The sequence below is a fragment of the Chrysemys picta genome, chromosome 15 (assembly GCF_011386835.1).
Source record: "Chrysemys picta bellii isolate R12L10 chromosome 15, ASM1138683v2, whole genome shotgun sequence".
Lineage (NCBI taxonomy): Eukaryota > Metazoa > Chordata > Testudines > Emydidae > Chrysemys > Chrysemys picta.
In genome coordinates this window covers 32,773,618-32,845,706 of record NC_088805.1, presented here as the reverse complement: position 1 = coordinate 32,845,706, position 72,089 = coordinate 32,773,618, and the positions used below count along the sequence as shown (strand labels likewise).

The 72,089-nt window shown below is 47.0% G+C and overlaps 1 long non-coding RNA gene across 1 annotated transcript; it reads right to left on the bottom strand.

Annotated features, from left to right (window-relative positions):
* Positions 1–42,900: 42,900 nt before the first annotated feature.
* LOC135975869 (uncharacterized) lies at positions 42,901–55,399 on the bottom strand. The gene is made up of 2 exons (XR_010592937.1): positions 54,303–55,399; positions 42,901–48,157 (listed from the first exon to the last, which is right to left on the bottom strand). It is a non-coding gene; the product is annotated as an uncharacterized LOC135975869 (long non-coding RNA).
* Positions 55,400–72,089: the final 16,690 nt, after the last annotated feature.

Below are 72,089 nucleotides of genomic sequence, written 5' to 3'. Positions count from 1 at the left end.
TGTTCTTGTTTTGGACGTGTTGCTCATTTTCCTCTGCTCTTCGCACTGAATAATGCATGGGTCCCTATCAGTATTCATGCAGTACCTCCGGGAACTGGCAGCCTAACTAGCTGATAACTGATTCAGTTTGTAACCGGAGCCTTTGGGAGTTGCAAGGAAAAGTAGCCAAGAACAAATTTAACACTTCTTTCTCATTGCTTTAGAACATCAAGGAGAGGTACAGGAGGACTGCGTACCAAACACATTTGTTGCCTGTAGCTGTTGGAAGTACATAACTAAAGTAAGTGCATTTAACTCAGCAGAGTGCAGTATGGGAGGTTATGGTCTAACCAGGTGGTAGCACCAGGGGAGTGAAAGGATCTTATGAATCAATCATTTAGAAGCACATATTTTTAGCAGATGCCCGCACTGGGATGGCAGAGAGGGGCAGGTGAAAAGCCACCTGGCAACAATCTGTACTTTGGAGTCAAAAATAGTTCAGTCTTGTGTACTTAGTGGTGTATCCTGGGAGACAGAGAGAGTGCACATATATACACATGTATATTAGCTGCCATCATCATGGTAGGAGCACATCAGAATAATAACCCTGAAGATCCAGAATGAGTTGGGAACACTGTGTGGCAGGTTCAAACAAGAACTAGATAAGTTCATGGAGGATAGGTCCATCAATGGCTATTAGCCAGAATGGCCACGGATGGTGTCCCTAGCCTGTTTGCCAGAAGCTGGGAATGGGCAACAGGGGATGGATCACTTGATGATTCCCTGTTCTGTTCATTCCCTCTGGGGCACCTGGCATTGCCACTGTTAGAAGACAGGATACTGGGCTAGATGGACTTTTGGTCTGACCCAGTCTGGCCGCTCTTACGTTCTTATGAGATTGTGGAAACTGTTACCGAGAAGTGACCCTGAGTCACATGTAGGAGAAACAAACTCTGTGTATTACAGCAAGTCCTAAATGTTTTTCATGGCAAACTTTAGGAGCATTCTCTCATCCCTGCTCCAAACTAAAAAGCCAACATGGATGGATAAAAAGCAACCCCCCCCCCCATTAAATAGAGCTACATAAAAGAAGGATGGATAATGGAAATCTTTCATATTTTCAGCCACATCACATTTACGTATGGTGAACTGTCATTGTGGAACACACTAGAAATGCACATTTCCCTGACCTAGGCAGATGACAAGGACTAGAAATGTATTATTAACTCCAGAGGTTGACTGAGTAGTAGATAGAGATGAAACAGCATCGTTGGGCAGCCACCTCTTACCACCGCACTTGAGAAAGAGCAAGGCGTTTTCATCTAATTCTTCTCATATTCTCCTTCCCAAATGTGTGGGGAGACATCTCAGTGGCAAATGGATTGAGGAATAACCTTAAGATCCACAACATTCACATCAGTTCATTGAGCTGAGTGCATTTCTCCTTGAACTATTACCATGAGGACAGGGACTCGGAGGTACATCTTGGGTTGTGTTAAAAAGTTACAATGGTGGCTCTTCAAGAAGGGACCTGGGGCTGCAGGGGACAATCCTGCATTAGAAAGGAGGCAGACTGGGAGACCTCATGTGTATCCATAATAAATAGTTCTATGAACATGGGCCCAAGCATGCCAATTGCAATGTCTTCCTCCACGATCTAAACAAGGAAACATTTCACTAACTTGATGCTGAGAAAGTTCAAAGTTCCTCTCTCAGGTAAAGAGGGCCCAGCTGAATGTACGACGACAGGTGGAAAAGGTTTTTGATTGAGCTTGCTTTGCAAGCAGCTATAATCAACAATTAGATTATTGTACTAGCAACATCAAGTTAAAGCGGAAGGGAATCACCACTAGGGCTGTAGGAATCCTTCCAAATTCAATTGGGAGGAGCTTTGTAAATTGTATGTGTGAGAACCAGTCTGAATACATGCCTGGGACCACAGAGATACATCTGACTTGAGACACGTAATGCACCTCTGGGAGGGCTCAGGTTCAACAGCGCTGAGGGTGGTATAAGAACCTCGACGGAACAGAACAGAATGGAGTAGAATAGAACATGAGTCCTAAAGCTAAGAAAAACCTGGGTTCCAACAAACTTATTCCCCCCCCCCCACACACACACACACGGTTGATTCTTATCGCAACTTTCAGATTTGGTAGTTTTCAGATTATTCTTCCATAGGTTCTCATGAAGGTCTGGGTTTGCTAGTACCAGAAGTGAGATTAGCTGCCCTATTGGACCATGTGACCCGCTCCATCTGACTTTCCAGAACACTGTTCGAACCAGGAATTCACTGATGACCAACAGCCTCAAAACATAGTCGCTGTCTGAGCAGAATATACAAGTCTGCATACAACATTTTGAAAAGCAGATCATTGACTTTATTTTTAAAAAACTTAAAAACTGAGTTCAGACTCCAATCAAAGCTGATTTGCAGCCCCTTGTGTAACTCCAGTCAAACATGTCACACATTTCTAGTCCCCACCTCCCAGATTTGCCAGAGAACATGCCAGAAGTCTGTGTGCAGCAAAGCTGTTAAAGCACGCAGCTGCATGGCCACAATTGGCGATATTTCAAAGAGGGAGCGAGGGAGAGACATGAACAATTCTGATCTCTATCATGGAATCAACAATTATTGTAGAACTAGTATCTCTGAGAAATGTGCCCTATTCGCCAGCCAGGGCTTTACATTTTGTACTGTTCTTCTTTGCCTGGTGTTCCTAGCGTGGTTTGGCTTCAGCTGAAATATACATTTTGCTAACTTGGCACAATGTCGTTTGCGTTCCTGTATTGGAGACTATTTTTCCCAGCCATCCTGGGCCTCTGAAAGACATTCACCAATGTCTATAGTGTCTCTAGGGAGTCCCTGGGAAGACAAGAAGAAAAGCCTCAAGACACTATGTCAGTCTATCTTTCACTGTAATTATCTTTATTGATTGGGAAAACATTTGCATTTCCATATCTGAGTTTCCTGTAAGCACTGCTGATTAAAGGGGTTCACAGATCAGATTTCAAGATAACTGGTCCCTGGGAAAAAAAAATGTCCTGTTCTATAGAAAGTATATGCAAATCTCATGGAAAAGTTGATGGGATTTTCGGGGAAGATATATCATCAGGGAGGATGTTATCAATACAAGCAAAAAAGCCAAGGCAATGTCAGAAAACCCATTTTTCAAAGCCTGCCCCATGTCTTTTGATAACATGTGCAATTTTTTAATTTAGGAGAGTCCAATAGTTGCTAAAAAACAAACAACCCCAGAAATTAGTAAAACAGGAAAAGGCCAATATTCCAGTTAGTATTTTCCTTTCCTTTAGTTTTGCAACATATCCCCCTAAGATATGTTCCACTGTAGACAGATACACAGGGGTATTTGTCTAACTCCTCTTTAAAAACACCAGTTTAGAATTGTTTCTCTGAATGTGCCTCCACCCCCCGCCCCATACATTAACTGCCTTACACATAAAGAAATTCTGTCTAATTTCCTTTTAGTTCCCATCCATTCCTTAGCTTAATGCTATGCTCCTTTGTTCTGTTATTTGTTCTTGTTCTCTGAAGTCTAAACTAGCACTGATGCTCACTCACCCCAGCATCTCCATTGCAGAAAGAATGTCTTGCTTGCTCCTGGCATCTTCCCAAATGAGAATGAGATCTCCATTGGGTCAGGTAGCACCGAATGTGGCTGAGAGCAAAAGGCAGCTAAGCGGAAGAGATTTTGTGCAAGGGATGGGAGGAAGGGAGCAAGGGGCCGCTCATCAAGTTGTATGACTGGCAATCTTTATTGTTGATATGTGTCACTGATTAAATTTAGGAGTTGCCATGGAGCATTTAAATGAATGTTTAACGATATTAATACCAACTCTGTCTGTGTGCACACAATCTCCTGAACACACGACAGGCTTGAAGGCAAGTTTTGAAGGCAGTAGATGGTATTTCCCCAGTCCCTTTGTAGTGTATGTATTGCTATAAAATTTGCACAATGTTTGGTTTCCAAAATGAGCTGGGGGGAGGCGTGAGCAGGTTTCCGGGGGTCCGCCAAGCAGGGCCTGTATTCGATTCTCTGGGGCCCAGGGCAGAAAGCCAAAGCCGGAGCCCTGCCGCAGCGGGGCTGAAGCCCAAGACAAAGCAACTTAGCTTTGCAGGCCCCCCCTGTGGTGTAGGGCCAAGGGCAATTGCCCTGCTTGCTATCCCCTACCGCTGGCCCTGGCTTTTCTATACAGAAAACAGTTGTGGTGGCACAGGTGGGCCATGGAGTTTCTATAGCATGGGGGGAGGGGGGACTCCGAAAGAAAAAGGTTGAGAACCCCTGAGCTAAAGTGGGTATTCACCCACGAAAGATTATGCTCCAATACTTCTGTTAGTCTATAAGGTGCCACAGGACTCTTTGTCGCTTTTTACAGATCCAGACTAACAAGGCTACCCCTCTGATACTTGATATATGATCATTGTCAGAGTTGCTTAAAATTGTCCCAGAGTCCTTGACTTCTGGTTCCAATAATGGCAAACTCTCTGGAACCTCTCAGCATTGGAGAAAACACCACATCCATAGGGACCCACCCCACTCTAACACTGCCCTTGCATGCACAGCTGCTGCCAGCATCCATCCATCTAAGAGGGATATACTGCCACCATCACCATAGTATCTGAGTGTGTAAAATCAACAACAGTCAACTCCCTAGTGGACTTCATGGCGTCTCTGGTACTTCTCCCTTTTCAGGGGAGAAGCTCTGTTTGGGGTAAGGTTTGGGCGGGCAGAAGGAGGTTTCAATATTATGAGCATCATTCTTATGGTGGAAAGGCCTTTTTGAAAAGGAAAAAAAGTGTTTCCTGGGATGCAGTAACATAAGAACGGCCAGACTGGGTCAGACCAAAGGTCCATCTAGCCCAGTATCCTCTCCGACTGTTGCCAATGCCAGGTGCCCCAGAGGGAAAAACAGAACAGGGAATCATCAAGTGATCCAGCCCCTGTCGCCCATTCCCAGCTTCTGGCAAACAGGCTAGGGCCACCATCCCTGCCCATCCTGGCTAATAGCCATTGATGGACCTATCCTCCATGAATTTATCTAATTCTTTTTTGAACCCTGTTATAGTCTTGGCCTTCACAACATCCTCTGGCAAGGAATTCCATGGGTTGACTGTGTTGTGTGATGCAATACTTCCTTTTGTTTGTTTTAAATCTGCTGCCTATTAATTTCATTTGGTGACCCCTAGTTCTTGTGTTATGAGGAGTAAATAACACTTCCTTACTTACTTTCTCCACACCAGTCATGTTTTTATAGACCTATCATACCCCGCCCCCTTAGTCGTCTCTTTTCCAAGCTGAACAGTCCCAGTTTTATTAATCTCTCCTCATACAGAAGCTGTTCCACACCCCTAGTCGTTTTTGTTGCCCTTTTTTGTACCTTTTCCAATTCCAATATATCTTCTTTGAGCCGGGGCAACCAGATCTGCATGCAGTATTAAAGATTTCAGTGTACCATGGATTTATATAGAGGCAATATGATATTTTCTGTCTTATCTATCCCTTTCCTAATGATTCCCAACATTGCTAGCTTTTTTTACTGTAATACCTTCCTAGGACCTTGTGAGGGGTGTGCAGGCAGACAGACAGGCTGGTTCCTAGTTGGTGGAGATGAACCTGAGGTCACTGTAGGCAGGCTCTTACAGAGCGGGGTCTACTCGGGCTCACTGCAGAATCCTACTGCTAGGATACAAGTTCCTGGGGGACTGGAGCATCTTTATGGTGCATCTTGCTTAACTCCCAAGTACATTGTCCGCATTTCATAATTAACACCTGTGGGCTGCGACCCATGGAAGAGTCAAACACCTGCGCCTAGTCGCGGCACAGAAGGATCCTTACAGGGGGCAGGTGCTGTGGAATATAATGCCTGAATGTCTAATCAATAATCTGTTTTCAGGTGTCATTATTTTCCTCACTGAAGTGATACTGAAATAGCTGGCAAGACCTCAAGGCGGGTCTGCTTGCCTGCTGGCCCAGTGGGGAGACCTCATAAATACGGGCCTCAACCTTATGAAGCAGAAGATTCCCCAAGGTACATTTAGCACATGGGCCTAGGATCAGGCATTTCCCAGTCTTTGACAAGGGAGGTATCTGGAGATAATGCTTTTACTAAGGAACATCAAATTGCCACATTCACATGCTACTGTTAAAACAATCTAGCAGGCTGAGAACAAACACGCAGGATAGAATAAGCACTTACTCTGCAAACTATGTAAGAATGGCCATACTGGGTCAGACCAAAGGTCCATCTAGACCAGTATCCTGTCTTCTGACAGTGGCCAGTGCCAGGTGCCCCAGAGGGAATGAACAGAACAGGTAATCATCAAGTGATCCAGCCCGTCGCCCTTTCCCAGCTTCTGGCAAACAGAGGCTAGGGACACCATCGCTGCCCATCCTGGCTAATAGCCATTGATGGACCTATCCTGCATGAACTTATCTAGTTCTTTCTTGAACCCTGTTATAGCCTTGGTCTTCGCAACATCCTCTGGCAAGGAGTTCCACAGATTGACTGTGTGTTGTATGAAAAAATACTTCCTTTTGTTTGTTTTAAACCTGCTGCCTATTAATTTCGTTTGGTGACCCCTAGTTCTTGTGTTATGAGAAGGAGTAAATAACACTTCCTTATTTACTTTCTCCACACCATGTCATGTTTTTAAAGACCTCTATCACATCCCTGCTTAGTCCTCTCTTTTCCAAGCTGAAAAGTCCCAGTCTTATTAATCTCTCCTCATACGGAAGCCATTCCATACCCCTAATCATTTTTGTTGCCCTTTTCTAAACCTTTTCCAATTCCAATATATTTTTTTTTAGATTGGGCGACCACATCTGAATGCAGTATTCAAGGTGTGGGCATACCATAGATTTATAGAGAGGCATTATGATATTTTCTGTCTGATTATCTATCCCTTTTTTAATGATTCCCAACATTCTGTTCGCTTTTTTGACTGCCGCTGCACACTGAGTGGATGTTCTCAGAGAACTATCCACAATGACTCCAAGAACTCTTTCTTGAGTGGTCACAGCCAGTTTAGACCCCATCATTTTATATGTATAGTTGTGATTAAGTTTTCCAATGTGCATTACTTTGCATTTATCAACACTGAATTTCATCTGCCATTTTGTTGCCCAGTCACCCAGTTTTGAGAGATCCTTTTGTAGCTCTTTGCAGTCTGCCTGGGACTTAACTTTCTTGAGTAGTTTTGTACATCCCACACAGAGAGCTGTATATTACTTTAGATTTAACATTTCAGGCCAACAAGGACAACTATGGAGAATTGAGGAGGCAGCATTCACTTCTTTCAGTGAGGGGCACACCTAGAGAAAGACCTGGTAGGTGTTTTGTTAATTGTCATGGGCAACAGACAGTGGAAATCCGCAGAGGCATCTGAAACAGGTTCCTTTCCGTCTGCAGTCTCTGGGATGGACAAGTTGGATAGGTCCATGACCTGACAGTGAAAGTAAGGTGAGATCTGACTTCAAAATGCAGCAGGCAATGGTCAAACCCTGGGAACGCTGAGGTCTCCACACCCCAGTCAACTTCCCCAGACAAAGAAAGCAGTCAGAGCCTGAAAGCACCTGGGAGAGCCCAGAGACTGAGAGCCCAGGTCAGGTGGGACAATGGGTCTGAGTGAGCCCAGTACTAGGCCAGGTAAGAAGTCAGCCAGCACTGCATAATGTATGAGGTGGGGTAGGGAAGAGCGAAAGCTTGGACACCGCAGTTATTCCCAGTTCAGCATCTCTCAGATGATTGAATGGACTGGGGACTCCTTACCTGCCCCGTTTAATAATTGACTCCTCACAACCCCACTGCTTTGGTGTCCAGACGGCTTTCCCCATTTCCCAGGTGGGGAAGCTTTGGCATCCACAGGCCTTGTCTCAAGTAGGATTTAAGTGGTGAGGCAAGCCCTCGTTAGCTCACACTTGTTAACAAGCAGGATTTAAAGGGCTCATGCGGCTTTTATTATGGTCTAGGGGGAGTCTTGGGGGAGCTGAGGAGATAGAAGAGAACCCAGTTCTTGTAACTCCTGCCATTCTCCTGAGGGGGCAGCTTCCCCTGGCCTGAGGCACCCAGGTGCCAGGTGTAGGGTGCAGACGTCTGGTTCCAAATACAGACAGTCAGGTGCGGAATAATGAACCTTACCAGTGCTGGGACCGTTCTATGTCCCGGTCCCAAACCTTTTCAAAGGGTTTCATCCAGCCCTCCTGTAAATCATCGTCATTCTTATTTTCTCTTATATCACCCACTCTTGTTGTGACCTGTCCAAACTGGCGGTGAGATAGCCACAGAACCCACTCCATGCAACGGGTGTCTTTCCCACTGAAGAGCTGTACTTTCAATATGTTTTTCATTTGTGCCCCCTCTGCAAAAACCAGAAAATCCACTTTTACCTTCAGAAGATTTGTGGTCCGGGGACCATCCTGGCCAACATAAAACTGGACATTGCGCTCGCAAGATACCTCGTCTGTAAGGCCCTGTAGTTCTTGGATTCTTTCCTAAAACGAGCAGCATCATTTATCGGGAGATGAGAACAGGAATGCCTTGAGACCTCTCTGAACAGCCTCCAGTGTCTCTATTGAAACAAGTGCCACCTTCTTGCTATAAAAATATTAATTATATTTCCTTTACAACTCCTAATGAGAGAATGTTTGGCAAACATTAGCAGGTAGCTAGTCAAACATAACATACTGCGTAGTCTGGGGGGTTTTAAATTAAATTCTCTCTCTATTCAAGTGCCCTTGAGTGCTGCACCCTCTGGCGTGCCCAGATAAAAGCCCATAATAATCAATGGAGTGGAATGAAATGCATCATGGATTCCTCCCTTCACAGCTTCCTGGCTAAATAACAATATTGTCAATAGGGTGCCTTAGGAATTCAACCGTCCTGAGGTGGAATATAAACATTGATTTCTGATGGGCTGTTTTCACTTCAGCCTTCATTATCCAGAGCCCTTTTAACGGTGTTTTAATGCTTTGGCGCTAGCTCGACCGTATTACTTCATTTACGTCACCCGAGATTTCAAATGCGAGCACGAGGCCTGGGCAGGCAGGTTACCAGGCAGCGGCAGGGCACCAGGCAGCGGCAGGGCACCAGGCAGCGGCAGGGCACCAGGCAGCGGCAGGGCACCAGGCAGCGGCAGGGCACCAGGCAGCGGCAGGGCACCAGGCAGCGGCAGGTTACCAGGCAGCGGCAGGTTACCAGGCAGCGGCAGGGCAAGCTTTGCACTGGCTGCTTTTTCAGCTCAAGTTGAAGACGGTCCAGGCTAGTTACAGCGAACACAACTGCATTCCCTGTGGGACAAGAGAGATGAAAAGTGAGGTAATCACAGGAAATGGGGAGTCTGCGTCACGTCCCCAGATAACTGCTCCCCACCACCACAGACACACAACCCCTCTCTCCACACGCAGGATTGCAGCTGGCCGCACAGGCAGGACTTCGGAGGCCACGGCACAAAGGGCAGAAGTTGTGCAGAAGCTGAGCACAGCGGAAACATGTTCATGCAGATCTGAGTAGGAAAACGCACACAGGAGAAGTACCAGATCCACACGTTCCCCATGTCTCACTGCAGGAGAGCCATCCTACCAGGCCAGTGACTCGAGAACCTTTTTGACTGTTTTGGGGCTCAGCCTGGTGAGGGCAGAGTTATCTGGGATTCTGTAAGTGCTCACTCACTGTCAGCAAAGATCTTATCTGAGGCCTTGTAAATAAGATTCCTAGCATCAGAACCCCGATCTCATTCCCAACATCCAGAAATGCCGGTGTCCCGGGGCCAGACTCAAACCAGCGCTCTAGCGATGAAAGACCCCAAAGGTGTTCCAGACCATCACCAGGGGAAATAGAACCAGTGACCGACAGGAGGCGACTGGTCAGCGACAGGTGAAAGGCGACACGTCCCCTTCCCGGTCCTATGTGTTCATGTCATTTAGGCTGCAATGGGACTGAACGGCTACAATGGAAGGCCTCAGCCCCATTTTCAGATTCATGCTCAGATTTCCATGCCCCTCTGCCCACATTATGGTACAGTTAAAAAAAAAAGTCTTCACTGTGTCCTGATGTGAGGGTTCAAAGGCCGGGCAACTGCGGCTGGAGGCCAACAGGCAGAGGTGACTGGAGAAGAACCGGAGCAAGAGAGGATCAGGAGATGCCGGGAGGAGTACATAGGAGACTCCTGAGACCAGTCAAGAGCCATAAGTAGCACAGTGCTATTCTACCCTCTAGCGGTAGAAACAAGAGTGAAAGCAGATGCCACCATCCCAAAGAGAGGACCTGCCATCCCACCCACATCTGGGGCTGCCCAGAGGAGTTTGCATGAAGTGGAACAGGCGGGAGGAGGACAGGCCAGTGAGCTCTGAACGTGACACCTGCAGACAGGCTCCAGGGGACCAGTTTCCAAGAACACGGGGGAGATGAACCCAAGGCTCATTCTATCCCAAAAGCATCTACCTCACTAGAGAAACACTTAAAACCAAAGTATCAGGCAGTCAGCGTGTCCCCGCACAGTGAGGAGACACCACAGAGCCACTCTTGTGGGGTGCTCTGAGAGCAGAGGTGTTGTACACCACATCTCCAGCAGCCAACAGTGAAAATTATCTTTACACAGCTCTAACAATAACCAACCCCCTCCTATGCTTATGTTTGGTTTAAAAAATAAATAGCAAAGCATTTGGTGATAAAGTAGAAAATATTGTAATTCTGTTTAAAACCTTTCACAGTTTCAGGGCAATTTCATAGAATTGTAATTTGTACTTATTTTTCTGAACCAGAGGGGCTCAGAAATTTCCTCTTAGTGCCCCTGGATATTTACCACCTGTCTGGCCATTCAGTGGCCTCGGTTTGCCCCACAGAATGGAGACTGCACCTCTGTCTGGTCCACGCACACGGATGTTGCTACATTGTATTGGTTAGAGTGGCACCCAAGAATCAGGTTAAATTGCATCGCCAAGGGGGGGGGGGGGGTCATATAAACTGTGCTTCATTCAGAAGAGGGGCAGGGGCACAAAGGAACATGGCTCTTCATACCTTTTTATTTATAAGCTTCCAAATCACCATGTAGCTGTATGGGTAAGGAAGGGGATTCAAGACAAAGCATATATCTTGCCTAGAAAGATGTAATAAGTTCCTTTGCTCACTTTTACTGTTTTGTTCTTTCTGGTGCATAAGGCAGGCCATCTCAGATTCAGTGTTATTATGAATCCCATATGTGGTTTATGAGTGGAGGAAAAAGCAGTAATTAAGTGCAGTCGTAACTTAAAAGAATTCAACGTGTGTGTGTTTCTTTCTTGCCTAATATCTGGCAAGAGGCTTGCTGTATATTTAGTTGCCTGCCTGTCTCTTGGATTTGGCAGAATTGTAAATTTCTCAAAACAAATAAAATATTAATATGTATCCACTTTCTGTTCCCTGGCGAGAGGACAGCAGCTCTCCACTGGCTACTATTGCCAGGGCACTGGCACAATCAGTGTTTGTGGGACACCCTTTTTCTTGCAAAACTTTCTGTACCATGAAATAAGTACCTGCCAGAGCCCACACATGCTCTGAAATGCAGCTGGGGTTTTCCCATGCATGTGCCACAATAAATAGATCTGTTCAAGGGAAGGCAGGGGCAGAAAAGGAGCTCTTCATGAAAATAAAACCTAAAAGGAACGACTTACCACTAGGCAGGTGATGACTGGAAAGACAAGTGAGTGGGGATGCTATGGTGAGCTGGAAATATGAGAAAGGATTTGATAAAGTAGGCAAGGATCAATTGCTGTCATTAGTCACCAAGGAGAGAAGCAGCAGGAAGGGTCTCCAGCTACAGCTAGGAAAGTGCAAGCTGTGTATTAGGAAAAACCATACAGCTAAGAACAGTTAAGACCCTAGAGGAAGCTGCCAAGGAAGGTTATGGACAAGCAATCACTAGAAGAATTCTAGGTCAGGGTAGGCAGGGATGCTTTAGGAATAATCACCACCGATGGAGTCATCCTGGACTAGACCACCTTTCTAGGGCGGTTTAGGGAAAGCGCATGAGGACAGAGGATGGATTAGCTGACCTGTTAAGCAATCTTATACTTCCTACACAGCAGAGATGAAGAACAATACACTCCTGTGAAATTTGCCACTACGGGGCTGCTAAAGTCTCTGGTGCTCACATTACAAACACTGTTCCACCCATGGGGAACTTGCAGAAGAGGCTCTAAGATTTGCATTGCTAATTCACCTGACATGCTCCTTCCTTTTGCTTTCCTGTGTCCCCACCTTCACCCAGACCCATAGTATTTCAACATGCTGACAAATTAAAGTGATGAAAAGCAGGCTCCTTACTGCAGTGCTTTCCGTGAAGGCCCTTCTGAAGCCTAAACAGCTTGGTCTGGAGGGTAGTTTTCTGGCTGTCTTGGTGTTTAATTAATGCCTTGTGTGAATAACTCACTTAACACTAGACCTGCTTCCAATACTGTGCAGCGCTTCTCTCCGCCCCATTTATTCCTGTGCTGCCAGTTACATTTCCTTGAACTTCCCCACAGAACAAGCATTGTAGTCTAGGGGTAAGCGCAAAAGAGGAGCTGTTCCTGTAACACTCTCCCAGCCACACTACAGAGAGCAACAGTGGGGGTAGACCCCTTCCAGAAACGAGAAGGAAAAGGTCCCATTCTTCCTTTCTAAGGAGATAAAGGGACCCAGAGATTCAGCTGTCTATTGCATGTCACACAATAATTACAGGTGCAGCAGGAATGAGCTGTTGAGACCTTTCACTTGTCTCTACTTCTTCTTTGCTTAGGTACCACTTCATCTCCAATCCCACAAGCTCCTGTACAGATACAGCCCCTCAGTGACCGGGGGGGGGGGGGGGGGGGGGGGGGGGGGGGGACAGGAAGGGAGTGCACTAAGAACTGGGTCCTGCTGCTCAAAGCAACTAGCAAGACTAGGCCTTAACGTGCAGTCCCTGGGGGTATCACTGCTTAGCCCTTTAGACCTACAGGCTAGTGAGACAAGACTGACTACTATTGAGTGATCAGGCTGTACCTTCCCTTTTTGAAAGCAATTCCCTACTAAACACAAAACTTCCTCCCCACAACCCAGCAGCAACTGAACCAGGCTGGCGGCTATTTTATACTTCCTGGGGGCGTGGGGGTGGGACTCATCCTTTTCTTTGGCTCCTGATAGGCTGAATCCCCTGTCAAACACTAGATCAGGTGACCCAGGTGTAAGGATAAGAGGGTTCCCTTTGCAGCTGAAACAAAGTCTGTAGCAGGTAAATGGGGGTGGGCTGTGTTTTTTCTTCAGGTGTGTGCTAGCAGCAGGATGACTAATGAAGTCTAGCCAAACTTCTCTCTGAAAATTGGTATTACTTTACAGTGTGCTGGCATACAATGTGGTTTGCAGAGTGCATGATCTACAGGTTTTCCTAGTAGGTGGAGTTTTTTTTACTAATTATTCCTTATACTTTGAGGATTGTTTGCTTACAGGACCATTGCAGAGTAGAAATCCTCTCAGGGAAGGAAGAGGGGTAGGGACTAAAGAAACACCTGTGGAAGAGCACTACTAAACTAGGAGCTACCCAGTATATTGCACCCAATATAGCATATATGAGGGAGGAGGGATAGCTCAGTGGTTTGAGCATTGGCCTGCTAAACCCAGGGTTGTGAGTTCAATCCTTGAGGGGGCCATTTAGGAAACTGGGGTAAAAAGCTGTTTGGGGATTGGTCCTGCTTTGAGCAGGGGGTTGGACTAAATGATCTCCTGAGGTCCCCTCTAACCCTGATATTCTATGATTACCTGCCTATGGGCAGGTGGCATATGTGTGCATTTTGTGCAAGGTGCTCTTGGCCCTCAGAGACCATGTATGGACTTTAGAGACCAGGGTGGCAGAGCTGGAGGAGCTAAGGGAGACAGAGGTACAGAGATGAGACTTTCAGGGGCACAGTAGAACGGTCCCACCCCTAGTCTGACAGCCTCTGTGCTGTTGAGGAGGATGAAAGCCTTAGGGAAGGAGAATAACTGGAGCAGGGGGAAACAATCCCATAGTGGGGACCCTCATTCCAGATGATGTTGTGGTATCCTCTCTCACTGAGGATACCTCCTCTGGGGGAGGGAACTTCAGCTATTAGAAAGAGATAGGTATTTGAAATGGGTAATTCAATCATTACAAACATAGCTGGGTTTGCGACAACCGGGAGAACCGCATGGTGACTTGCCTGCCTGGTGCGAAGGTTGCGGATCTCTCGAGACATCTAGACAGACGTATGTGTAGTGCTGGGGAGGAGCCGGTGGTCATGGTACATGTAGGTACCAGTGACATAGGGAAGGGTAGCAGAGGGGGTCCTGGAGGCCCAATTTAGGCTCCTAGGTAAGAGGTTGAAGTCCAGGATCTCCATAGGAGCAGTCTCTAAAATGCTTCCAGTTCCATGAGCAGGGCCAGTTAGACAGGCAGAACTGCAGGGTCTCAATGCATGGATGAGATGGTGTAGGGAGGAGGGGTTTAGTAATAGCAAAAAAAGTACATCAGAAGCAGAATGCCTGTTAAGCAACCAGTGGGGCCACTGGACGATCGCGATGCTAATGGACCACTCAAGGATGATAAGGCCATTATGGAGAAACTAAATGAATTCTTTGCATCGGTCCTCACGGCTGAGCATGAGAGGGAGATTTCCAAACCTGAGCCGTTCTTTTTAGGTGACAGATCTGAGGAACTGTCCCAGATTGAGGTGTCATTAGAGGAGGTTTTGGAACAAATTGATAAACTAAACAGTAAGTCACCAGGACCAGATGGGATTCACCTAAGAGTTCTGAAGGAACTCTAATGTGAAATTGCAGGACTACTAACTCTAGTCTAGTATCAGAGGGGTAGCCATGTTAGTCTGGATTTGTAAAAAGCGACAGAGTCCTGTGGCACCTTATAGACTAACAGAAGTATTGGAGCATAAGCTTTTGTGGGTGAATACCCACTTCGTCAGACGCATGACGCATAACTGTAGTCTGTAACCTACCATTTAAATCAGCTTCTGTACCAAATGACTGGAGGATAGCTAATGTGATGCCAATTTTTAAAAAGGGCTCCAGAGGTGACCCTGGCAATTACTGGCCGGTAAGTCTGAGGTCAGTACCAGGCAAACTGGTTGAAACTATAATAAAGAACAAAATTGTCAGACACATAGATGAACATAATTTGTTGGGGAATAGTCAACAAGTTTTTTTTGTAAAGGGAAATCATGCCTCACCAATCTACTAGAATTCTTTGAGGGGGTCAACAAGCATGTGGACAAGGGGTACCCAGTGGATATAGTGTACTTGGATTTTCAGCAAGTCTTTGACAAGGTCCCTCACCAAAGGCTCTTAAGCAAAGTCAGCTGTCATGGAATAGGAGGGAAGGTTCTCTCCTGGATTGGTAACTGGTTAAAAGATAGGAAACAAAGGGTAGGAATAAATGGTCAGCTCTCAGAATGGAGAGAGGTAAATAGTGGTGACCCCCAGGGGTTTGTACTGGGACCAGTTCTAGTCAACATATTCATAAATGATCTGGAAAAAGGGGTAAACAGTGAGGTGGCAAAAATTGCAGATAATACAAAACTACTCATGATAGTTAAGTCCCAGGCAGACTGCAAAGAGCTACAAAAGGATCTCTCAAAATGGGTGACTGGGCAACAAAATGGCAGATGAGATTCAGTGTTGATAAATGCAAAGTTATGCACATAAGAAAACTTAATCCCAACTATACATATAAAATGATAGGGTCTAAATTAGCTGTTACCACTCAAGAAAGAGATCTTGGGGGTCATTTTGGATAGTTCTCTGAAAACATCCACTCAATGTGCAGCGGCAGTCAAAAAAGCTAACAGAATGTTGGGAATCATTAAGAAAGGGATAGATAATAAGACAGAAAATATCATATTGCCTCTATATAAATCCATGGTACGCCCACATCTTAAATACTGCGTGCAGATGTGGTTGCCCCATCTCAAAAAATATATATTGGAAAAGGTTTAGAATAGGGCAACAAAAATTATTAGGGGTATGGAACGGCTTCCGTATGAGGAGAGATTAATAAGACTGGTACTTTTCAGCTTGGAAAAGAGACGACTAAGGGGGGGAATATAAGAGGTCTATAAAATTATGACTGGTGTGGAGAAAGTAAATAAGGAAGTGTTATCTACTTCTTCTCATAACACAAGAACTAGAGTTCACCAAATGAAATTAATAGACAGCAGGTTTAAGCCAAACACAAGGAAGTATTTTTTCACACAACACACAGTCAACCTGTGGAACTCCTTGCCAGAGGATGTTGTGAAGGCCAAGAGTTATAACAGGGTTCAAAAAAGAACTAGATAAATCCATGGAGGATGGGCAGGGATGGTGTCCCTAGCCTCTGTTTGCCAGAAGCTGGGAATAGGCAATGGGATGGATCACTTGAGGATTACCTGTTCTGTTCATTCCCTCTGGGGCACCTGGCATTGGTCACTGTCGGAAGACAGGATACTGGGCTAGATGGACCTTTGATCTGACCTAGTCTGGCCGTTCTTACGTTAAAAAACCACGTAGTGAGGGGGAACTGTAGGGACAAATCAGTAGCAAGCGAAGGCTTGCTGTCACCTCCCAACCAAGCTTCTCTCATTCTGAACCATGGGAGCTAGTTACACAGGCCTGCCTTGTGTAATAACCCCGCCTTCTTTGTGGGGCATGAGACTGGTTCTTAGTCTGTGTAAGATCCACTCAAAAGCTCAGGGCCACTCAAACTAACAGTTATAACTCTCTGTGTGCTGACGCAGCCTGCTGCATGGATATGCTGAGTGTAGACGGTATCTGCTGATGAACTATGCCTGTTGGCGCTAGAGTCCCTCTGCCTGTGTGGTGCAGGCAATATGAGGCAGATACCCGCTTTTACCTTCCACTGCTAACAAATCTCTCTCTATTTTAAAAAAATTCCTGAAATGCAAAGCTCTCTATTTGATGTTCCCTTCTGCCTCCTGGAACAGTCCTCCCCCAGAGAGACACTGAGCGGCTGCAGACTGAATCCTGTGTCTGATAACCTCTGATCCTGCTATTTTGACTGTCTCTGGTAGCTTTTCATTCCCACCCATTCCTCCTTCCCTGGTTTTCCTTGTTATTCTCTCCATCCAGAGGATCATTTTTCAGACAGCCCCAGTGCTTTGCCCTGCAGTCAGACTATTTAGTCTGGTTTTAGTGACCCTGTCTGACTGTTCAAGAATAAGCTCTCAGGTTTCTCTTTTCTCTGCAATCACCACATTTTTAAAACAAATACATACCTTCAAGTCCTAGCCTTTCAAAGGGCCTTAAGGTGGTCCCATTCTCCCTGCTCTGCATTTAGAGGAAAGCTCAGAATAGAGCTGTGATTTGCATTCTATCACAGCTGTGCACGGTTGCCTTCCTTATTAGTCATTTTGGGATGGTTATTCAGAGCTAATGTTTAAAAAAAAAAAAAAAAACCCACATAAAATCTAAGGGATGGGCAGCATTTACCTCTGGACATAGAAGCCAAGAGATCGTTCAAGAGTCTTCATTGCAGAAGTGATGATGATTTTTGGTTTTGATTAATTTGCTCTGAAAAAACCCATTGTGCTTAAAACGTTAATGCCAAACGTTTTTTAATTCCCATAAGCTCCTCTTCTTTTTGTGCTGTTCAACCATTGTCCGTAGCCCCTAGCCAGAGTTCACATTGTATGTACGTATTGTACACTCTGTGCAGAGTCAGCAGAAAGGCATGTTCCCCACTCAGAAGAGATGCCTGTGCCTATTCACTACTTAATTTTGTTTTAATTACTACACACAAGTCAAAGTAGCTAATCACTCCTCATGGATTTAACATAGCAGCCCCTATTGAGCTAGCGCCTTAAAAAACCAAAACAAATGAACCCCACACGCAAGGGTTTAAATATATTCTTAAAGAATCAGGTTTCATAAAGGATTAAAATCACAGGATGTTTTTTCTCCATAAATAATAAGCAGAGAATATTTTTTAAGAAAGTAAAATGCAAAGGTGTGATGCCACATCCTATAATCTCCGGAGTCTCACCCTCCAAAGAGCTGATGGGAACCTTCATATTGATCAGGAAATAAGTTAAGCAGTGGCTACTGTTTTGCACTAGAATTTTCGAATTCATTCCAATGCCACATTGGTGCTGAATTTATTCAGCCTACCACGAAGTATGATAATTGGGGAACAAGGATAATTCAGCCACCTCATTAGCCTTTCTGAGTGGATTTTATTGGTGGGTTTGGGTTGGGGCACTAAGAGGTTAGGTGACCACCCTTGCCTGCGTTCTATGGGATCTGCAAGCCAAAATCCCAGACAAGCACTTCTGCAAATCCCAGTCTTGATATCTAGAAACAGACTTCGTGCGCCTTCGGAGCACGGTTCCTGGCACATAACTCTTAGTGGTGGCTGGTATGGCCAATGTTCCGTTTCTCTTTGCTGGCATTCAAGCCAGTCCTGGGGGCTGCTCTTTTAGCTATAAGCTTCACACACACATTACGTATGGGGAGCTGAGCGAGCTCCTAGCTTTCCTATCTGGATGTTCCTAAATACTTGAGGGGATGAAAGACACACAATGTACACTCCAAACATGCTGTTTGTGCAGAGAACATTAGTGGGGAAAGTAGCAACAAACGGATGTTTTTACATATTTAACTATTTCTGCGAAGCCCAGTCTCCTCCCACATCCCCTTCTTCCTCGCCACCTAGAAAGCTTTCACGTGGAACAGCCTGAAGCTATTACAATAAACACCTCAGCCGCAACCTGTCTCTCATTTGCATATTAGCAGCCTTAATTCTGATGAAATATGCAAATGTATGCAAAATGAAATTCATCTCATAATGACACAAGGCGATTAAACAATTTTTATGCTTAAATATTCTGTTTAATGAAATCAAACAGACCCGAGCGTGTGACAAATTCGCCTCAGCATGGAGAAATTAGTGGATATCAAAAAACTAACACAGAATCCCAAGCAGAGAGTGTACTGTGCTGGGCATTGAAATCGCCTCTTCAGCGTGAAAATGAGCAGTGTTTCCGATAACCCAATGAACTGGAAATCATATTACTGAGAACTGCTAAAATAAGTTAGAGGAAAGGCACTTTGTTCCCTGCTCTCCAAAGGAATTGCATGCTCCATTATGCGCCGACCATCTTTTATTTATATTCCAGATGTAAAATCAAGTAAACACTCCTGCAGATCCTATTTAGCTATTTCTGTTAAATGAGGAGACGATAATATATGCAATGGAAAACCATGTGTCCTGGGAACTGGCCTGGGTGACTAGGGGTTACTTGTCTATCATGCCAGTCTGAGCGGCACCCACTCCTTCGTAGCCTGTGGCACATCATTTCTCTCCTCCACAAGCCTGTTCCTACCATCCGCCACTCGGAGTTACTATTGGCTTTAATTAGGCTCCTGCTTGCTCGCGCTGCCCAGACTTGTTTTATTAGCCACAGGACGATAAGGCAGTGAGCTTGGCCATGTCTCTCTCTGCACTTCAGCACTCTAGTTAAAGCTTATAACAGACTCATTCCACGTTTCCTTCGCATTTTTCTGCAACCTGATGATATTGTCCAGTCTAACCCCTGCACAATAGCATCCAGCCCTGACCATAGCAATGAGAAAAGCCTGCCTCTTGAGACAGGGCTACATGCCTCTGCAGGGGAATAGGGACACCCCTGATCCCTTATGCCCCTGCATGGCTCTGCAGACCTTGGGCTGGATACACAAGAGTAAACTCGGCTGGTGCAGGGTGCATTGTAATTTGCTTCTGGTACAGGGCCAGCAGCATTAAAACTCCCCACCCCCTTGGGTAAGAGAGAAACAGAGGGGGGAGCAGGCTCAGAGGGGTGTCTCTGAGGTACTGTGCCTCCAGGGGTTCCCCCCATCTAGGCACCACCGCTTGCCCAAGAAGGTTCAGTCATTTTGGTTCTCTTGATAAAACCTACCTCAACTCCCCTCCCGCTTCTTGCAGTAAAGGCTGTGGCTGAAGAGTGCCCAGTTGGGGTCAGTGGCCGTGTCCCGTCTGTGATTTGTCTTTTCCGCAGGAGGCACTGGCTTTGAATTAATCTTGATCCTTTTGGATCCTCTGTTCCATAAAAAAACACGCCTCAGTGGCTTTCCTCCTGGGCATGTCTAACCTCTCACAACAAGGCCCTTACGTCTGAGCAATACAGGCATTCACCGGCAGTCCTTCCCTATCCAGCACCCCTCCCCCAACCTGCGGGCTTCCTGGCCGCACAATTTGCCCTTCTGCCTGTTCAGCGGAGAAGCCTGGAAACCGGAGAGGTCTCCTGCCCCTGCGGTAGCTGAATGCTGGCACCAGGACAGACAATGATCATCAAAGGAGTCCTGTTTGGTTTTCCTTCTGTCCCTCTTCGGCATGTTGACATGGCATGGCCCAGAGCAGGGTAAATATTAGAGAACATCTGAGGGACCTGTTCCAGCTCTCGCTTACGCTGGTGCCAGCTAGGAGTGACACCCCCCACCCCCACCCCAGAAATCGTGACATCGCAGTGGCCCAAGTTAGAGAGGCGCAGGCCTTATAACACTAGCGACAGTGGTTCAGGGAGTGGGGAACTGCTACCATGGAACGCGATGGAGTCCCCGTCGCTGGAAACATCCTGACATTTGGAGCTGACTTAGGATGAACCCGGCCATGATGCAGGGGGGTGGACCAGGTAACCCGCAGAAAGCCCCTCCAAGTCCTCTCGAGTCTGTGTGTGTGGCTCTCTGTACAGTGTGCACCATGGTGCAGGAATGGAAAGTGTCACTTCCTTCCATGCAGCTGCGTAAGAAATGCTGAAAAGGGGGGTTCTGTGTTGCCATATGTTATTTAAAGCTACACTCTCTGATTTGTTTTTGTCAACATGAATTACATTGGAATTCCCACTCCTCCTTCTGAAATAAGAACTTTCTTGCAATAGTTCCAGTGAATCATCACTGGGCTGATTCCCTCGAAGGCTGTACCGAGCGGCAGCACTGCAGGCCCTCTCAGCACTGCTTTGCAGTGACCTTTTACCAAGCGAGCAGTCAAGTTCCTGCTTTGCTTTCCTACTCTTTGCGTTTGCAACTCTAACCCTGGGGTGGGAGTCTGGGTGCCTTTCCTGTGGGGGCCAGTGAGAAAGCACACTGGCTCCAGCTGTGTGAAATGGGACAAACACAGAAATGGATCTCTGCTTGGGCTGGTTGAAAAATGTTCTCTAAGCTGCTTTTCAACACAAAATGGAATTTTTCAACTAAACATTTTTTTTTATTTACAAAACGTTTGTATTTTGCTGAAAATTTTGACTTTCCATTAAAAAACTAAACACGCACCACCTGTAAAATTCTGATGTAGAAATGCTGCTGCACGGGAGTTGCAACTCAGACTCTTCATGTCTCCATTCTCCTCTATGGACCAGGCTCCCTGGATGGACTACATCTCCCATGATGCACTGTGGCTAGGGACTCCCAAGATGCACTGTGGCAACTCAGCAAGAGTGGAGACTGTGATGCATTATGGGTGATATAGCCTGGAGAGATTATCCCAGGCTGGACAATGGACAACAAAGATGCGCTGGAGAGAAAGCCAGAAGGCTTTAGTGAGAACATACCCCAGCCCCAGACTGATTTCTCTCACAAGCGAGCGCTCTTCTCGTCACTCTCCACACAATATTCCAATTGCAGCCTCAGACAGAAAGAGGCTTCTGCTCTCAGGATGAAATGCACTCCTGTGCAGAGGGCTGGCACCCTCATAGGCCCACCTCAGTTCCCACTTAGTTTGAGGCCTTACTTGGGGCATAGGCTTTTTGTGTTAGCACTCTGCACTGGGGTGGATTTTACTCTCCGTCAGTAGAATCTGTTTAGATCCACAGATTTTTGAGGCACATAAAATGCATGGTGATTGTGGCCTGGGGGAAGGAACTTGTTTTCCTAAAGGGAAGAAAGGCTTTAGGAATTATTTCCAGTTTGACTTCATGTTCTTCTTCCTTCTTTTTCATCTGTGGTATTCTCATCGTTTCAGATGGAATTCAACGTTTCCTCCCCCAGAGCTCAGAACACGTCTTTTTTCCAAGACTCAAACTTTATAGGAAATATAATCTACTTGTTTAAATGGGAAAAATGTGGCTCAACAAAGTTCAATCTTATCATGCTGGAAGGAGTAAAATGTCCTAAAGTTACAATGCCAAACTTGTTAGCAATAATGGCTCATCCAGATTTCATTCCATTCCATTTCCAGCTCAGATACGGTAGAATCAGGGTAATTTAATATTAGTCCCATGTATTTTTTTTTTTTCTGTTTTATTTTTCCATGGACTATTTTTATTACAAATAAGTGTGGAGAGGAAATTGCTGATGATGATTTTCCCATATTCCAATTAACTTTGTTTTGTTTAAGAAATATGTAAACTCACAATGGGTTTCATCGAGCTGGAGAAGACGTACTAGGTCATCTAGCAATGCAGCCTTGGATGGGATTGTTCTTTAAGCATACATTCTCAGCTGATTAGTCCAGGTTTTTGTTGTTGTTTTACTAAACATCACAAACAGTGGAGATGCTACTGCTTCCCCTGGGAGACCACTACACAAGCTGGTATATCCCAGTGTCAGGAAAGTTCATCCTGGTAGAGTTGGCTTAAATTTTTAAATGCTTAATTTATTCCTTGATACACCCCTCTGTACCTCCTTAAGCAATTTCTCTCCATCCTAGCAGCCTACACCTTCCAAATGTTTGTGCAATAAATGGTTACCAAGCCACCCTCTCTGCCCCTCCAGTTACAACTCAGATAAGCTGTACATGCTCACTAAGATTCTTCATCAATCCAGTGCTTCCAGGAGCCTAATAATTGTCACTGCTCTTCTCCAAGCTCCCTCGTCCTAATGTTGAGAAGCCCAGAATGGGACACAGCATGCTAGCTTTGGGTAGACCAGAACTGCACAGAGAGGGACTAGTGTCGGCCTGTTCTGGGATGCGATATCCCATTGGAGACTGTCCAAAACTGCACTGTCCTGTTTACTTCCATAGTCCACTGTAGACTCACGCTTGGGCCATGTCAACGCTATGGGCTCTGTGGCTACGCAGATACAACACTGCCGCTGTAGTGCCGTGGCCAACATGCTTCCTATAGCAAAAGAAAGGGTTTTTCCATTGATAGACTCATAGACTTTAAGGCCAGAAGGGACTGTCGTGATCATCTAGTTTGACCTCCTGCACATCACAGACCACAGCACCTCACCCATCCACTCCTGAAATAGACCCCAACCTCTGGCTGAGTTACTGACATCCTCAAATCATGATGTAAAGACTTCCAGTTACAGAGAATTCGCCATTTGCACTAGTTTAAACCTGCCAGTGATCCCAGTCCCATGCTGCAGAGGAAGGCGAACCCTCCAGGGCCTCTGCCAATCTGACCTGAGGGGAAAATTCGTGACCCCAAATACAGTGATCAGTTAGACCCTGAGCATGTGGGCAAGACCGACCAGCCAGACACCTGGGAAAGAATTCTCTGTAGTAACTCAGAGCCTTCCTGTCAAGGCTCCTTCCCCACTCTGAACTTTAGGGTACAGATGTGGGGGCCTGCATGAAAACTTCTAAGCTTAACTACCAGCTGAGATCTGGTCCACTGCCACCACTCCCAATGTGCTAATTCCCTTCCCTGGGTAGCCTTGAGAGACCCTTCACTAATTCCCTGGTGAATACAGATCCAAACCCCTTGGATCTTAAAACAAGGAGAAATTAACCATCCCCCCTCCTTTCTCCCACTAACTCCTGGTGGATCAAGATCCAACCCCCTTGGATCTAAAAACAAGGAAAATCAATCAGGTTCTTAAAGAAGGCTTTTAATTAAAGAAAAAGGTAAAAATCATCTCTGTAAAATCAGGATGGAAAAATAACTTTACAGGGTAATCAAATTTAAAGAGCTCAGAGGACCCCCCTGTAGCCTTAGGTTCAAAGTTACAGCAAACAGAAGTAAACACCCTAGTAAAAGGTACATTTACAAGTTGAGAAAACAAAGATAAAACTACCATGCCTTGCCTGGCTGTACTTACAAGTTTGAAATATGAGAGACTTGTTCAGAAAGATGTGGAGAGCCTGGATTGATGTCTGGTCCCTCTTAGTCCCAAGAGCGAACTCCACCAAAACAAAGAGCACAAACAAAAGCCTTCCCCCTACCAAGATTTGAAAGTATCTTGTCCCCTTATTGGTCCTTTGGGTCAGGTGTCCGCCAGGTTACCTGAGCTTCTTAACCCTTTACAGGGAAAAGGATTTTGGAGTCTCTGGCCAGGAGGGATTTTATAATACTGTACACAGGAGGGCTGTTACCCTTCCCTTTATAGTTATGACACCTCCCCATCTAGTGTCCTGTCTCCAGCCGTTGGGGACATTTACTGCTAGAGGTCGCAGGTGGGATACACACCACCACAGGCCGTCCCGTCACACCATCCCCTCCATAAACTTATCAAGCTCAGTCTTGAAACCAGTTCAGGTTTTTGCTTCCCTTGGGAGGCTGTTCTAGAGCTTTACTCCTCTGATGGTGAGAAACCTTCATCTCATTTCGAAACTAAACTCGATGGCCAGTTTATTTATTTATTCTTTATTCTTGTGTCCACATTGGCGATTAACTTAAATAACTCCTCTCCCTCCCTGGTATTTATCCCTGTCGTGTATTTATGGAGAACAATCATATTGCCCTTCAACCTTTGTTTGGTTAGGCTAAACAAGCCAAGCTCTTTGAGTCTTCTCTCGTAAGGTAGGTTTTCCATTCCTCGGATTATTTTAGTAGCCCTTCTCTGCAGGTAGGTAATCCAGCTCCCCAGGTTGGTGGTAGCTAGGTTGACAGAAGAATCCTTCTGTCCACTTAGCTGTATCTACCCCAGGGAACAGGTTGTATCACTACAGTGCCATAGCTAGGGCAACCTGATTATTAAGTGTAAGACAGACAGGTCCTAGTTGCTGTCCCCACTACGCCTCTTCCATCATGACAGCTTCCCATGTTTCTCCCTCCTAGTCAGTATCATTTTGGAATTACTTCCCTGCAGGTGTACTAGCTGCATTGTTTCCAAGATGAATCTTTGTTATTTGCTGCCATCTTCCTAATCTTTCCAGGTCCTGTTAGATTATTTCTTTGTCCTCATTGGTATTTGCAACTCTTCCCAGTTGAGTATCATCTGTGAATTTCATTGACAAGCTGTTTGTTCTCTCTTTCAGAGGATTAGCTGAGATTACATATAATACCAGGCCTAATGCCAGTTTTTGATAGTTCTTGTATAACATGTGCCAGCTACGGGGAGAGAGCAAGAAGATTCAGTCATGGAGGATTCCCCCGGACACTGCAGTATTTGGAACCCCACAGGCACTGGAACCCCACAGTTCATCTTCCTCTGACTCACTCAGTGTCCCAGTCTGCACAGTCCCATCCCCTGTTGGGAGCACTTTCCTCCAGGCATCCATCCTGTTCAGTCCCTGAGCTGTAAGAGCCATCTGGCCACCACCCGTCTGGAATCTCTGAATAGGTCCGATGGAGTGTCTAGCAGGCAGACAAGCCCCATTCAGCCCTAGCTGCTGTTTCAGGAGCACCACAAAACTTGCTTTGTAGTAACTGCGCTAAAGCTGTAATAATACTAATACTCGAGCACCTTTTTAGTTCCATAACATCTTTCCGCTGAGGCGTTCAAAGCACTTTGCACATATTAATTACTCCTCTCTGTAAGGGAAGCCAGCAATTAAGCCTCGCTGAGCGCTGCAGGGCAGGTACAGAGCCGTTAAGTGATTTACCCAGGATCACTCACTAGCAGAGCTGGACACTGAATCCCGGCTTTGAATCATAACAATTCACTGTACGATTTGTCCTTGTCTTCCTCCCAAAGGGTGTGTCCTCTGGGCCTCCTCCGGCCAGTCCGTTTTCACGTCTGGGGAACGGCATACATAGCTTCTTGCTTTTGCTCTCTCCAGTGAGTTCACTGCAGAAGCCAGGCCCTGGTAGTCCATGCCTCCTGAAGCAGGATAAGTCCAGTTCCCCAGTTGTGCTCCGCTGCAGTTTCATATTACCCCAGCTGGTAATCTCAGGCTGACATGACCCCAGACAGCTCCTGAGTTTGCTTCCCTGCTCCTTGTCCCAGCTGTAATGCTCCAGCCTCGCTCGAAGCCCTGGTAACGCAGTGGCTGTAGAGCAGGGAGTGGAAGTGGTGGCCAAAGAGCCACCCACGTGGGTGGCCTGAAGCCTTTGTGTGTTTTAATGACCTCACGGGGAAGACATGGCCTGGCCCAGAGCACCTAATGCTGAGCAGCGCGTTGTTATATATCCCTATGCAGGCTGGGGTCCTGGGATCCCAGCTCCATCGTGTCTTGGCCGAGCTCCTGGCGAGTGTCCTGGAACAGTGTCACGAGGGCGGCAGGGAAAGCCTGGGGGGTTGGGCTGATCTTCCCTTGGAGTCTGAGGGCTGTGTCCAACTCAGCTCCTAGAGGCTGTGAGGGTGTAATTCTGTTCCACGCAGCTCAGCTCAGTGTTCCCAGCACGACAGTGCCCAAGTGCCAGGTGAAGCAAACCCCAGAGGTAGGCCCCGTTCCCATTTCACAGAACTCGCTTTCCATTGGCTCTTCCCTGACTGGCCTGCAAACCCAAAGCCCTAACCCGCAGTGCCATGTTCAGGGGTCTTCTCTGGGCATTATCCTCCTGGAGCAGCTCCCGACGGCCCCATTTAGCACCGGGGCCCCTTTGTGCTAGGTGCGGCACACGTACACATGCAGACTCAGTCTCTGCCCCTCCAGCCGGGTTAAGGGCTAAGTCCATTGCAGGCCAGAGACTCACCTGAGGTTTGACAAACCTGCACTCCCCGCGGCAGCACCTTGGTTCCCGACAGCGCTGTGCTGGCTTTGGGAAAGGTGACGTTCGATTCTGCTCTGATCCCTCAGTTCCCATGGATGGGCTAAGAGCTCAGCTGCAGGGCTTGCTCCTGCTGGGCCTGCAGCTGGGGGAGGGAGGTTTTGTGTTTTTACTGCATTGATCGGCCTGAAATTCCTTGAATGAGGTTCTCTTCCCCTGCTGCCAAAAATTACACAGTGCTTGAAGCAATGAGCTTTGGTGCTGAAACACGGACCCCTGCCAGGCCTCATAACACAGCCATGATGTAAGGGCAGAAAACTCAGCAGAAAGAGAGAGATTCCCTCCACTACAGAACATTAACCCTTGTGGAGGGAGACCAAGAACTGGCTCCAAATAGATGCTATGAAGGACCAGACACGAATATAACAAAGTCTTGGGGTGAAATCCACCCCCGGGCCAAAGGGCTGTGCCTGGCCTATGGGACACTTCAGTGCAACAAGCCCTTTCTGCACAGAGGTGAACGTCACACCTTTGTGATTTGGGAACTAGTGCTTATTCTTTTACAGGTTCAATCAGCTGGGTTTCACAAAATCTGAGCACAAGTGCTGAGGGTTTGGGGTTTCCTATGGTTTCTCCCGCAATTCTGAGTTGCTACATGTTCTCTCCCTTATATTTACTCACTGAAGCCTACCTACTAATGAATTTGCAAAGAAACCCTTGTCAAACTTAGCTGCTCTCTGCACCATAGGTGCAGGAACTAGGGGTGCTGGGGGTGTGACTGCACCCCTGGCTTGAAGAGGTTTCTATCCTATCCAGGGTTTACAGTTTGGTTCAATGGCTCTCAGCTCCCCCACTACACAAACTGTTCCAGCAGCCCAGCGCTGCACCGTAGTGGTATGCCCAGAGGAACAAAAAATTCCAGGTCTTGGCAGGGCCAGACATTTCCTCCCTCAGAGCCTCCTGGCCTGCGAATCACAAGAGGTTAACATTGACTGTAACCTACCCCCAAGCACATGCCACTCTGGAACAGTCGTCTGTGCATCTCCTATGGCCACGTGCAGTTTTGTAACTGTATTCCTCATGCAGCAAGGCCCTACTGCTTTTCATTGCGATTTTGTTACCATAGAACTTTGCTCTATGCCACACTCTGTGTGTGCGTGTGGGGTGTCTCCCTCCCCCAAAGCCCATCTAATGTGCATTATTGTCCATGCTTGTCAAGTGAGAGCCGAGAGAGGGGGACATACCCAGCCGCACTGAAATGACTTCTTGTCAAACAAAAAAGAGATTGTTTGTGTCATTCTAACTGCTCTTCTTTCTACCCCTCCTCCTCCTCTGTGTGCTCCTTCCCGCCTGCCCTGAAGGCTGAGAGGTGGAGCTGCCAGGGGATAGGAGGGAGGGCAGGAAAGTTGCTGGGGATTTTTGTGGGCACTGAATGGTGAAGAATCATTTGAAGTTCCAGCTGGGAGTGGGAGTTAGAGGACTGAGGCTCTAGGCGACGTGCTGGGGCATATTTGTACTCAGGGCGCTGCTCGGTGAAAGGGATGAATTGACTGAAATTTGCCTTTGGGCCTGTAATGTGCACGTGGTGGCAGGGTGCTCTGAGCGCAGGTGAGTGACGCTCTATGTACGTAGAAATCAAAGGCAAATGTAGACTCTCGTTCTTGTGTACTTTTCACCTCTGAAATGCAGGATCGGGAACACCAGAATACCTGGATGGGCCGTAACAAATGATTCTTTCCCGCAGACACGCAGCCCTGCCCTAAGCTACTGATGTGTTGCTCGGCCTCCATGCAGCAGGTAGAGACTCTCACGCTCCCCTTAGTGAATATGGCACCTCAAGAGAGCCCAGTCCCGGGCATCCCTGCTCCTCGGCCCTTGGAACAACCCGCAATGAGGTGTTTGAGCTCTGTCCGCGCTTTACATTTAAATAATTTCTCAGACAAGTTACAGGATGAAAAGTCTTTAAATTATTGGTGAAAGTTTATGAAGTTTCCTGGCATAAAACGAATGTGACATTTCTTCAGTGTAATAAATGCTCATCAGAAAGGACTTGATCCAAGCATCCTTGTGCTACAAAGCCGTTGGGCCATGAAAAGCCTTTGACAAAACAATCTCCTTTCCAAGTGGCTTTGCTGGATTAAGGTTGATTATGATCTTATGGGCTAATATTTTGACCTTGTTATATTCCTATTATTCTGACAATTCACAGTATATTCTCAATGTTTCACTCTGAAAGCATATTCTCACAAAGTAGTGTACCTCCTCCAGCTGCTCTATTCATTTCACCTATAGATTTAATTTGATAAAGAACAGTTGAGATTTGATGTCCTTACCCCACTGCCATGCTTTATTAGCTACAAAGTGTATACATGGTAAAAGCCCCATACGTCCCAGCTTCCTCCATTGACATCTCAGCTGCAGTTCACCCCCTTTTCATCACAGAGACAGGGCCCAACCATTTAGGAGCTGAATTGCAGAGGTCCTGTGCTCCCATTCCTGGATTTTGGCTGGGCTGGTGTGTGCTCAGCAGTGCTGCAGAGCGGGTCCTTTAACAAACACAGCTAAAGTTAGCAAGTGCCACGAGGGTCTGGCTGGAGCAGCAGGAGGCTCCCTTCGCGGCCCTTTGCATTTGAGAGATTTTCTTATGGGTGCAAACATGGAACACTTGAGCTCCTAGACAAAGTGGATGTAATTCTAAGCTCATAGCGTGGTTCTGTAAGCTGAGGGAGAAACTCTTTTTCTCTGTGACCTTGTTACAGTCACTTGTGAAGTCTGTGGTGAAAACTGCATGTCTAAATCAATCCTCCGCTAAGAAGGAATCACGGTTCCTCCCTCTGAAGTAAATGAAAAAGGAAGATAGAGGGAGAAGGTCTAACAGGGCTGGAGTGCTTCTGCAAGGACTTTCTCTAAAGATCTGTATGGGCTTTGGAGTGCAAGTTATGACATCTGGACACAATGCATGGGAGTCACTAGTGTAAAGACCATCACCCAGCAATGGGAATGGCCTGCCAGGTTTGTCACTGTGCAGGAGGTGTTAGCACGCACTATCATACAGCACGCTTGTTAATTGATTTATATTTGATACTGTGAGGTTTCAATTTCTTGTAAAAGCTCCCAGAGCAATTGAACTGGTGCTGTATTATCAATCAAAATAAATATGGTTTAGCAACAAATTTGAAATATCTTCTTGGGGTGAAACTTTTTCTGTTAAGACTTTCCCAGCAAAGTGCTCTAGACAAGTAAGAGGACACGCACAGCCTGATAAGTTCAGGAAAGAATTCACTTGGGAGCCGGAGTGTTCAGAAGCTTGCATGAGTTTGTCTGACTTGTTTTGAGTTGGAATTCCCATGTGCTCAGATTTCCAATCTCTCCTGTTTCCAATCCTGCGATTGAGCACCCATCAGCGCCCAGGCCAAACATTGACCTTGAACACAAAGGTCAGTGCATAGCGGAGGTCTGTGGCATGCCAAAAAAAAAAAAAAAAAAAAAAAAAAAAAAAATTCACTTCCATCTCTACAGAAAATGGCATGAGAATGGTGTGACACTGGGACGTTTGTACTGAATCCAGCTGTCACCCACCTATGGAGGGAGCCTTCCAACAGCATGAGGATACAAATCCCCTGGTTCACAGGGCTGTAATAAAAGAATTAATATTTGGAGTGGCACAGCCTTAAAATCACACCCAGCTCCCTACTCTGTGAGACTGCTGTTACCAGTGAAGAGAAACTAGAGCAGGTAGTAAAAGTCAGGCAAGAAAACACAAGATCCAACTGATCAATGGCAAGGCAGAAAGACAGCACCAAGGTAACCGTAGGAAGAGACGCTCGCCCCGAGGAAGGAGAATCCATTCTTGGAACCAGCTGTATCAGGATCTGTCCCTGGTGCCTCACCTGGAAGCACCGTGTATGTTATCCTCAGACTCTGCGACACCAAGGGGTTAAGGGAATGGAAGAAACAGCCTTGGGAGACAAGAGATATGCTGAGGGAGCACTTTCTCATGAGGATCTTGTGGGAAAAGCAAAACCTCATGTTGTGGTTCACTAACTGCCTGTCTAATGATATCCCTGAGGGAGCTGCTCAGGCATAATCAACTCAGGCAAATTCACCCTGGAAATAGATGAGGTAGATGCAAATGTCCCACTCCTGCAGGAGTCTGCTGTCGGAGTAGCCTGGTGGCACCCTGCACTTGGTACCTTTGTCACTTGAGTGTCCGCTTACGTAGGAGAGAGGGTGGCGGACGCCATGCGGCAGGATCAGAGCGTTCTCACCCCCTCCTGGCCACTGAAAGAGCTGCAAGGGGATTTCATCCTGCCGGAATTACTCATCCCCCTCCCCCTTCCTAGCTGCAGGGGATGGTTTCCTGCTCGGCACAACAGGTGTGATGTACTCAGACATCCTGGCACCCCAGCAGTGGTGCCTCAGCTCTTCATCGGTCAGAGTTGGCTAAACCATTGAGCAGGGCTGTGTGGGACTGAGCAGGTTTGGTTTGCGTGAGCCAATGCACAGCTCTACACATACCTCCCTTGGCAACACACCTCCAAACTCCCAGCTGTTGCTTTGTTTGATGAACTCTAGGCTGAGTTCTGCTTAGGAGACTTGTGGGACTGATTCTGGCCAGCCCTGCTCGGGTACAGCGGTGGGGAGAGAGCCCCCTGCACTGGGGTGAAGGCTCAGCTTCAATCCTTTTTGTTCCCCTGAGCTCCAGGATACTCAGGTCTAGCACCCACAGCAGCATGAGGCAACTGAAAGGCGATGGGGAGCGAATAGGGCCAGAGCCCCACCTTCCTTCGCCCTGGCCACCCCATCAAGGTGCACCAGGCACCAGCAGACCATGCGCAGGCGGGAGGCAGAGCAGCCTCTGGGGCAGTGTATGGTGCACCACTCCTGTTGTGTGGCCTGTGCAAAGTGAACAGCCAGTGTATGCACACTTCGCCATCTAGTGGCAGGTAAGAACGATAGTCAGTTCATAAGTGTGCAAGCTCAATACAGGTTTCAGAGTAGCAGCCGTGTTAGTCTGTATCCGCAAAAAGAAGAACAGGAGTACTTGTGGCACCTTAGAGACTAACAAATTTATTAGAGCATAAGCTTTCGTGGACTACAGCCCACTTCTTCGGATGCATATAGATGTGGACGAAAGCTTATGCTCTAATAAATTTGTTAGTCTCTAAGGTGCCACAAGCTCAATACAGTTATCCTGCACTGCAAATGGCTGTCTGCATGCAGCTCTTGCACCCTGGGGCTTAAAGGCACAAGTGGGTCCAATGCAGAATGATGTCTTCCCTGGTGCCAGGGGTGAGGGAGCTTCTCTCTAGGGTTTATAACTGCAGGCGGCTGCCCCATTCAGACAGAAGAGCTGGCCCAAGCCCCCACCTCTGCCATGCCGGACTGGCTCAGTGAACACTGGCAACCTGGAGAACAACGTGTCTGCTGAGCAAGCTCTAGACGACGGAGCCCCCGGTTGCTGTCTCCTGTCTGCCTGGCCACGTGCGCGCTGTGTGTGGGGAAGTCCGGGGCCCTGGCGTGTTCAGCCGAGCTGGAAATTCAGTTCAGACGTGCAGCTGAGGTTCAGACGCTCGGTCGAGCCTCTTTGGCTTGAAATCAGGCTGGACGTTTTGCTCCAGACCACACGTTTTCGAATCACTCCAGCTCTGCGTGTGGCCTCAGGGCTGCCGGTGCAGATGGAACAAATGGTTTTATTTATTTTTGATGCATTTGGTGCTTGATGTTGAATAAATAACTGTATCGTCAGGGACAGCGCAGCGCAGGCTTTCTGTGCGCGCACCTTCCCGACACGCTGCACCTCAAACGTGGAAGGAGATCGCGGAGGCAAGTTACACACACAGCCTGATGCGCTAAGAATTCGCGAGTGCCACCTTGGCCACTCTTATCGCTCCTCTCTAAATGTTTGAAACAGCCCAGATACTGTCAGCTGGTCAGCTCCATGGATCCTCCTAAATCAATGCTTTGCTTTTACTTCTCACTGAACACAATCCTATCTTCTTGGTATTGGACAGCAGCCAAATGCAATCAGCTCTGTGAAAGATTAACTAAGTATGTTCAGCAAAGGAATTTAATTAGCCGCTTTCTCTTCCACATCAAGCTTTAAAAAAAAAAAAAAAATCCTGTGCTCCAAGCCCATCTCCTAGGCACATTGTTACATTCTTGCTATTCTGTATGAGTTTTTCATGTATCTCTGGCTACCAAAGCAATGCCCTGATGAGACGAGCTTCTTTCTGTCTGTGTTAAGTGATCTTTGTAAATAGTTCAGTGGGACGAGCCAGGAGTCCCACCTCTTCCTGGCTAAAAGGAGTCAAATTGCTGGAGACTTTGAGCTTGAGTGATTGTTTGTTTGATTGGGATTTTTTGTTTTGAATCATAAGTCCTATGAGAGATGAATCATAGCTACAAAAGTTTGGCTGAGAGTTCATGGATTTTTGCTGAAACATATTAACATGCATGAACATGTCGACTGGTGCATGTCCCTCACCAAAAGAGAGTGTGTAATGAGTCCCATATAGCTGTGTTTAGAAGTTTCCTTTGATTAGCAGCCATAACTTTATCCCAGGCACCTTTACCATGCAAGAGGCAGGGGAAAGTAATTCCCTTTCATAGAAGCTGCCATCAGTCTGAAGCTGCAGTTGGGAATGATTAAATGTAATGGAAGCTGCAGCTCCCAAGAAGGTTGCATTAGGTAGACGGTGCCGTATAGGAAATGAATGCCATCGCTGGGCTATCTTTGTGTTTCTGAGAAGCTGAGCATTACCCTGGCCCTATGGACACTGACACACTGAGAGGCATGGCAGGATTTTCTGTCATCTAGAGACGATTAGGTTTGGGCTTTGCAGAGGTGGACCTACACTTTGCATTTTACAGCTAGGCAGTGTCTAGAACTGAATAAACAGTGTGTGTTTCCACTTCTTTCTGAGGTATGTCATCATAGAATATCAGGGTTGGAAGGGACCTCAGGAGGTATCTAGTCCAACCCCCTGCTCAAAGCAGGACCATTCCCCAACTAAATCATCCCAGCCAGGTCTTTTTTAAGACCCGGCTTGATAACCTCTAAGGAAGGAGATTTCACCACCTCCCTAGGTAACCCACTCCAGTGCTTCACCATCACCAAATCCCTCCTTTCTCTGTTATCAGCAAGTGCTGAGAAAATTATTTGTATTAATAATATTATTTGTATCACTCTATTGCCTAGGAACCCCAGTCTTGGACCAAAACCCCATTGTGCGAGGTGTCCGTACAGACAATGACTGAAAAGACGGTGCCTGCCCGCTTCCCGTCAAAGCACAAGACAAGAGACAACGGATGGATCTTGACAGACAGGGGCATACAAGGAAACAATGAGACAATGACTCGGGAGTTCTCCCACCATGAGTCCACATTGCGGAGCCCTGTCTGCCGGCCTGTCCTCCACCACTGCTGACCGTAGCTGCAGCACAGCGCTTTCTTCTCCTGAGGCAACTGGCCTGATGAGGAATCTTGTAGCTTGTTTTGCACACACAATGGTGCCTTCCTGGACAGAGATACTGGTTGAGTTTTGCAGTGGATCAGGAGAAGCAGTTTCCCACTCCCCAGGCTGTGGCTTGCTAGAGCACCGGGCTGGCTGCTGTCACACGGACGAGTCAGGAATCAATTTGTTGTGAACTTTATGAAATGTTACATAACTGCGAAGAACCAAGAGATGGACCCTTTAAAAAGGATTTCCTTTTTAATAATCTCCTACACTTGTAGGCCAGGAAGAGCCCTTGAGAGGTCATCAAATCCAGCCCCCTGTGCTGAGGAAGGACCAAGTAAACCTAGACATCTTTTTCATCCACCACTATTGCTCAAGGATCCCCTCCGTCTTATTCAGAACATAAATTACAGGGAGGTGTAGAATTAGGAAATAGGAATTATAAACAGCGGGTTGACTACCAATTACACCTCCTGCATCATCAACCAGCGCATGTCATAATGGTGAGGGTATTTCCTGGGTGTCCATTCCAGGGCTAGCAAAGAGTTTGTGTAGCTTGAATTTTGATCACAACTTAATGATATGTCTAGGCTGGTTCCAGTACAGAAGGTCCAAAACCCCACGCTCAGACCCGGGCAAGGAGAGACCATCCACTCACACTAGAATTCATTTCAATGTGGGCAGAGGGAAGCCTCTTTTTCTCAACCTCTTTTGTGAAAACGTTGATCCAAAGCTGACGGGCTCTAGGAAAAGTTTGCTTTTCATTCCTGCATATGTTGGATGCCAGCCAGGCCTGGGGAACTCTGCCCATGGCATTCCATCAATAACCACCCAGTAAGTTGCTGTAAGCTCCAGTATTCTGCTTTGAAGCTTTTGTATTCATTTTAATTTTGAAGATTGAGTCCTAAGTTGGCACTTACATTATGTGGTCCTGCCTTGAGTGCAGGGGACTGGACTAGACGACATCTTGAGATCCCTTCCAGTCCTACACATCTCTGAGTTCTACGTTTAGTTAGCTCATGACTGCATTATTATTATTATTATTTATTATTTGTGTTGTGGTAGCCCCGGGAATCTCCATTCAGGAGTTGCAGAAACATATTTCCCAAAGATCTTACCATTTAAATAACTGTCTTAAAACAGCTTCTCAAGATCGTCAGCCCTGACTCGTGATTTTGGGTGCCTTGGTTTATGGGTGCCAAACCTGACACCTTAGAGACCCAATTCTCAGGGGGCAGGAGCGCCACACTTTTTGAGCCCCCTTTAAAGTGTCTCAGGTCACCCCGAGTCACTCATCACTTCTGAAAAGCTTGAGCATCACCCTTGCTTTATAGCCTCTGCGTAATGCAGCCAAAGCTAATGGAAGCGAAGGGTTAAGGACAAGGGATCATAGCACAGAAAATATAGTGAATGCAGCTTTTCTCGTGTGTGCCGCATTGTGATATATTTAAACCTCCATTTAGCATAAATAGTGTAGGTCAAACACCAGACAGATTCACCAATTATATTTTCCCCTATTAGATGAAATATGTTTCTAATTTGGCTATAGTTTTGTTTTATTAGACCTGTGGCAGCAAGTGTGACCCTGCTTCAAAATAACCTTTTCAGATCACTTAGCCTTAGTCTTTAGCAAACAGAGGTTGATAAAGCAAAAATGTGCTGGTCTATTTTTTAAGTGAGGGTTATGTGAACCCAATTCCTTCCGTGAGTCAAAGAGGGGCCTCACTGAAACTTCTGAGCCCTTAGAAAAGCATTATGGAACTTGCATTGTGTCTGTGCAGCAGAGCGAATATTAAAGAGCCAACCTACATATTCCAGAACTAAAACACTCTTTGTTTTTTCATAGCTGGAGGATTTGGGCCGAGGGATATTTGTCTCTTGAGGATTTAATATTAGCATTTCCTGGGTTTAAATGACTTAGAAGGGTCCTGACAGCTTTTGGGGGTTGATTCAGTGTGTTATGCGTGAGGTGATTTCTCCAACACCATTTACTACTCTTCCTATTTTCACTACAGTTAAAACAAGCAAAGCAACCCACAGACTAGCACCCTAGAACCAGTGGGGAAAGCATCCAACAGGGCCACAATTTCTTTTATTATCAGCTCTTGCTTTTCCTACGTGGTGACAACCAGATAGATTAGTTATTTTTACTTTATGCAATTCCATTTTCTTCTGGCTTATCTGATCCGCTTATTTTACCAAGGGCTTTATTTTCTTTAGGCTCTAAGGCTCTGAAGCTCGAAGTCCTTTTTTTCTAAGCTTCTAAGAGACTGAAGGCCCTATTCAGACTCTGTGTCAGATCTACATCAGCTCTGATGGCTGCACTTGATCACTGGCGTTATCAAACATGCTTACAAATCCATGGAGAAGTTTAACAACCAAGTCGCTTCCCTCGACACAAGTTTTACACAGGACACCAATGAGTCGGCAGCGTGTTCTTTAACTCCAGCTCATCACCACAGCCAGCTCTTCACTTTCCCCAAGCTTGTAAACATTGCAGGGAAAACAACGGATAATATGTCCACGTAAACCCCAGGTCTGCTAGTGGGGGAAGGCTGAGAGGGGATTGGAAACGGGTTTCTACCTCTGGGATCATAATCAAACACAGAACGAATTCTCTCACTTTAGTGGATTTCTCTTTAAGTGGCGATTTCTTAATTGTTCTTTGGCTTAAAAAAAATGACACGCTATTTTCTGGTAAATTCTGACTTTCCCTTTGTAAATACCTGTGGTTTTTGCTTAATATGAAAGACAAGACAGCATTTTTAACAAATCCATGTTATGCAATTACCAGATGGGGCATTTGTCTTCTGCTAATGCATCAGTGTACAGCTAATTCACTGTAGGCTCAAACCAAATGATAGCTACTTGTCCTCTCTGATAATATCCGTTATATAAGTATTTGTGACTTCGGTGTGGGGTGAATCTCTGCAGAAACTTCAGTACCATTTGCAAGACTCTGTGGTGCATGGGGGAGAAGGTATGGGGTGGACCTGCTGGAAGTCTGCCCATGCAGGCTTACCCATCACCATGGTATCTTAGTCTCCGATCAATTTGAGTTCCACCTCCTTCCTTGAGCATTCTTCAATGGATGCCGTGGATAAAGTTCCCATTGCAATCAAGAAAGGGAAAGATCTTTTTCTGCTGGACCCACTCTCGTCTAGTCACTGAATTTTCAGAATATTGTTCTCGGATCTGTTCTGACATGGAGGCCTGATTCTGCAAAGTGCTGAGAGCTCTGGTCCTGATCCAGCAAACACGTGCACACATATTTGACTTTAAGCACATGACCAGTCCCATTTCTTTCAGTAAACACATGCTTAGGCGCTTTGCTGGGTCAGGGCCAGGGTGCTGACTACCTTTCTGGAGTGAGCCCCCGATGCCCACCGCTGTGGTTAGCACCTGTTGTTAGCATCTGCAAAGGATGAACTACAAAGTGTCAGGTAACAGAGAACAGGCCTATACCCTACTCAAAACTTTAAACAAACTCCAGAGGCTGCTCTGGAGTAATGGACACTCTTTACAGGGATCCTCTTACACCCAGACCTCCATCACTTCCATTAAACATTTTTCTTTGCTGCTGCTGCTTATATGACTTGCAGTTCACAATTAGCTATTTATCTTCTGAAAAATAAGAATGTTGAATCAGAACAACATGCAATGCACATGCATTCTTCTGCCTGACTCTACGTTTGCACATCTTTGTTGAGATTGTCTATGATTCAGTTTCTTCGTGGGCTAATATGTCACAATATGCTGTGTTAGCTACTCTGAAATAGTTGGGGCATTATTATAATTGTTTTCTCATTAGCTGTAAAACTGAAACCGAAATGGCTTCACACCACTGCTAGTCAGAAATCAGAATTCCCAGTCTGTGGAAAATTGACATTGCAAAATCTGTTTTCATTCTAAATCAGAACCAAAAGTTGAAATTTTGAAATTTCCCAGGAAATGAGGATTCCAAAAGCTTTCTCTTTGGAGCCATCAAAGCATTTCATTTTGATAACGTCAAAATGTTTTATTACATTTGTTTGACTTTTTCCCCTTGAAAATTTTGTTGAATGCCGCATGGTTCTGCAAAATGTTTTGATGTTGATTAAATTGCATTTTCTGATGGGAAACGTTTTGTTGAAAATGCTTTGAGCAGCTCTACATCAAATGTAAAACAACAGGTGTTTTTAAAAGGTGGAACAAATTCACCCCTGGTGTAAATCCATAGATTGTCAGCCACTGTCACCTAAATTAAGCATAAACAATCCAGGTAGCCACAGAGAAGCACAAACTTGACAGCCCATCACTGTGTACAGCAAAGAACTGCCAACAATTGTTGAAGTACCTATCCCACACCTGGTCCCCGAGACAAGCCAGCTGCACCCCAGTGCACTGCCAGTTCAGCCAGAATGTGAAGCTATTTTTGTTAAAACAGAACAATCAAATTTTTTAAGGCCTTGAGAGTAAAGTCCCTGTCCCTCTGTTCACACTCCCTTTGTGCTATCTCTGTGTTTTATGGGCCATATTGGTCCTGTGTGAGAAAGAGACGCCCCCCCCAAAAGAGACATGAATCTCTGGGAGGTTCCCCATATGGCTCTTGAAACGTTTCACAGAGGATTGACCTTTCACACCTTCCTCTGAAGAGCTAATCCACATGGGCTCTTCTGCATGGCCACGCCCTCTTTGCACCCTGGCAATGCCGCTTTGCAGGAGCCCTGCGGCCAGGGGATCCCCCCGCTGGCCCCGGAGTCCCTTTCAGGATGGGGAAGCACTTTGCTGAGCACTGAGATGGTCAGCATTAAATGAGAGGAGAATGGAGCAGTGGAGAAGACTCCCTCTCCTCCCCCCACACCTCTTGTGCCTGGAGTTCATTGGTGCCTATTGGAGATCTCAGGCATGGCTTTGCCACAAACCCTGTGCACGAGGCAGTGTGTTGTTGTGACTCAGTCCTAGTCCATCGCCCAGCTCCCTGAGGGGAAGGGAGAGGGAGACATACTCTGTGCCAGCTCATGACCTGGTGCAGCTGTGCCGGTGACACATGGGAGGAGAGGTGTGGGACCAAAGTCCCCCTCATTCTCCATGACACACCCATCTATATGCATGTGAGGACACATCTAGTGGCCTCATGGCCTCTGCTTTCTGACCATGCAGCTATACCCAAAGTGGACAGCCACACAGGAGAGTCCCATCATCCCTTGTGTGGTCATGCAGGACAGGACAGAATCTATCCCTTAATATTTTATCTACAGTTCATTCTCACTCGCTCTCTTTTCAAGGAATCTATGTTGACTTCCATGGGACGGCAGTACAAAAAGCCTTTCTCCTACTCTCAGCTCTAAAAAGAGCCATTTACTTTATTAATTAAGCTAGAGAACTCCCCTGAGCAATCCAAGCAAGCAGAGTAAGAAGTTTATTCTGAACTTGTTTTCTGTTAACTGCTCGCCAACCCTCCCCCCAGAGCTGAGGGGATGACAGGGCCATATCGTTTTTCATGTAAGCCTTTGAGTTTCCATTCGCCCTGGAAGCTGCTGCCAATGCAGGAGACCTCCCAGTCCCTGTGCCAAGCTCCTGGCACCATAGGGAGAAGGAGGAACTTGATCTGAAGGCAAAACAAACAGATAGCCAAGGAGCGAAATTTCCATCATCTCAGACGAGTGGAGCGGTCTGGGCTTGGATGAGCCCCAGTGAAGCCAGATTCCTTAGCCTTGCTATGGATGTGTAAATCCATCACTCGCCATGTCATCTTCACCCAGTACCTGCAGCTCTGCTTGTTCCAGGAACTGGCTTGAGATGAACAGCTGGACAGTTCTTGGGAAAGTCTCTTACTCAAACAGCGTGATCCATCGTCGTTCGTTGTTGGTCTTTTTTCTTCATCTCTCTCTTTTTGGCTATTTTCCTCCCAGCTTCTTTGATGAATTAGTGATGTTGTCAGTTGTGTTAAAGAAGGGCTCGGGGTCACGAATCCGTGACATAGGGACCGACGTGGGTGAAGAGATGTATTTATTTTTATACAGAAACTTGTTTTTCACCTAACATAGGAAAATGTTTGCCTTTCTGAGAGGTTTAGACCCAGATACAGGACTGCATAGACACATGTGCTCAAAATTAAGGGTATGCTTCAATTGGGTGCTGAACAGGGATGCTTCCCTGAATCCAGACATGTAGAACAATAGCATATGGCTGTGGGAAGAAAAATAGACACACGCCACCACAGTGCTTTAGAACTGTAATGCCCTACAAATTCAAAGGAGGGTTAGGTTCTTTCTACTGAGTCATTCCCAAATGAGGAGACATTTTCAACTTTTAGACAAATAAAAGGCAAATGAAAAAACTATCTGCACACCGAATGCTTAAGTTACACCAGCCACACGTTCTAAGAAGTGTGAAACCTATATTGTTCTTTTAATATCTACCAAATGCTCCTGGTTTGGCTGAAGTGGTAGGAGACCAAGAAAATGACGCTAAAATTAACCAAAATATAAATTGAAAGGGATGTTCTCACGAACCAGCTGACAAGAGGTTTGTGCCTGCTGGCTGCTTCGGTCGCTTATTTCAGAGATTTATAAACTGAAAATGCACGTTCTCTAATTACCGCCCGTAAGGAAAATTTGCTCATGAAATAAATATTTCATGTATGTGTAGCATGTTTGCCTTTTTAGTATAGCCTCCCTAAACATGCCGGTGTAGCTTGCCAGATGTGGCTAGAGTATATGAAAAGACCATCAGAATCCTTGTATTTATTTATTTATTTTGGATGCATGACAGAGTAAGGATTTGTACAGCTCAAGAATAAGCGATTTGAGTAATGCTTTATGTGCTTTTGTACTTTGCTGATATGTTGTTGAAAAATCCCCTTAGCAATAGAGACAGAAATAGCCAGGCAGCGCAAGATTCTGATGGGGAAATTGAAAGTCAGTAAGTAGATTTTCAAGGGGCAATCCAGCCAGCTGTGGACAAATGGCATCAAGTGATTTTTTTTTTGCTTTTGTATTTCAGACGACCATTCTCCTCACCCAGCAGTACAGCCACATGGGTTGGTTTGTTAATATTATTAGGACAAATGAAATGCTGTTATATATAAATCTGAGAGTATATATAATCTTCCAGAAGGGATAAGATGGGGCTGATTCTTAATATCTGGAGTCCTCCAAATAATTTTCTAAATTAATATTCATGTTAGGGATATTGCATTTAAGTGGCAATGCCTTGTGAATCTTGGTGTTTTACAAAATTTAGTAAAAATATTTTGAATTTTAGCAATTTTTGTAGTAAAATTTGTTCTTTAATAAATTTAAGTAAAATCATAATAAATAATGATACTTGGCATTTAGCTTTCACCTGTAGATTTCAAAGTGTTTCAGAAAGGGCAGTATCATTGCCATGTTTTATGTGGGGAAACTGAGGCAAAGGGACTTGCCCAGCATCATGGAATGTCTGAGAGACAGAGGTGGAAACGGAACTCAAGTCTACTGATTCTCAGCCCAGTGCTTTAGTCATGGCACCAACCTGCCTCGTAACTTAGCAAAGCTCCCCAGTTAAAAAGAATCAAAGGAGAGAAAAGAGAGGAACTCTCCCCCAACAGCAAAGGCCGAGAAAAACATTGGAGGAATTAAAATAAATGGAATTGCTAAGTATAGCAAAATGCTGCAGACTGTCCCACAGCTACAGAGAGGCTGAGACCTAGGACGGAATGACTCACCCTCCATCCCCAAAGATCTTTTTCCTATATTCAGCGCAGGGCCGGCTCCAGGCACCAGCTTGGCAAGCAGGTGCTTGGGGCGGCCACTCCGGAGAGGGGCAGCAGGTCCAGCTGTTCGGCGGCAATTCGGCGGACGGTCCCTCACTCCCGCTGGGAGCGAAGGACTCCCGCCGAATTGCTGCCGCAGATCGCGATCGTGGCTTTTTTGGGGGGAGGGGGGGCTGCTTGGGGCGGCCAAAACCCTGGAGCTGGCCCTGATTCAGGGTCACACAGATATTCTGGGGGCCCTGGACAAAATCTATAGCTACTGCCCCCATGTTCCCCAAAAAATTACCACTGAGGGGAGGCCCCCTAGGCGGGGTGACAGGCTGGCTCTTGTCCTGCAAGGCTGAGCCCATGTTCCAGGCTGAGTGTGGGTGACGGGACGTGCGGGGTTCTAGTGTTGCTGAGACGGAGGGGCTGGTGGGCCAAACTTGAGTGGTGCTGTGACCCTGTGCACCAGGTGGCAACACAGCTTGGTTTGGGGCCCTATCAAATGGAGGGGCCAGCACGAACTGTCCCTTTTGCCCTTGCCCCCTCCCAGCTAGCCCTGCCTACATTAGACATTGGCAAACACCACAGTCCTGTGTTTAATGCATATTCTCTGAAGGAAGGAGAAAAATGAGCTAACAGAAAGTTGGCTTTGAGCTGTGTGAGGCCTTATGGATCACAGGGGAGCTCTCTAAAAATGTGTGTGGGCAACTGGCAGTCAGTGTAATTGCAGCAGTGATAAACTCCAGGGTTTAGTAGCGGTGCAAGAAGATAATCCAGCTGCAATGTGTGGAATGTTCTGCAGATCTTGTTGGGTGTTAGCAATGAAACCAGAGCACAGAGGAAGGCAGCAATCTAATCTGTAGACTATAGCAGGTCCATGTTTCCAGAGCTGAAGTAGTTAATGGGAAGCTGAATCTAGCAATATTTCTTTAGGCGATAAGAAGCATGCCGAACTGCAGACTTTATTATTCATATAGTATGTCTGAGACATTTATTGGCAGATTAACTAGTACATTTGCAAAGGGCAAGTCAGGTTTGTTTGAGGGAAATTAAAGTACAGTCTGCTGTTCTCCCAGTTCTCTGCATTTCCCTGAAGCTTCAGGTAACACTGGTAAAAGCTGACATGGGAATACACTTAAGCCTCTAGCTATGGCAAATATATCCCAAGTCACTCAGAAACATGGGCTGACCCTGCTCCGACTGGCACGTCCCAGGTGCTGCACAGAATTCTGAATGGCCCCGAAACCAAGAGAACAGGTTTGTGTGCTGGGGAAGCTCCCTCAGACATGCCCACGGGAGGTGATCGTCAGTGCGCTTTATGCTAGTGCACAGCTGTAATCTAAGCCTAGTTCTTTCCATACACAGCTAAATCCAGCCAGGCGGCGTTTTCTACAGCGGGCTGCTCTATGACTGGACTGGGCCAGGAGTGTCCCAAATACCCCAGGTGCCAGTGGGGAAATCCAGACATCATTAACAAACTCAACAGGTGAAGAGAAAAACCCTCTGATGACTCAGCAGCTGTTGTTCTTATTCAATAACTAAACCAAATTTTTAACAGAACAATTTAGTTGGGGATTGGTTCTGCTTTGAGCAGGGGGTTGGACTAGATGACCTCCCAAGGTCCCTTCCAACCGTGAGATTCTATGATTCTATGAGACAGCAGCGAGGCCAGTGATGCTTCCACCTCCGGTGCTGTGTGCTGTTAAAATCGATCCAGATCTCAAATGGACTATAATCCTGTTAACCAAACAAGACCTGGTTTCTCCTTTGCACAGCTGGATTGTAGCTTGAGAAGGGAAAGGCAGCTCCGAGGCGTCCTTCCACTCGATTAGAATAGAACATATCACTGCCTTTGTTTCGGTTTTATCGCTGGCTCTAGCTAACCATACATGCCATCATCTGCTTGTGGATGAACTGTGAATTGAGGGCTCTCTGGTGTGTGCATCGAGCAGAGTGCTGCGTATGGCATGAGAAGCAATGCAGCTTGCCCAGCCATGCACCCTCCTGCATGGGTTCTGAGTTAGCAGTTTGACCCTGGACATTCACCCCCTCCTCTAGCTGGGACTGCGAGCACCGTGTGCACCGAGAGTCCCTCTCACCGCCCTGCTGGCTGGATCCCCAAAGCAACAGTGATGGGCTCATGGAGGAATCTATATCTTGCCCAGAAGGGTGTGTTGGTCTGATATGTGGCCTTGAAAGGGGTAGGAAAAAAGGGGAAAGATGGTACAGAAAGTGGCTTTTCTGTATCAAACTTCTGTGGTTCTTGGGGAGAAAAAAGCATTTTGTTCTGAGAAAGGTTCTTCTCTGAAAAGATTTCTGGATGAGGCATAACTGGACAAGTTTACCTTAAGGTGGAAAATTTCTTTCACTGAGTATTATCCCAGTAATTGGGGGACATTTATGATGCCGAAAGCCTTCGAATGATGCAAACGTATGAAATTTCAGGAAAATTCACACTGAAAAAAGAGTTTATGAAATTGACACTTATTTTTCAGCTTACCTTAACTTTGAAGAGTCTGTCTACACAGCAAGGACTGGCCCGTGCTTGGCCCGTGCCAGCCACTCAGGCTTGTGGGGCTTGGGCTGTGGGGCTGTTTCACTGAGGTGCAGACAACTGAGTTCTGGCTGGAGCCTGGGTTCTAGGAACCTGCAAGTGGGAGGGGCCCAGAGCTCAGGCTACAGTCTGAGCCTGGAAGTCTACACAGCAATGAAACAGTCCCGCAGCTGAGCCCCGCGAGCCCTCGTCGGCTGGCATGGGCCAGCCATGGGTTTGTCTTTGCTGTGTGGACAGACCCACAGTGAAATCCTGACTTCTCCTGGGCTGCTGCAGTGTAACCATTAGACCACAGTGCACCAGGATCAGCAAGACTGGGGGAGTCCCCGTTTTGCCAGGAAAAGGCATAATTTGGTTGTGTTCAGGCTCTGATCAGAGCGTAGAGATGCCCATAAACAAGATCCCCTCTCCAGCTCAGCTGACTGCTTACGAAGGCTGTCCGGAACAAGAGGCCTCTCTCCAGATTTATCATCTTAGCAAGTTCCTTAAAAAAACAGCCATGACCCTGCATCGGGCTTGGAAAAACCAGCTAGGGACATGAGAAACTGAAACAGCAGCCCCCTCTTCTCTGGTCTCCATGCAGCTCCCCGAGCAACAGAGTCTGGAATCAGAAGAGAGCGGGCGGCTGAGGAGACAATGCGCCAGGCGGGATCCAGTCCAGCTCTCTCTTCCACAAACCTTTCAGTGAGCCAAACAGCTCGGCCTTGGAAGACTGCGAGTACACATCGGCTCCGGGCAGTGACAGGAGGGCATGCTGAGAGTCACCTTCCCCACCAGCTAACTCCAAGTTCAGCCCATTGTATTGTCTCTGAGGAAACACGAGGGAGCTTGGAATAAAATGGAGTTCCTCCTTACTCTGAATAGCCTAGCAACTGCCGAACAATGCTCAGGTCAGTAGCCAGCTGGGGCTGACAGTGTGGAAAAAAAGCAGTTCCTAGTCCTTGGTGTGGGGAGGGGAGTGGGCGTGTGATTTTGTGTAGCTCCACCAGGCCCCTTCTTCATCCCCGAGTGACCCAGTCTCCCCACCCCAGCTCTGGAGAGGATGTTGGTCCTTCGCTCCTGCAAGCAGCTCTCACTCCGGCTCTGGGGGCCAGCGGCAGGGTGCTCGCCCCTCAGCAGGAGGGCAATGGCGCAGCACCAGGCACTGATGTGGCTCCCCCAGGTCATCGGTTTTCTCGTGGCTCCTTCTCCTAATGCTGATGCCACGAGGGAAGTTCTGCCCCAGTGATGCTTGGCCAGCTCCTGTTGCTGTGCTGATGTATGAGACGGCGCTGACCAGGGCCAGGCCTAGCCTTTCAGTTTCTTCCCCAGTGCAGCTGGGTTGCTTGGTTTCCAGGAGGCCTATCTCTGGTAACACAGGGTGAGCGTTCCTAGATCTGGGAGGGGTGATTTACGAGAGAAGGGCTGAATGGACATTCCAGAGCGCAGGCACCGCTGAGATTGCAGAGCCAGAGGGAGTTCTATCTTTGTATTATGGGCATTGCTAAGTTGAATGGTGTGATTCTTCCAAAGCACGACTTTTCTGTCCTCAACCAATGCTATTCTCTGATGTCTGCCCCAAAGGCACAGTGTTTCAGAAGGGGTCTGTTGAGAAGGGCAGACCCTGCTCATATTGCTGTGGTCTGGTTGCTTATTTGCAGAAAAGACAATGCAGCATATTGCGTGTGAATTCTCCTTGTCACAAGCTTTGGGTGACTTTAAGGCTCTGGCTTCTCCTGAGATTTGGGTGGGTGACTCCAGTCACCTGTGCCCTACACTGTAGTGCCATGATAAGCAACGCTGTTGACCTCAGCTGTCAAGCCGCTCATCTTTGTCCTGCTGCCAGCATTGCTTTGGAAGGAGGGTTGGGGGAGGACCACGATCATCTGGCTTGTGCAATTAAAACATTTAGACCAGGACCCTGCAAACACTCACTCTTGTGCTTAGATTTAAATGTGTGCATGGTCCCACTAACGTCAATAGGCCTGCTCGTCCGAATAAATGAACCCCACACGTAACTGTCTGAAGAACTGAGGCCTTTGTTTGTTTTTATTCTTCCCAACTTGCTTGGAAATCCTGCTTTGTAGGGAACGTGCCCCAGCCTCCAGTGTCTCCCTGCCCACGGCAGGCACTCCCCGGTCCAACGCAAATTGAGATTTTTCTGGAAATGCAATTGTTTTCCTTCATTTCAACCTCTTTTTGCCTTCTGCAGTTTGCGGCAGATACCGTGAAAAGTTGGGCTGGCCTGAGTATTTGTGGAGAAGCTATTTTCCCCCCCTCCCTATTTTCTCAAAAGCAGCTACCTAAATCCAAACTAAATTTAAAAAATACCACCCTAAAGAGGGTTACATTAATTTAGTAACGGGGCCTGTGTAATGATGAAGGGAGCATAATATTCTTATGTAATAAGTCTTGCTTTATAAAGGCTGTAATTCTGAAATGATATTGTTTTAACAAACAAGGCTCTAGACATGCCCAAGGGCAGTGTTATTCTCAGAAGACTTTTCCAAGAAGGCCTGTGTTGTTGGGTTATTATTTCATGGCTTCCAAGTTCAGTGAGTGGAGCTATTTTTTTATACTCGGATTGCAGTAAAAACAACAACGTTCAAATACTTTGTCAAGGAGATCAGGAGTCAAAATGGAAACTATTTTTGTAGGATGAGAAGTGTTGAAAGCCTCTTGTTTCATGCAATTAGATTTGGAATCTGGCCCCGGCTCACATTCTGGAGAAATGTTTTCAGAAGCCTGCATTAATAAGCAAGCTGAGGTGGAGGAAATTCAGTTCCTTGCAGCCTTTCATGGGCTGATCTGACTCCGGGGGAATATATCATGCAAACCCAGGTCAAATCTGGAAAGACCGGGGAAGGGAGACTTGCTCCAGGGCAAAGGCAAAAGGATCCTCATCCCCATTGGCCTCCAGCAATGACACCATGATAAAACCCCAGTCTGCCCATCCCTGCTGCTTTCTGCCACCTTGTTGTGACACTTGTAAATTCCAGTCCAGAGACTCACCCCTCCTAGGTGCTTGTCTGCATAAGGGGCTGTTGATCTCAGGCCCAGAGAGAGGGACAGAGACAGCTGTTTTACTCACTAGGTATCCTAGCAGTCCGAGCCCTGCAAGTCCATCCCGTCCATCCCTACAGCAGCACCGCTTGCAACAGCCCAGCTCCTGCTGCTTTGTCCAAGGAGAGACTCAGTACCACTCGGCCGGCTGACTCTCTCCTCACAAGCAGCAGCCGACAACACCTCCTTTTTCTAAGGGCTTGTCTGCACTGGGCTCTCAGGCAGCTCCGGGCCTCCGTCAGCTGCGACTGTAGCCTTGCAGCACAGGAGCGAGGAGGGAGTTGGGGCAGAGGTGTTCACCGAGCAGGAGCCTTGGAGGGAGGCGGCTCAGGGAAGCAGTGGCTCTCAGAGGCCTCCAGGACATGGCCTGAGGCTTTGGAACTGCCAGGTTGTTTGGAAGCTGCAGGGACGCCCAGGAACAGACGCAGCCCCGTTATGCGTGTGTCAGTATTTGGTGTCCCGAAGATTCGATTAATTGGCTCTGGGAGGAAGAGCTAGTGACTGGCACCCTGTGCTCTGCCCATGGGAGTCTGGACCTCGCAGGGCTTCGCTTGGTCACATTCGGGAAGCTGGGAACTAGCTGGATGAGTTCCAGGGTGGGTGGGCTGCAAACAGAAACAATAAGACTTTGATAAATGACAAGATCTTAAAATATAGTTTAAAGGTATTTGTAGTCTCTCCCCTATTTACTGACTGGATTAGAGAGTCCAGATGTGTGGCCCAGCACTGAATAATGTCAGTCACCCCAGAGTGAGAGCCCAGCTGCCTAAGGGATGGCGGTCGATGGCTCCTTGGCCAAGTAGCCCTGGGTCACTTAGCTCAGGCCATCTCGCCAAATTTAGGCAGATTCAAGAGGCCAAAATGCAATAACAATAAGATAACTCAACTCAAACAGAGCCTGTAAAGCTGGCTGGTTGGCTTGGCAGCCCCTCCCTTTGTGCCGCTGTGGAAAAAAAGGGTTGGCCCCAAGGTTTGCCAAAGGCCAGGAGAGGCTGTAATGGGAGAAGGGGAAAGAAAAATCTCTCCCCCCGCCTCCAAAAGGGACAGAAAAGGTGCATTTGAGGCAGGCGTCATTAATATGTAATTACTTCTTTGTCGGAATGTTCCTTTCACTTGGGGGAGTGCTGGGCTCTCTGCACAGTGCGAGAAGCCAGAGCGTCTCTCTAGGCACCTCTTGGGCGTTTGGAAGAAAAACAAACTTAATTGCAGCTTTTAAAAATACCATCTTCCCAAATCAGCATGAGCGAGGACTAGGTAATTCTATCTGAGCATGGCCAGCCCTGCGCAGGGCCTTAGCCAGAGCTGGGCTGAGCGGATGGACAACAAGGATCAAGCCAGAAGAGAGTCCCTCTCTGTGTGCAGAGAAAGAGAGGATGGTAGGGCAGCCCTACCGAAGTGCCCCCGTCCCTTCACCAGTCCTGGGGGTAAAGGGATTAAAACGTATTAGTGCCATTTAATTATTATTGCCCATCACTATGGTGCCAGTTTCTCTGCTAAGCACCCTGCCCGCCATAGCGGGAAAGAGGAGCTCCCATCAAGCAAGTCAATGGGGAATTGCTTTTTCTGTATCAGTTTCACTGATCAGTCTGTCAGCACCGGGTGCAAATGAGGGAAATCTCACCCATTTGTGTGTGTGTGGCAGTATCTTCTGAATCATTAGCTCTATTGTATTGGGCTTGGCTTGCAGGATGATGAGTATTTCATCCATCAATTCAGAATCTTTTAAACACTAATACTGAATTTATAGAATTGGTTAAACGAAGTGTTGACAATATGGACAATATGTTTCTGATTAACGCTGCAATTTAAAATGAAACTGCCAACTGCCTAGAGTTACTAAAACACTGCAGCGTTTTTCCAGATCCATTGGGTTTGGGAACTCAGCTCCATCGGACTAACAGATGTTGGACGTGGAACTTACAATGCATTTGAAACTGACTGATTTAGAAATGAGGGCTGCTCTCCAAAAGCTTTATTATTCCTCTACGGTGATTAAATTCATACCGTGAATACCCTCTTCCCCTGTATTGTTCTGCTTGGGCATATTTGCCAATTTTGGTTATGACCGAGATCTTTTCCAGCCCTTTCCCTTTATTCGAGAAGGGAGGGAAGAAAATCCAGCCCCCCAAAAAACCACTTCATCAGCTTTACATTATCTATTTTTTCTGAGTTAATTGATGGCATTCTCATTCCAAGTGGTGGGTTCTCCAGAAATGAGCTCTGGAGTTACAGCACAGAAAGCCTGCATGGTGTTTAGGAACCAGGGTCTGACACAGGATTAAGGTGTGGGGTCCATGTTTGAAGGGAAGGGAACTGGATTCCTAGGAGTCTAATTCTTTTTGAACATGTGGCATTTTAAAAACTAACAAGTGATATGATTTAAATGGTAACAGGAATGAAAAGGGAAAGTACAAATGGAGCCCAGAACAACACTGGAAAATCTGAATCCAGATAGACAATAGAGACTCGACTGCTCAATCAACAACTAAAATGATGATCTTCCTTTGTGCTATCTGAAACCTCCAGCAAGAATGTTTATGGGACATGAGGGTTTGATTCCATCCTTTGCGTTGCCTATGACTCCCCATCAAAAGCAATATTTGTGTTTAAAATTCAATTACAGAGGAGAGAGAGGCCAAAGCAACTAAGTTCAGAACGAGCTCCAACCTCCCCACAGCCTGGGGGTGTGAGGAGCCCAGGGCTAGGCTAGTCTCTGCTAAAGACCAGTGATGCCATCCGCCGGCCATTACAGCTGAGTCATCGTTAATGAGCTGGAAACATACAAATGCCTGGGTGAGTCTGGAGGGCCATTAGATTTTCCTGCACAGCTTTTGTTATTGTCCTTATGCCAGGACATGATTTCTGTCATGTCACATGTGGAGTCCCACTAATGCATTTTATTATTGCAGGGATCCAACGAACGAATGATAATAGATAAATAAGATACACTATGACAAGGCTGCGGGTATGCAAGTACAGATTGCAGCCGTGTGTCCTTCAGCATGACGTGTATGGTAGGTACAATCTTCTGTAAAATAGCTACTAAAAGTATCTAGTTTTTTGGGCTGGGAAAACCTGGTGGAGTTGGAGGTTTTGCAAAAGGATGTTTTAGCTTCTTGGAGTTCTCAGCCCCTGTTTGAGTTTAGGAGCTTTCTCCCTAAGGTAATTTTAAATCTCTGGTGGTGGTTGTTTCTGCAGGATATGATGTTGGATAAACATGTCTCCTCCCTAAAGGGAGCCCATCCTCTGTTTAGGGCTAAAGGGACACCCCACATGGCAGGCTGGCACCGGGGAGCACTGCACACAGTATATAACATCAGCGATATTTTCCTATCTCACCTTCTTTGCTGCGTTTTTCAGTTTGTTCTGAGTTGAATATTAACCCAAATTAATCTGGATTAAACTGCACTGGTGTAAACCGCACTGTGTGCCCAGCCAATGCTTCTACACTGGGGTTTGCAATGAGGTCACTACATCCATGTCTTTACAGCACTGCACATTTCTTTAACGTAGGCAGAGGTTTGAATCGTGTTGGCACTAAACCTGAGGTGCTGTGGGCTTCCTAGCACCTACATGTTAATGGGCCTTATTCTAATAATACTGACTATAGGGATGAGTTCCAGGGATAGACAAACTGCTTTGGATAAAATAAGAACACATTCAAACCTTCACCCAAAACTCAAAGTGAAACCGAAACAAAACTTTTCCAAACTCCCCTTCCCCCAGAAGCAGTGGTTCTCCAACTCTTGTCCTCGTGACCCCTTTCACACAGCGACCCCCTTATAAATTAAAAACACTTGTTTATATATTTAACACCATTATAAATGCTGGAGGCAAAGTGGGGTTTGGGGGTGGAGGTTGACAGCTCGCGACCCCTCCCCCCCCGTGTAATAACCTCACGACCCCCTGAGGGGTCCCGACCCCCAGTTTGAGAACCCCTGCCCAAAAGCTCTTGTCATTCCCCATCGGCTGGACACTTCGTCCTTGCCTGGCTTTGGTTAAGATTCAGCTTCAATAGCAAATTTGTTACAGGAGAAATCTCATTAAATGTGAGGTAAAAGGAAATGAAAAAGTGTAAACTATCCAGATTTATTATCTGTTGTCTTCTGAGCATGTGAAGATGCAAAAAAGGTATCAAAGCTGCAAGACTACAAACCTGCGCAGGCACTTTATCTGCATTGGTTGCACATAGGATTTTTTTCTTTTGAAAAAGCCGCACTGAGTTTTGTGTTGAGTCTAAAAAGGGGAAGATGGTTTGGTTTGGTCCTAATGCCTCAGACTACCAGCCACTAGCTCTGTTACCCTGGACATTTGCTATCCAGGGATATCTGAATGCTGAGCTCTGGAATTCATAACAGCTTGTAGGTATGGTTATACACCAGAGCTATCCCCTCACCTTCTCCTGCCGTAAAGGCGAACAGAAAAACAAAATAAATGTTGGGAAAATGGGTTGGAGGTTTTAACACTGGAAAAGTCGAGAATATCGGGTTCTAACTTCTCTCTTTTTCTGAGAGGATTTTGGCCTTTGGATGATTGTGAATGTGACATAGCAGGAGTCTGGGATCTGGAAATCTAAGCTGCAGTGCTCGCAGAGCTGAACGGAGGGGAGAGGCGTTGTTGTGATTTAAGACATCATATTCTGAGTCCTCCAAAAATTCCAACTTGTCCTTCAGGACAAAATTGGGAAACCAGGACCTGATACTTCTTATTAAAATACATTTTAAAAAAGCAGGAAAAAAGTTAGAAAAGATTACAGAAAAAGTTTCGAAACTATTTTGTACACCATAAAGAAATAGCAACAAGCATTATAGATGAAACTGGTAGCCCCACGTATAGTTAAAGCTGCCTAACATTTTCTATTATACAACCACGGTTTTAGTTACTTTTAACTTTACTAAAATGTAATCATTTGGGCTGAAATGTCCATGTTGTGTGTCTGCCTCAAGCTGAATGTTTTTGGAACATTTCATGAAAAGTGGTTCAACTGTTTCCAAGAATGAAGTTCGGAAAAACATGTTGTTTTACGCTGACTGTACTAAAAAATTCTTACAACTGGTTTCACTGAGAAGCACCAACTCCTCCATACTTCGGAGCAGGAACTTGAAATTTGGCTGGGGTGGAGGACCACCCTCATGTCAGGCATGTGCCTGTTGCTGCCCCTGTCAAAATCCAACCAAATCTAGCCAAATTATGAGCCCTTAACTTTGTCATTTGCACATGCTCACAAGAGATTTGTTAGAGGCCGGCAGCAAAATTCTCCAAACATTGTCTCCACTGAGCGTGTTCCACCCCCAAAACGTGCCCTGCCAAGCACAGTGAGTACATGCTCCTGCATGGGGCTAAGCAGGACATATCTGCAGTTGTACCGTCTGCTGCCTGGGGCTGGTGTGGAATCAGGCCCCAGAACTCAGAGCAGGGAGCCTGTCTCCCCCGCACTCCCTGTAACCCCCACCCCACCGTGGAAGAAAAGAAAGAAACAGTTTGACTTGAATGGGAGAGACAAGGTCAGGGAGAGGGGGCTAGGAGCAGAGGAGATATGGATAGAAGGGTCTCTCCACCAGAAACTGGATTTGAACCCAGGATTCCTATGTTCCAATATCCCTCTGCTCTTCGCAAGATCTATGAAATCCACTGCAAAGTGTATGAGTTGTCCCCTTGTGGTAGCTGGTCCACATAGAGGATAACAGCCTACTACTTACTACTGGTGCTCCCTTAGCTCAGTGGTAGAAGTCTGTTCTGTGAATCTGAAGGTCCCCATCCTGCTGGTAACCCATGCTGGGGTCAATATGATTCCACAAGGTGGAAGTTTGTGGCGGGGTGTTTGTGTGTCAGTTTGCTATTTAAAAACTTAGGAAATTATATTAAACAAACAAGCAAACAAACAAACAAAACTCCCTACATTAAAAGAATGTTGAGATTGCAAAGTCAAGCTCTGAAAAGTTTAGAAATGCCAGAATTAATGTTACCAATGTGCTTTATTTGGTCCCCTTGTGTGTATGCATTAAGATATGGGCTTTAATTACATGATCACATACTATCTTTTCTATTGGCACCTGCCTCATTCAGTGCACAGGATGAGAGGTGATCGCTGTATTGGCCAATATTTCCTTTTATATCACGATCATTCAGTGTGTGGCCCCAGGCCTTATTTACTGCTTATCACCTAGCCCCTGCACTGAACATAACATGATCAATACCCTCCTGGGCATTTCTATGGGGTATTCACTGTAGTCTCTGAGCGCTTCAGAGCCATGAATGAATTTATCTCACAACACCCCAGGTGAGAGGAGGGGCGGCTTTTATCCCCAGAGTGCAGACAGGGAACTGACCGAAGCACAGAGTTTAAAGTCAACATTCAAAAAATATCCACTCATTTGGGTGCCTGATTTGAGACACGTGGGGCGTAATTGTTCAGAGTATTTAGCCCTTGCTCTATTCCAAGCACAGCTCCCACTGACTTCAGTCACAGCCATCAATGCTCGGCACGTATGCAAATCAAACCCCTTCTTGCTCACATGGGCACCCAAGGAACGAGGAACACACCGTTAGGGACCAGCCGTGAAACATGTTCATAGAATTGACTTTGCCCAGCATGACCCAGGAACACTGTGGTAGAGGCAGGGATAGAACCCAGTTCTCCAGGGCAGCATGCAGCTAACTGCCTTCGCCCTGAGACCGTCTGTTTTCTTCCTGCAATCCCCTGCCTCATTCACTACACCCCTCCCAGCCTGGTGTGGTGCACGAACTCACCCGACATCTGTCCCTTCTGTCATGCGAGGGAGATGCCGGCGCACGTCTACGTAGCCTCAGGTGGCAGCCCCTCTTCTGGCTCCTCTAGAACCTCTTATTAAGGTGGCTGCACTCTCTCCACACCTCCTGATCATGGCACACCCCATCCGTGGCCCCACTAAGTCACGGGACCTTGTCAGCCTCTTCCTGGCGCTGGCCAAGATGTTCATCCATCACCCGAGGAGGAAGCAGCTGGAGGTGGCAGGGGACAGGACTCTGTGCTTGAGTCCCCTTTCCGTCCCCTTGTTAGGTCCCGTCTCTGGGCAGAGGTCCTCTGGGCAGTGACCACTGACTCCCTAGATGCCTTTGAGGGGCAGTGGGAGCTGTCGGGGGGTTCTGCTCAGTGTCCCCTTCTGGTTCCTTGATTTTCAGTCTTTAATCTCACTCCTGTTCCTTTTTTCTACTTTGTTGTCCCCCGTAATCAGTTGGAGCCTGGACTTAGTGGTTCCTCCCTTAGTTGAGGAGAGAAAAGCCTTCAGTTTTGGGTGGGCCGAGAATTGCCTGTTTCCAGTACTTCAAATAGTCCACACCTTCCAGCCTCTGAACAAATGAAGCAGGGGTCCTATGACAGATGCCCCCCAAAACACACATAATCCCGACTCATCCCCAGAGCAGGTCCAGTCTGTGCACTGAAGAAGCCTGGGGTCCTGTGGAAAAAATAGGATGTGATCAGATAGTTAAAGACTGTATCAAATAATGCAGATGTACAAGGGGTCAAATTAAGGTTGCACAGACACTCTTAACTCTGGCATTTCTCTACTTTGGCATGTTCTACTCTGCAACCGTAACTCTCTTTTAACATAGGATTTGAATGCAATATATGTGTATATCTAGCTGTGCCGCACACCTTCAGCCTGGTTCCTGGATTGATGTGCTGCTTGCACTAATCCTTTCAATGAATAATCGTTGGGGAGCAATGATATCGCTCATCCTCACACCATGGATGCACGGAGGAGAAGGGGGGTTACCCCAGTGTCAGCTGTGATGAACGGGCGTGCCACTCACCACGCCAGGAGAGGCGGCGAGAAAGCTAAGGGCTGTCTTGTTTTCCAAACAAGTTGCTGTTCTTGGGCTTGTTGATAGGCTGGTTACCATGGGAAATAATGCTTTGCAGCCCAGGAAGTCTCTCCCCAGCATTCAGGGCTGTCACACGGGCCTCCTTTTCCCTTTCTCTTGACTTACACCATTGGAGCCATCACCGGATTGGTACTTCTGTAACATGAAAGGTGTGCATGGGGCCAGTCCTCACACTCCTGGATCTGGGCGTCGGGCGTCAGACCCAGCTACACTTCCTTCCTGTTGCTGGGTATTTTCTGGTCACTCGCACACGTTGATTGCTGGGTGGAAGGAGGCTTGATAGGCAATGTGACACTAATACCCCGGGTACTCTGCAGCCTGGGTTATGAAGCACCGTTACCTCTGCCAAACCCACGGCTGCAGTGAATTTTGCAGGAATGCTAGCTGGCTGCAATATCATTTGATAACCCTCCATTTTACTGAAATAATCCAATGCAAAGTGCAATGCACCATCACCTCTCTCCTGCAAGTCACCCCTGACCCCACAGCTATCACAGCCCTTCTGCCACTGGCTGGCCTGGCTCCTGCAGCAGGCCCCAGAGTCTGCAGCTGCTCTGAATCCCTGTTTGTTATTCCATAGATTATTCCCAGGCTCAGACATGGCAAAGCTGTTTCTCTTCATCCTACTTTGCATCATCAAATCATCAAGACAGCAGCTTCCTGGGTGATGTCTAATCATTCTCCTTTTCAAAAAAAAAATACATTTAACACTTAAAACATTTCCATCTCCTGGTGCAGTGATTAGAATGTATGTGATAACATGGCACTGGAATTTCTCTTCAAAGAAGTCAATGCTAATGTAGACACTTGCCCTCTTTAATGCAACAGAGGGATACATCTTTTAGGTCTTTTAGTTGCGAGATATAACCCCTTTGCACGTGGGCTTTGGATGTAACAGCAGCCTTTCCTTGCCACAGCTCAGTGACTTTCTTACTTACAAGCTTCTCTCTTGCAACTTCCCCAGCGCAGAGCTCCAGCAATTTCTAAGGTCCAAAACTCCGGATCAGCCCATGGCCATTCGCAGAGGAAGGACTCTTCTCATCTTCACAGCCTTACTCATAGCAAAAGGCCAGGCCATTCACTGACACTGCGTTCACACTCATGTAAAGAAATAATACAAAATTATGCAACTGGTCATAATTCACTATCCTATAATCTGCTGTGCAATACACACGTAGTACGTTAGTTCTTCCCAAATGTTCTCCATTTAATAATCAAGATCTGAAACTGTTTAGGTAACATGAAGAATACCATGTGAGTCCTCACATCCATAACAGATTTACAATCATCTGCTTTACCTTCCTTAAGAATTAGCCACCCTGGGTAGTTGCTGCTCTCCCCGGAGCACATCCTGGATGTTTGAGTACCCTGTACTGTTGCGGATCTTGGGAAGCCTAGAACTTGTAAACTTCAGCTCTGGCTCTCAGGTTGCCACCCTTGCGTTGAGGTCCTGCGGTTGCATTGGCTCAGGGGAAGCATGTTGGAAATAGTGCCACACTGGACACTACCGGGTTGTTATAGGACTTGTGCTTCTCCTGCCACAGAACTGTCTCTGGGGTTGGCGATACAGATGTTGTAATACAATGTGGTAAAGCAGAGCGCAGGGGTTTTGTTTTGGTTTTTAACTGCTGCATGAATTAGGGATGGACCAACTTCAGAAGGTTCAGAGCTTCGATTCAGCTGTTTAGCTGAACTTCTCTTGTCAAGCAATTGGGCTGGAAATATCATTCGATTCTTGGGAGGAGTGGGGTGAACTTTGTGCCCCTGGGGAGTAGAAATAGGCTCCAGACACACAATTTTAATCTGAGTCCAGATGTGAGCTGTCTGCATCAGGGTGTTTTGACAGACTCTGGAGAGAGGTGCCGTATGGGAAATTCAAACACGCTTCTGTGTTTGGATTCCCTGGCTGAGCACAAGAGATTCATGTTGAGCAGTTTATTCGATGAATGAATTTAGCCTCTTTGTGCATGGACTCTCCAAGGGAAGCTTCCAATTTTCTCAGATTTCTTTGTTATTAGGAATTATTTGCTGACCAATTCTTGGCCTGAATATTGATTGTGAGCAGTTTGTTCTGAGTGTTCAAAATGCAAGCTGTGTGGGTTAGTTTTGATTGGACATGCAGGTCACATGGTATTGTACTGGTTTCTTTGAATCAGGTTTCGGTTAATACACTTTGAGGAGTTCAATTCATGTTGAGAAGGGTTTATTCACCATTGGAGTGGCTAGGAATGTTCTCCATTTGTTTAGATAATGAGCACATCCGGAATTACAATAGTAGGCATTAAAGCAAAACAAAAAACACAAGCAAAAAAACCCAGGGTTTTGGTTGGGCTCGAAGTCTTCCTGCTTCAAGGCACAAACCAATCTTTAATTGGTGTGGGTTAGAAGAAATGTATTCCGTAATTATCTTCCTGCATCTTCCTCTGAAGTACCTGGTACTAGTTACTGTCAGAGACAGGGTGCTCAACTCGGAAGACCAGTGGGCTGGTCCAGGATGGCAGTTCCTAGGAATGGTTGGGTTGTTTGTTGGTTTGAATTAATGGACGCTTAACTTCTGCATAACACATTGCAAATCCATTCCATACTGCAGCATTTCTGCAGCTTCCAGCTCCAGTGCTCCTAGTTATTATTTATCACACTCTAAAATGTCTATGACCTGGTGGTCTCAGAAGTAGCCTCTTCGCCACGTTTCATTGCAGCAGCTGTGGCTGGCAGGTGCTAGAACATTCTTGGAAAATGAACACAAAGGGGGGCCAAACGCAGCTGGCACTGTGTCCTTTTCACTTGTATAAATATTCATAAACAAATATCTATCGGATCCCATCCCCACTCCTCTGCTCCAGCACAAAGTGTGGGCACGGCAGGACCCCAGGTTCTGGGCTGGGCCCATGTGCACTTGCAAAATCCTGGGTTTGATTTCAGATGGTGCCTCACAAAGGGCCGTGCAGAGAGAACAGCCAATGTACCCTAGAAACCTGCAAGCACCTGCAGTTTGAGGCTGGAGGGAGGTTGGCAGGGCTTTGTCTGGCTGGAGGCCACGGGACCGAGTGAGAGCAGAACAAAGTCCTGGGAAGGACTCCACAACAGGAGATAAGGTCCTGTGAACTGTGACAAGTGGAACAAGTTCATTGCCACTACACTGGAGCCATTTCAGTCCACTTGTGCTTCTCATTCCTAGCTATGATGACCTCTGAACCCCCACCGGGCACTTCTGGTCTTGTGAGATCTGTATTGTGCCTCGTGCCTATGGGCCGTTAGCCCCTCTGATGGTACAGTGTGTTTCTCTTGGTGCAATCTGCTATTGTTCCTTAGGCTCCGCTGTCTGATGCACGAGAGGGCTGCTAAAAGAATAGGACAAACTTTAACACAAAACCTCGCGTTGCTGGTTTCCTTCACCCTGAGGGCCCCAGGGACTCGTGTGTGAACTGTAATTGTGGGTACCTGTGACTATCTGACAGCAAATCAATGATCCGCCGCGAGGGATGTAAGGCCCAAGGAGCTGGCCAGCTGCTGAGCTTGTCCTGCTGGGGATGGGAAACACTAGAATTGACAACGAAGGGCTGAATCACCCTGCTCATCATCCTCCTAGCTAATCCGCTCCAGACTTGGGCCCAGGGTCTATCTGACAGATAGCAAGCGACTAGCAGGGCCTGTTTGCAAAGGCTTTACCTTTCCACGCTGGCCAGAAGCTCAGGCAGCGGTCTTGTAGCCTTACAATATACACAAGGGTGTAAATCTCTCATGACAGGCCCGGGTTGAGGTACTGCTCACTGGGAGCTGTGAAAGCACTGAACTGCCAAATTCCCACTTGTATAACGTCCTGTAGATTAACACAGCGGGTGAATTTGGCCCCTGGTCTGCCTACTGACTGCCCCTGCTCTAGACCATCAGAGCGGGGGGATTTGGCCTGCTAGGTTCAGTTACGTTACTGCAGAGGGGCACCAGCTTGGTACTGTTGCCAGGAACTTGAGGGGCCACATCCAGCTGGTAGATATGGAGCACATTGCAACTACCTTCACTTGAAAACTCAGCTCCTGAAGGCTACACGTCTGGGCCCACTCTGGCAACACTTGACCCATAATTCCTTGCTGATGCTAACCACGGTGGCAGCACTACATTGGACCAAGCTTGGTGCAGGGCTACAGAATACTCCACACCCATGGCCACCACCATAGCTACCCCAGGGGAGCTGCGCTGATGCTGACATACACATCTGATTTTTCCCTTCATTCTCAGTTGCAGCCTTCTGCTGCTTGGGTCCAGGTGAAGCATTGCATGCTGGGACCTGTAGGGCCCTGCCCCTGCATTTTAAGAAGAAGGCAGCCAAGAACTACATCCCAGGGCTACCCATGAGTCACCCCTGAACTAACAGTTTCTGCCTTGGTAATTACAACCCCCAGTGATCTTTGTTTTGCAGGGACTCGTGCTCTGGGAATAAATCCCACCCCACCCATTAGAACAACTCAGCCTCCTAGTTGCTGTGGCCACCTTCAAGCAGTCCCTTGCGGTTTAACAATGAAGGTAACAACAAACTGCTGGGTCTGAGCAGCGTTTGCACAGGCTGTGAGGCTGTAGCAGATGCAAGAAGCAAATTCGCATTGTCTCAGCTGAGGCTGCTTTAAATCAGGACATTTGTAAGTGGCTGGGCTCACGGTGGCTGCTGATTTTCCCTTCATCCACTTTGTATTCTAACCCTAATTGTCTGCAGCAACCTGTTATTACTGAGCCTTTAACATGATAGACACAAATAGGACGCACTAATCCACTACTCTTTGGTTTAAGAGTCATTACAAAGTGCTTAATTAAGTAAGCCTCACTTAATCACAAAATGTTTGCATGCTAAACGAGTTCTTGTGAAGCACGACACTTGACATATTCTGTACAAAAATAATTACAAGCAGGAGGCCTGGTACACTGAGCCGCCGAACATTTCATTTCAGGGGCCTGGCCCATTCATCACCAAACTGGAATTAAAAGGCTTTTAAAGCGGAGTAATGCGAGAACTCCCACATTCCTGACGAATGACTCATTGGGAGCCTATTCTGCTGTCTGAGCATTTAAAGGGAAAGCGCCGCAGAGCGAGACAGTGCTGCCCAGACGATTCCCTCAGACAAATGTATTAAACCTTTAATAAGGGAAATGGCCTGGGTACTGCTGACATCAGCTGGTGCTTCACTGGTATGGACTCCAAAGAGTCTCAGAAAAGCTCCCCCAACCACCCGGAGGTTGAGCTGGAAAACATGATATTGCAAGAGCAAAAACTGGCCTAGAGCAAAGGAGACATTCAGCAAGTGGCTTTTATCAGGAATGTCCCCCAGGAGTCCCTGTGTGAAGAACACATTGCCCTGGAAGAATAACAGGGTGCTTGTGGCCAGGGAAAATTAAAGTGATTGGAGGGACCTCGTGAGCATCAGCCTTCCAGATAACAGATTTGTGGTTACACATCTGTATGACACTCAGCCCAGAATGGGCAAGGGCAGGAGAAAGGGGGTTGGGGGAGGGGAGAAGCATTTAGACAGAGAAAATCTTTTCCCTGGAGCTAGGAATGGAGCCCATCCACCAGAGCCCTCCTGGTAGCATTCACGCCCTCGGCGCCAGGCGTGGAACCATTCCCAAACTCCGCTCCCTTGCCGCCTTAGAAAACCAGCCTGAATGGGATTTTGTCAGTCCCAGCGTGCCGACTTTTGTTAAAAGTGTTGGTGCCCATTAAAACTCTGTATCCCTGTCAAGATAATTGGGAGCCCTATCCAAGCCTGCCTTTTGATGGAAACTCTTTTAATTGGCGCTCTATGAGCTTTGTAATGCCCTCAGAGCTCCATTTGTGTTCTTACACACTGGCTGCTCAGGTCTGAGTATTCAGAGTCCCAAATCACATTGTGCAGAACTTGGTCCTTTTCAGATGCATGTCTAAAAGAGCTTCCTTCAGGACACAGGGTCCACAAAGGCAGCTGACAAGCAAGCGCTCTCCATCCTCCAACCAGCTCCTTCCAATTTGTACTGGGATTGATGTGGCATTTACCGTATCGTATATCAAAGCAACAAGGACTTGCCTTTTGAACTCCTGAACTGCACTCAGGACATCTGTCCCCAAGATGATGGTTCTTCCTGCTGGAATAAGCCAAGCAATTGCTGCTGATCTCTAATCTCATGGCTTCTGAACTTCCCCTAGGCAGCAGGGTGCTAATTTGTAGCTGACAGTCAGGAGTCCCTGGGGGAAGTAAGGGTTGTGTAGGTCCATGGGCTACTGGGTTCAGAGCCTGATGAAGAGTTTCCATCTATGACATTAAAGGAGCCAAGGAAGAGTCCTTGGTGAGTATAGAAAGGGCTGTTCTACTAAATATTGGTCAGGTTTCTGTCCTCACTCATGCTGAGTCAGCCCGATACAGGCCTGACTCAATGGGACTGCTGGAGGAGTAGTTACCACTCTGTGTGCATACGGCTGTCCCAACCTGTCCCTAGGAGAAGGGAGAGACTTCTGGGTCCTCTGGGCAGGCCAGCGACTGCTGCTGAGGAAGGGAGCCATGAAGCCTGCTCAGGAAGGATCTGCCAGTGGGGGACTGGAGCCGACTGTGTGTTCTCCCCCAGAAAATCCTGCTGCTCCCAGACCAGCTGAGTGACCAGCAGGGCTGCCTGAGGGATAGAGAGAGGTTGAGGGGGTCTTGTTTGAACTGGGTAAGCTCCCTAATCCAACTTCTGATGTTTGCCCCTAGTCTTTGCAACATAAAACACCTTGAACATTTATTAAAGAAAAAAAGTCTGTTAATCATGTAGGGCAGTGGTTCTCAAAGCCGGTCCGCCGCTTGTTCAGGGAAAGCCCCTGGCGGGCCGGGCCGGTTTGTTTACCTGCCGCGTCCGCAGGTTTGGCCGATCGTGGATCCCACTGGCCGCGATTTGCTCCTCCAGGCCAATGGGGGCTGCGGAAGCAGCGCAGGCCGAGGGACGCGCTGGCCGCCCTTCCCGCAGCCCCATTGGCCTGGAGCGGCGAACCGCGGCCAGTGGGAGCCGCGATCGGCCGAACCTGCAGATACGGCAAGTAAACAAACCAGCCCGGCCTGCCAGGGGCTTTCCCTGAACAAGTGGCAGACCAGCTTTGAGAACCACTGGTGTAGGGCCTTTATAACTGGCCTCCTACTAGGATACCAGTGGCCAGAGTTTATCATTGGATGGCTTTCAGGAAGAGAGAAGTGATTCCTGCAGGGAATAAGAACTGATCTTGCTTTCCAAAGAATATGGCAGCACCCAGTCCCTAGGGTTTTACATGCACTTGGAATAACCTTGTGTCACTACTTCTTTAAGAAAGTATTTTGATTTTTAATAAAAGCAGAAATTTGTTTTTCGTCATTATATTGCCTTTGATTTAAGCCCTGATTGTTATAAATATTGGTTTGTGAAAAATGGGTAATTCTTCTAGGATTCTGGGAGGTTTGAAATAAACCTAAGGCCTGTTCCATTCCCGCCTCCCCCCCCCCCCAATTTTGCAGTTACACAAAGTCATGGTGTGTGTGTAAGATTGACACTGAATCTTCTCAGAAATGGAACTCAGATGTTCTCTTCCCTCCTATAGTTTAGTCATTAACCCAAACAGTCATGTTGGTGGTTGTCTCCTATAAAGGCTTTGCCTTGAATCTCTCCAGCTTTGTTCTTAATGGGCGGTGCTGGTATTTGGGTGTCCAAGATCTGGGATGAATCCAACAGGACCCAGTGGCAGTGTGTTTCCCTGACTGCCAGCGAGCTAGTTAGTGCCCAAGACACAGCGCAGGGCGGTAGTTCCTGCCAGTTGCTCTGAATGCTTTCGCTTTCCTACTAAAGTCTGTGGCATTTTATCTGGACTACACATGAGCCAGTGTAACTGGTTGTGTTTTGTAGTTCCTAGCACAGCCTGGTTACTTTCACTTTCTTTGCGAAAAGCCGTGTGCAGTGCAGGGCAGTCGTGTGTCTGTGTCAGCCCAGCACGGCCTGCACCCTTCACATTTCCATGTTAGTGTCTTGCTCCACCTTGCTCTTGTTTTTGCAGAACACTGAGCCGGTAGTGGAAGCTCATGAAGCTAATCAATATGTGGAGATCATAGCTGTTAAGTAACACAGCACTGGTTTTGGAATAGCAGCCTGAGGTTTTTAGCCGCGGGTCTTTCCCCAGTCCCTGCCCATCACAGCCATGTCTACAATGTGCTGTTGCTTCCTCCTCATCTAGACCTTCCTAGCCTAGTCCTGATGGCCAAGTCACCTGAGCCCTCTCCCAGCCTCCAGCGCCCCGCCTTGCTGAGCTGAGCAGCCAGTGGACGCACGGGCCTGTACCTCCAGCAGATGCCTCAAGATTGGAGGCCGACCCCCCAGATTTTTCTGTAGAGTGGGGGTGTGTGGGCCCATCATCATGGTGAGACAATTCTCCTCCCCAGAGGCTTCCAGGCAGGAGGGGTGATCTCAGCTGCTTTGTTCTGTTGTCATGGAAATTAGGTCTACTTCCCACAGGCTTCATGCTGACATCCGTGGAGAGCTGCAGCCCCAGGGGCACAAACAGCCCAGCAGAGCAAGGGAAAACGGTGGGAGAGTGAGTGAAACTGAAGAGCGTGTGGGGTCAATTGCAGCCTGATGGCCATATAAACTCCTGGGGCAGGAAAGCTCCTCTTTAAATCCCCAGGAAAGCTAGTCAGGGAAACTTTGCCGGATGGACCCATCTTTCGTTGAAATCAAAATGCATCATGAAAGCAGGTTGATTTTGCTGGAATTTCATTTAGGAAGAAAACCGGGTCGGGGGGGGGGGAAGCTTTAACAATATTGAAATATCCCATTTTGGCATTTTTGGAAGCAAACATTTTGATTTTTTGTTTTGAAATTTTTAAAATATTGTAAAAAGAACAGGAGTCCTTGTGGCACCTTAGAGACTAACAAATAATTAATGTGTTAGTCTCTAAGGTGCCACAAGGACTCCTGTTCTTTTTGCGGATACAGACTAACACGGCTGCTATTCTGAAACTTAAAATATTGTGTTTATAATGAGTTACAAAATTAACAGTCAAAAACAAAGCAAAATGTTTTGATTTCAACCAAAGCAATTCCCCAGAACTTTCCTTCAGTGAGAATTCTGAATTTTTTGTTTTCACTTCAATTTGGAATGAAGCCAAATCTCCAAATCCTTTGCCAATCCGAACTTCTGTCCTCTGCACTGCTGGAACCTCCAGCCATCCAAATGGCTGTTTCTCGGCCCTGCTCCTTGGTCACAGGAGGGTTTTATCACAAGCTAAACACCGGGAAGTTTGCTAGAAGAAAGAAAACAAAAAAGAGCCTAAACTGCACTTCGCCTTCCTCTGTGCTCACGGCTTAGGCGGCCAGTGTATGGCTCACGGTTTCCAGAGGCTCCTGAAACTGGGCTAGAATTTCTCCCGAGGAATCCTGTCTCTTGGCTGCAGACACTGATAACGGACCAGGAGACACATATGGTAAAAATTATTTAGAAACATTTCCAAACTTGGCCATCTTTTTTACTGAAGTGCAGTTCGCCAAGCTCCAAGGCGCTGGATGTCAGGAGATGCTGTTTGCTTCCCAGTGGCTCACTGGCATGGAAGGAGCTAGGGCTGTTACAGTGGGTACCGGTGAAGGCTTCCCAACAGGTGTGGTTGGGAAGATGTTTTGCATTTCCTACAGCAGGCTCCTTCCTTCGTTTTAGAGAAGCAATAGGGTCTGATGCTGGCTAAGAAGTGACCCAGCAGGAATCAAGCACCCCATTCTGGTTACACGCCAGGTTACTATCGCCATGACCTGTGGGCAGTGAATTAGGACAGGCCACTCAGTACCCGATCCTATCTAAGAGCCACTTTCACCCAAAGCCCCATTCTGCCCAGGGCCGGGCCGTGTCACAGATGAAGTGCTGTCAGTTTGGCTTGGAGAATGCAGGGCGGGGGGCTTATAGATAGCCTACATTGTGAATGTGTATAGTTTGTATTCCTTCCAGGAACAGCTGTTGATATTTTGACACTTGCCAACTCTGCAGTATCTTCAGGGAGTCTCCTTACCTCCCATTTCTGAGATTTCCACTTCTGTTGGGTTTTTATTTTTTTCCAGAGGATCTTTGCCTTTTTGTTTTTCTTTGTTCTCAGCTGGTTTGCAAATCCTGGAGTAGGGGCTGGGAGACAGACTTCAGCACTTGAAAATGTTCCCAGTTAGGAGGTGGGGGAAGGCGCTGGGGATGAGTCTGCTTGCTGGAATTATTAATCCTTCTGGCTTCTCAAACCTCTCAGAGATCCCCTGTCCAGAGACAGGGATTGTACTTTCAATATCCTTACAAAATAAGGTTGGTAAAGAAATGTGTGTGCATAACATGCAGGCACATGGCATGAATTAAAATGCTTAAAAGGAAGAGCATGCCTTTCTATTTAACCCTGGCCCCAGTGTAACTATCTGTAGAGGGAGAGGGAGTGAACACTTGCTAGTTTTTTACTACATTGCAGAGACACACAGAGCACATCTATTCTTTAACTACAAGGAATACTCCGTACAGCCGTAAATTTGGGTGTCTGCCGTCTTGATGGGACGTGATCCTGGCCTTTTGTCAGCGAAGAGCCATTAACCCACGAAGATTCAACACTAGATTAACTGGGTTAAACTGCTAGTGCCGGCTGTATATGGAAGGGTTCGTTCAGTAAGTGGCTCCCTGTAGCTTATTTGACTCTAGGCCCAAATCTAATGTCTCAGTGGGCCTGTTACATTAAGCAGGCCCAAGTGGTAGGAGATTTAAAGCATCAAAATGAAGTGCTTTATCACTCCGTACTGTGTTCTTGGCTGCTTTCATTGGCCTCACTTCACAGGCTTTTTAGCCTGCAAGCAGAGGCCTCTCGGCAGGCCCATTACAGATTCCACTTGTTGACGGTTGCCTTGTTGCAGGATTTAATGGTAGAATAATATTTACACAGTAAACTCCTCTGGAGGTGTTATAAACACCATAAAAAGGATTTTAGAAGCTTAATGAGCGTTAGTGAAGTCGAGACAGGATAATGTGGCAACTGTGCGCTGTAATCTGATTTGGCACCTTCTGCACAGCAGGAGTTAGTGGGTGTAATAGCTTTTTAGGGTTTTTTTTTTTTTTAGTGTGTAATATTATTTGTCTAGCATGGTGCTAAATACAGGATTCCAAGTGAGCCCTTCACATGCTGATAAACTTGAGAATGTAACCCCCATTCAGGAACAAAATTAAGATATGCCAAAGGGAAATGGACGCAGGCACTTTGATATATTTGACAGATACATCTAGGTTGCTTTTTGTCAGAAATGAAAGATATCAATAATTGGGCCAATTTAATGCTTGGCAGCACAGCCCTGAACTCGGTAATAATGATAACATCAATAATTTCTCCTTAATTCTGTGTCTGCCTGCAGCCTATTGTGCTGAGAATTCTGTGAGGTTTGTAAAGAAGGCTGGTGATGTGATTTTAGCATTTCCCAGTGTTGGCTGGCAGATCAGTGCACAAGCTGATATTGCCACTAACCTACCCCCCAGGACATGACTTATTTCAGTGAATAAACACCACCCACAAGCCCAGTATTAATTCTAAGGTTGGGATTTCCTCTGAGCATAGCTGGAAAATGCACTGGGGAGTCTGCTTTGGAAAATGACCTCCTGCAGCTTCAGATCCCACCCCCTTTCCCCCATTTGCTCCGAAATGTTACCAGACACATCACACTGCTTGTATGCACAGGAAAGTCTGTTTAAAAATAACCAGAAAAACCCTGAAAACCACATGTGGCCTTTCCCTGTATGCATGCCAAGATGTTAATTGATCAAAACGCTGGCTGTCTCTCATCAGTCCTTATGATACAGTAATGCAATGGCCTGATTCTTTGTTCCCTTACACCTGTGCTGAGCACATATGAACCTCTACCAAATATGAAGTTTCCACTCCCGCTGGCTGGTAGTGCTTTATGCTAGGGTTACCATACGTCCGGTTTTTCCTGGACATGTCCGGCTTTTCGGCAATCAAACCCCCGTCCGGGGGGAATTGCCAAAAAGCCGAACATGTCTGGGAAAATGCCTGCCGGGCACTTCCCCTCCTGGGGCGGCTCTGCTCCTCCCCTGACTCTTCGGCTCTGTTTAAGAGCCGAGCTGCCCGAGCGCTATGGGCTTCGGGCAGCCCCCTTGCCTCCGGACCTCAGCCACCGGCCGGGCACTTCCCCTCCCGGGCTCCGGCGGCGCAGGGTCCAGAGGCATGGGGGCTGCCCGAAGCCAGTAGTGCTCGGGCAGCTCGGCTCTTAAACAGAGCCGAAGAGTCAGGGGAGGAGCAGAGCCTTCGGCCGCGGCGGCTCTGCTCCTCCCCTGACTCTTCGGCTCTGTTTAAGAGCCGAGTGCTACGGGCTTTGGGCAGCCCCCATGCCTCCGGACCCTGCGCCGCTGGAGCCCAGGAGGGGAAGTGCCCGGCTGGGGGCGCAGGGTCCGGAGGCATGGGGGCTGCCCGAAGCCCAAGCGCTACCGGCTTCACGGTTTGCCGGGCAGCCTCCAGACCCTGCGCCCCCGGCTGGGCGCTTCCCCTCCCGGGCTCCAGCTGCGCTGGGGAAGCGCCGGCCGGGGGCGCAGGGTCTGGGGGCTGCCCGGCAAACCGTGAAGCTGGTAGCGCTCGGGCAGCCCTTTTCGCGTGGCTGGGAGTAGGAGGGAGGAGGGGGCGGAGTCAGGGCGGAGTTGGGGCGGAGAGGGGGGCGGAGTTGGGGCAGGGCTGGGGTTGGGGAAATGGGCGGGGCCAGGGCCCCGTGGAGGGTCCTCTTTTTTTTATTTGTTAAATATGGTAACCCTACTTTATGCCCACTAGAAGTAAATGATGCAACCAAGAAACTAGGCCCTGTCTGTCTCAGTGTCTCCTCTTTAACCCACGCGCTCCACAAAAGTGGCAGATTGCAGTCAGGTATTTCCATATTACTTTATTATCAAGAATAGATATTTTCTTGAGTTCACTATAATTTGGTGCATAATCAACTTTTCCCCTTAAACTCAATTTTTAGTTGAAAACTGCCTTCCTTTTCATATTCCTGGAATGTTCTGGGATCCATCTGTCCATTTCTTTCACTTAGTCATGTATAAATATTTGTGGGTCTCTGCTTGCTGCACTGCAGGGTAGTTTGCAATGTTAGATACTCCGCATTCCCATGCATTACTATTCACAGTCTGCTCTGAGGAAGGCTGGGTGGCTAAGATGTAGATTTGTCACCTGCTAAGGAGAGAATAATGAGGCATTGTCAGTGATGGACTGCCACAGTCTTGGGGCCTGATCCTGGCTCTGCAGCTATGAAATTTTAATGGTATTGCTTCCACGAGTAAAGTTATATGCTGGTGTTTGCAGGATCAGGCCCTTCGGCGTCTATAGTTTCTGACCGGTGGAGGACACTCTGCTGTGGGAAGGATCAGAATTGCATGAACTGCCCCATTTCATCCTGAGCCAACCTCCCTTACATGCTGGTTGAAAGTTTTCCAAAGGAACACTTTTCTGTTAGAAAAATATCATTTAGTCAAAACTTGCTGGGGGAACATGCTGATTTTGATGAAAGTTTGTTTAGAAAAAAAATTGCTTTGATGATGTTAGAATGATCCATTTCAACATTGTCAGAGCAGAACGTTTCAATTCTTCACTTTGAAATGCAATGTCACTGCAAATTTCAGTTTATATGATAAAGTATAATATAAAATAAAGTCAAAATTGAAATGAAATGTTTCAGTCAAACCAAAATGAACATTTTTGAATATTCCATTTTGTGGGAAATCTCAGAATTCGATGTTCCCTTATGGTTCAGACAAAACTAAATTTTGAAATGTCAGAATTTCCCATGACATGGCAATTCTGGTTCCCACACAACTTCCCTAACCTTATCTCTGGCTGTGCTCCTGTTGCCTCATCTCTGTGCTATACGTAGGGCCCCTCTGTTCATTGTTCTGGTGCTAAAGCCTACTCGGGTGCATTATATTGTGTCTGCTTCATTAGGCTTTGTGAACTTGGGGGACTTTCATTTTGACATTCCAAGAACTGCACTTAGCCCATCCAATTTCTGAGGGATGTGTGGAGCAGTGAATCTTGCTGGCTTGCCAGGAGCAAAAAGCTACCTTTTGTAAATAAGCCAATATTTTCTTTCTTCCAAGAGAAAGTTGACAAAGATCAATACTGCCTGCAAAAGACATTGCCCTCTTAAGAATTAGCCCTTTGCAGAATCATTAATCCAGGAAGCTGTTACAGGGTGACAAGAGCAAGGAGCCTCTGCGTGTCTGGTAGGGATGCAGGAATGTCATCCGATGCACACAGAAACAAACCAAATACATTCGCCAAGGAAAGAACTGCCATAGGACGGAGGTGCTGATTTCACTCTAATTGAGAAAGGCCCATGACAGTCTTGATAACAGCGTGTTATGGGAGAGGCCTGGTGTTTTGCTTCCATTTTACTGCAGAGAGGATGGCTTGAGAAGCTATGGAGAACCAGCTCTCTGAAGGTCTGAGTGAAGCCTGCTGCCCACAGTAGGAGCAGTAGATTTACAGCACATATTCATGCCACGGCTAGACCAAACCAGGAGCAGTCCCACCCAGGCATACTGCATACAACCTGCAGTTACATATTCGATAGCTAACAACGGAACCCTGGGAAATTAGACTCCTAGGAAAAGATGCTATTGGACAAGACAAACATGTTAGTTCATATTTAGCTGCTCTTACATGTTACTTCATCGTGTTCAATAATTCCAACAGTTTGTTCTGTTTTAACCAACCTACCAAAGAGTCTAGATGATAATGATAAACAGAAGATTTCTTGGCACCTCCTGTAGAGTCCATAATGCAGAACCAGGGAAAAAGACATCCTGGCAGTAAAATCCGTTAGGCACTGTATTAATCTCTAGAAGACAGTGGAAGAAACCCCATCCCTCGGAACATTTAATACTGTACTGCACAAAGCACGGGGCAATGGGCTCTAAGGAACAGCACTAAATTTGGCTGAAAGAGAGACAATATCAACTAACGGGCCTTTGCCGTCTCTAATTTCTTTGAACTCAGATCTTAACCTCTGATCTCAAACAGCCTGCAGGAACTCTAGCCGAAGACCCGGCCAGTGACGTGTTTTAAGGTGGAGAGCATTCCTGCCCATTTAGATGGCAGCCACTGGAGATGGGACATGCACCTAGTATAGGAGCTTTGGATACAAAACACTCCATGTTGCAAGATAGGTCTTGGATTTTTTGGTGTCAATCAAACAGCTGTTCCAGAGTTTGGGCCAAACGTTATTAAATTAATTATTTTTTTGCATCTCCAGTGAAAACTGTTTTGTTTTGCTTTTTTGCCTGGTGTCTTCGGCGGGGTTTGTGACACACACATTGCAGCATGGGGTCAGTGTGTGAGAACCAGCAATGACCCAGCCTGGCAAGTGAATGGTTTCCAGAATGAGGCCCTGCTCCTGCAAACGTTGCGGTGGGTGAGTAACTGCAGGCACTGGGTACCAGGGGACGACTCCATTGTGCAGCTACTAGCATTAGTGAATATCTGCAGAATTTGGGCCTCGGCCCAGTGAACGAGGAGCAGTGCTGGTGAAAAGCATGTTAGATTTTAAAACAATTTCAGAGGCCATAATGTGAGGTCTTCCTAGTAACAGAGGGAAGAAAATTTATTTTGGGACATATGATTCCTAACTGTGATACTCCTGGTCACTGGAGTTCCTTTGCCCTGGCATCTCTTAATCCCCAGCCTGGGCGCCAGCACTCACCCGGGCCTCTGCTCTGCAGCATCTGGTGTTTCTGTGTGTCAGGCCGTTCTTAAGAGGCTCCGTTCTCTGGTGGAGCCCCGGATAGTCCGCCCCTTCTGGGGTTTGTCAATAAATACAAATAAAGTAGCCACAAAGGAAATGTCCCTGACATCCTGAAAGATGAGTCACCACGTTGGCCGTGAATTCTCAGAATGATCCTCGAGCTGGCGAGCCACTGTGCAGACGTCCTCAGTCTGATCTCGTTCGCCCCACAGGGCGTTAGTCCTGATGTATCACACTGTGAGTGAACTCAGTGCATGTGCTGGGCATTGGGGACCACTGGATCCACACAGTCATGGGACCCCAGGTCTGTCCCCACTGCAGCCACCTGAGAGAAGACCATCTCCATGGTGTGCAGGGTCTCTGCAGAAGCCCTTCCCACCTGGCAGCTCACATCCTTCCACATGCCAGCAATGTCTTTACTAAAGACTTCAGTGGCACGTTTGAGCTCGGTGCGGTGGGAGGGCATTCGCACCTGAAACAGCCACAGCAGCCATGAACCTGCAAACCCCCTTTTCCTGAGTACGTTCATGAGAAGTAAGACAAGCCACATTCCTACGAGCACTCCTCTCCTTTGCTTCCGTCAAGCAACAGAAGACGATAAACTAGGGAAAATGGAAGGATCAAAAGCTCCCTGCAAAGCCCCGGAGCTGGGTAATGAATGTCTCCATTACAGAGGGAAAAACTGATTTTATCAGAAAGTAAAGCATGTTGCTTTTGCACTAAATGAGCTTACAATAACAACGTGTAACGTGTGTTAGAATAAAAGTCCGGAGAGCTCCCTCTCTGTGTGTAATACTGGGCCATATGCCACCTGTTTAGATCTCATTCTCAAAACCCAATCCGCACAAAGAGGAGGAACTAATAGTGTTAAACAGTAAAGTACATAATTGTAAATGAAGTGTCTGGGAATACTGT